Below are 72,089 nucleotides of genomic sequence, written 5' to 3'. Positions count from 1 at the left end.
AGAGAGCAGGTTTTGGCTGCAGAAAAAAAAGCTGCAAAAACACATGTGAACATAGCTTGATTAAAGGGACTTTTTTTAAAATGCATTTTGGGTTTAAAATAGTGTTGGCTGTAAGGATTCATAAAAAACATAAATGCACAATGCCCTTCTATAGCCTCTCTCTGTGTTGCACTGGTCTATAGCTAGCTGCAAAATGAGTTGACTGAGAATCCATCAGTAATCTCATTCAGAGCTTGTAACATTTTTTTTTGTCTTTTTTGAGCTTCTTTTAGCTGATTTATGGTTTTTGATGAATTTGCAGTAAAACTAAAAGCCTGTGCAAGACAAACGGTGCAATATTTATAATGAGACCCAATGTCACATGCTGTTGTGTAAATGGAATAGACATCAGATCAGGGCCGTATTTACCATTAGGCACCCGTGGTCCCGTGCCTAGGGCGGCAGGATGCAGGGGGCGGCACCTTCTAGCAGTAAAAAAAAAAATTTTTATTTTTTTTTACACATTCATTAAATCCGCTGTATTTTCGGAGGGGGGAGGGGGGAGAGGCGCACCTTTATTTATTTGTATCCACGTCAATTAAGACGCAAATGCAGACAAACTGCAGCGGCCGGGCACAGAGAGCTGATTGACCCTGGAACTGCCGGCGCCTGCACTTCCAGGGTCACAGGCGCGCCAATCAGCTCCTTCCTCTGTGCTGCGTCCAATGCTGTATGGATTTCACATGCAGAGCTCACAGCAGGACGCCGCAGTGGACGCCGTGATGGAAGCCGGTGTCAGAAGAGGATACTCACGTGAGCCAGGAAGATGACGGCGGGCCCTGGAGAGGTAAGTGCTCGCAGAGCTGAAGATTCATAAGGAGCGTGGGGGTGTCTCTAATGCAGACTGGAGATCTGCGTATGGGGTGGGAGGAGAGAGGCTGATACTGGGGGAGACTTGGGGGAAGAGAAGCTGATACTGGGGGAGGCTGGGAGGAGAGAGTATGATGCTGGGGGAGGCTGGGAGGGGGGAGGCTGATGTTGCGGAAGGCTGGGATGGGGGGAGGCTGACGCTGGGGGAGGCTGGGAGGAGGGAGGCTGATGCTGAGGGAGGCTGATGGTGGGGGAGGCTGGGAGGAGAGAGGCTGATGCTGGGGGAGGCTGGTGCTAGGGGAGGATGATGCTGGGGGAGGCTGGGAGGAGGGAGGCTGATGCTGGGGGAGGCTGGGAGGAGGGAGGCTGATGCTGAAGGAGGCTGATGCTGGGGGAGGCTGGGAGGAGAGAGGCTGATGCTGAGGGAGGGGGAGGCTGGGAGGAGAGAGGGGGAGGCTGGGAGGAGAGAGGCTGATGCTGATGCTGGGAGAGTTTGGGAGGAGAGAGGCTGATACTGGGGGAGGCTGGGAGGAGAGAGGTTGGTGCTGGGGGAGGCTGATGCTGGGGGAGGCTGGGAGGAGGGAGGCTGATGCTGGGGGAGGCTGGGAGGAGGGAGGCTGATGCTGAGGGAGGCTGGGAGGGGGAAGGCTGGGAGGAGAGAGGCTGATGCTGGGGGAGGCTGGGAGGAGGGAGGCTGATGCTGAGGGAGGCTGATGCTGGGGGAGGCTGGGAGGAAAGAGGCTGATGCTGAGGGAGGCTGATGCTGGGAGAGGCTGATGCTGCGGGAGGCTCGGAGGAGAGAGGCTGATGCTGAGGGAGGCTGATGCTGGGGGAGGCTGGGAGGAGAGAGGCTGATGCTGGGGGAGGCTGGGAGGAGGGAGGCTGATGCTGAGGGAGGCTGATGCTGGGGGAAGCTGGGAGGAGAGAGGCTGATGCTGGGGGAGGCTGGGAGGAAAGAGGCTGATGTTGAGGAAGGCTGATGCTGGGAGAGGCTGATGCTGCGGGAGGCTCGGAGGAGAGAGGCTGATGCTGAGGGAGGCTGATGCTGGGGGAGGCTGGGAGGAGAGAGGCTGATGCTGGGGGAGGCTGGGAGGAGGGAGGCTGATGCTGAGGGAGGCTGATGCTGGGGGAAGCTGGGAGGAGAGAGGCTGATGCTGGGGGAGGCTGGGAGGAAAGAGGCTGATGTTGAGGAAGGCTGATGCTGGGAGAGGCTGATGCTGCGGGAGGCTCGGAGGAGAGAGGCTGATGCTGAGGGAGGCTGATGCTGGGGGAGGCTGGGAGGAGAGAGGCTGATGCTGGGGGAGGCTGGGAGAAGAGAGGCTGATGCTGGGGGCAGAGAGGCTGATGCTGGGGGCAGAGAGGCTGATGCTGGGGGAAGCTGGGGGAGAGAGGCTGATGCTGGGGGAAGCTGGGGGAGAGAGGCTGATGCTGGGGGAAGCTGGGGGAGAGAGGCTGATGCTGGGGGAAGCTGGGGGAGAGAGGCTGATGCTGGGGTAAGCTGGGGGAGAGAGGCTGAAGCTGGGGGACGCTGGGGGGAGAGAGGTTGATGCTGGGTGGGCTGGGGGGAGAGAGGCTGATGCTGGGGGAGGCTGATACTGGGAGAGGCTGTGAGGGGGGAGGCTGGGAGGGGGGAGGCTGATGCTGGGGGAGGCTGGGAGGGTGGAGGCTGATGCTGGGGGGGCTGATGCTGGGGGAGGCTGGGAGGAGTGAGGCTGATGCTGGGGGAGGCTGGGGGCAGAGAGGCTGATGCTGGGGGCAGAGAGCCTGATGCTGGGGGAAGCTGGGGGAGAGAGGCTGATGCTGGGGGAAGCTGGGGGAGAGAGGCTGATGCTGGGGGAAGCTGGGGGAGAGAGGCTGATGCTGGGGGAAGCTGGGGGAGAGAGGCTGAAGCTGGGGGAGGCTGGGGGGAGAGAGGCTGAAGCTGGGGGATGCTGGGGGAGAGAGGTTGATGCTGGGGAGGCTGGGGGGAGAGAGGCTGATGCTGGGGGAGAGGCTGCTGGTGAAGGCGGGGGAGAGCGGCTGCTGCTGGGGGAATGGGAGAGAGGGGCCAATCCTAGAGACAGAGGACAAGGGTTGAGGGATAGTGCAATGACAAAATCGATGGCGGGGGAGTGTAAGGACTCAGAATGAAAGGGGGGCAGCATTGGGAGCTCATTATGGAGAAGGGGCAGCATGTGTGGGCTCAATATGGAGTGGATCAATGTAGGGGAGTCAATATCAAGAGTGGGGTAGTGTGTGTGTGTGTGTGTGTGTGTGTGTGTGTGTGGGAGGGGTGTCTCGGCATAAGCGTTAGTGTGGTGGTCTTAGGATGAGTGGGGCAGCATGGAGGTGTCATTATGAAAAAGAGGAAGGCAGCATTAGGAGCTCATGGAGAGGGGCAGCATGCATGGGACATTGTGAGGAGGGAACAGCATGCATGGGAAACTGTGAGGAGGGAGCAGCATGCATGGGACACTGTGAGGAGGGGGCAGCATGCATGGGACATTGTGAGGAGGGAACAGCATGCATGGGAAACTGTGAGGAGGGAGCAGCATGCATGGGACATTGTGAGGAGGGGGCAGCATGCATGGGACATTGTGAGGATGGGGAAGCATGCATGGGACATTGTGAGGAGGGGGAAGCATGCATGGGACATTGTGAGGAGGGGGAAGCATGCATGGGACATTGTGAGGAGGGGGCAGCATGCATGGGACATTGTGAGGAGGGGGCAGCACGCATGGGACATTGTGAGGAGGGGGCAGCATGCATGGGACATTGTGAGGAGGGGGCAGCATGCATGGGAAACTGTGAGGAGGGAGCAGCATGCATGGGACATTGGGAGGAGGGGCAACATGCATGGGACATTGTGAGGGGGACAGCATGCATGGGACATTGTGAGGAGGGAGCAGCATGCATGGGACACTGTGAGGAGGGGTCAGCATGCATGGGACATTGTGAGGAGGGGGCAGCATGCATGGGACATTGGGAGGAGGGGGCAGCAAGCATGGGACATTGTGAGGAGGGAGCAGCATGCATGGGACACTGTGAGGAGGGGTCAGCATGCATGGGACATTGTGAGGAGGGGGCAGCATGCATGGGACATTGTGAGGAGGGGGCAGCATGCATGGGACATTGTGAGGAGGGGGCAGCATGATGTGAGGTCAATGTGCAGATCATATTTCATAATTGAGGCGGTGTGACAGTCACAGTATATAAGTGGGGACGGTGTGGTAGGTATAATTTATAAGGGAGGGCAGTGTGCAGTATATTAGGGTCAGTGTGACAGTCACAGTATATAAGTGGGGACGGTTTGGTGGGAATATTTTATACTCATGCTATGTTTTGATGTGCCTGTGGTGATCCCCATTGGGGGGGTTAGTGCCCTTCGTTTCTCATTGATACTTTTTCAAGTTTTTACAGAGTAGATCTGCCTTAAACAGATGTCATGTGCGAAAACTCAGTGTTACGTTGTCACTAAGGGGCGCGACCACTTAAAGTGCCTAGGGCAGCACGAAGGCAAAATACAGCCCTGCATCAGATGGAAATGATTGGCAATTAAGGAGTGCTTCTGCAGGTGGGGAGCACAAACCACATCTCAGTACGTTGCTTTCTGGCTGATGTTTTGGCCACTGTTGAATGTTGGTTGTGCTCTCACACTCGTGGTAGCATGAGACGGACTCTACAACCCACACAAGTGACACAGGTAGTGCAGCTCATCCAGGATGGCACATCAATGCGAGCTGTGGCAAGGTTTGCGGTGTCTGTCAGCGTAGTGTCCAGAGGGTGGAGGCGCTAACAGAAGAAGGGCCAATACACCAGGAGACATTGAGGGGGCAGTAGGAGGGCAACAACCCAGCAGAAGGACCGCTACCTCTGCCTTTGTGCAAGGAGGAACAGGAGGAGCCCTGCAAAATGACCTCCAGTAGGACACATGTGTCGCCCTGGGCAAGCCAGGGGACACAGGTCACAACACCACCACACCCCACACCCCAGGTAGGCACATCTGCTAACCTACAAATCCTTGTTGCCTTCCTCCAAGAGTCTGTTGATGCACACCAGGGGGTGGGCCAGGCGGTTGGCTCCGCCCACCAAGGAGCTCACAACTCTGGAGGCAGGAAGGAACCAGGCAGTCTAGTCAGGGAGGAGGAAGTGGAAGGAGTGAGGAGTAGCCCAGGCAGGGGCTAGAGTAACCAACCAAGAAGTGAAAGTAGAGGAAAGAAAAGGAGTAAAGGAGGAAAGCAAGAAGAGGTGACAGCGCAGAGAGAGTGCAAAGCCTGAGAGCCCAGCTGTGTGTAGGGCTAGAACAGCAAGGTCAGCGACGGCGGTGACTGTCCGGAGGGGGATCGTTTGGAAGTTCCTGGAAGGACCCCGTTGGCTGTGTGCCCGGTGGTCTGGAGCAGTGTTCCGAAAGACAGTCAGCACCAGGGCAGGGGCCTCTCGGACCCCGGCAAGGCTAGGAGTCGCCAAATTTGCAGAATCCGTCAGTGAAGGGGACGTAGATTCCCCCAACAACCAAGTCCCGATAGAAGGCAACAGTCCAACCTGTACAACAGAGGCACCGCCACCGCCAGGGCACCAGTCTCTGAGGGCCAGCGCCTGCGGGCAAAGTGTAGTGCTCCTCTGGCCCAGCTTGAAGCCGGGGAGCGGGTTACCGGTGGGGACCCATCGCAACCATCCGTACATACAGGTGCAAGGAAGAGGGACATCACCGTCACCTACCGGGGAAGCAGAGCAGCCGTCTGTGGGACCGTCCTACCAGCCGTTTGGTTTACCGTACAAACTGTGTCCAAGTCTCAGGCTGAGTGAGTACCATAGTGCCGCAAGGCACAGCGCTGCCCCCGCGTCCCTGCGCCCACCAGGCCCTACACTTCACATCTCTTCACCGGGCCCCGGGATCACCAACCCCTACCCACGGAGGGGCAACACAACACCTGGCTGCTCCCATCACCATCCCCGGGATCCCCATCCAAAGCAGCGGTGGTGCAATCACCACAACCGTGGGTGGCGTCACGAACTATAACAATCCCCACACCCAACAACCCCCTTTCACTCACGGGCGAGGAGTGCCGCTCGAGAAACCCCGGGATCCGGCCTACGGCTCGAGCCACCAGGAGCAGCTGCCGGACCCGAGCAGAAGGGGTGAGCGCGGTGTGCTGACACCCTCCTCCCCGCCCGCGACAACTTGGCGTCACGAACAGGATCTTACCGCTCTGCCGTCTGGTAGAGGTGCGCCTTGTTACCGCCGGAGGTATCCGGCAGAAAAATTTCAGAAGCCGCCATCTTTGGCGCGAAAAGTTCCCGCTCGAGCGTCTTCTCGAGCAGTAGAGGCGCGAAGGCCAAAAGCCCGCCCCGAGAGAGGAGGGGCCGGAAAGAGCTAAGGGGGACGCGATGGCGGCTGGACGCATGTAAGTGTGGCGGTGCAAGCCAACACCCTGGGGCCCCCGGTCTGCCGACCCTAACGAACAATGTCCGCCCCACCTAGCTCTGCAGAGACTACCGAGCGGGTGTCGGGAACGGCGGCCTGGCTGAGGGCCCGGGCGGCGGGGATCTGCCGTCATTACCAGAGTCGGATCGACGGGCTGATGGAGCAGTGGGCCGCGGAGGTGGAGGCCCTAGTTGCGGTGGCGCGAGTGTATGGAGTGGAGGCCGTGATGGAGGAGCTGGAAAATGACCCACGCCCCTGTGTCCCCGAGGGACCGGTCGCTGCGACTGAGGGACCCGGTCTACCCCTGGCTCCTGTGTTACCTCCGTCCTGCTCGCTCGCGCGCTGCACCGCACCTGGCCCGTCGGATGTACACCCCTCTGTAACTGCGGCGGGGGCAGAAGATAGCGACTCCGGGCCTGACACCGAGCCTGTGTCGGAGGAGGAAGAGGGGGTCGCTGCCCTGCCTGGCCTGGAGGCCACCTATGTTCCCCGAGCCGGAGGCAACGGGTATCGGGCGATGCTTCCACGCCGTGCGTGCTATGCGCTGGAGGGGCTCGTGCCCATGTCCTTTCACCCCGGGCCGGGTGAGGAGGACGAAGATACCGAGTAGGGCAATGGAGGCCCGCAGCACCGTCCCCGTTGGGACCACCTGTCTGTTGAAAAAGTTTGAAAGTTCTGCAATGATGATGAAAATGTTCCGAAGAAGTAACCTGATTTGTTGTTGATTTGCAACCGGCTGGAGCCGGCACCGTTGTCCCCGTGGGGACCGTTTAAAGTTTAAAATGCATGGGAACTAACCATGGACAAGCCCGTGAACTCTGCAGGGCAACCACAAACGTTAGTGGCTTGTAAATATGTTGGGTACCGTTACCGTTTCCGCAGGCCGCCTCCGGAGAGGCAGGTTGGAGGGAGGGCCCTGAGCAGAGCAGGCCAGGGCCCAGCCACCAAAGGAACCGGTGGCTACCCTCTGGAGGGAAGGACAGATCCCGCTCGGGTACCGTGTGCTGGACTGTGGGTCAAGGGGTGCTGCCTGGGTTTTAGGGGCAGCATCAGGGCCAGGTTACTTGGGTGGGAGAGAGCGGAAACCGTAACCGTATACCGTTGCAACGTTAAAAGTAAATGTGCCTCCCGTCTTGGGAAGAGTTTATTGAAAATGTTATGTTTAACCCTGTTATCCCTTTTTCAGAAAAATAAAACCGGTGTAGGACGGCAGCCCGCGGACGGTCTGCATTTTGCTAAGGGGGAATGTGTCGCCCTGGGCAAGCCAGGGGACACAGGTCACAACACCACCACACCCCACACCCCAGGTAGGCACATCTGCTAACCTACAAATCCTTGTTGCCTTCCTCCAAGAGTCTGTTGATGCACACCAGGGGGTGGGCCAGGCGGTTGGCTCCGCCCACCAAGGAGCTCACAACTCTGGAGGCAGGAAGGAACCAGGCAGTCTAGTCAGGGAGGAGGAAGTTGAAGGAGTGAGGAGTAGCCCAGGCAGGGGCTAGAGTAACCAACCAAGAAGTGAAAGTAGAGGAAAGAAAAGGAGTAAAGGAGGAAAGCAAGAAGAGGTGACAGCGCAGAGAGAGTGCAAAGCCTGAGAGCCCAGCTTGTGTGTAGGGCTAGAACAGCAAGGTCAGCGACGGCGGTGACTGTCCGGAGGGGGATCGTTTGGAAGTTCCTGGAAGGACCCCGTTGGCTGTGTGCCCGGTGGTCTGGAGCAGTGTTCCGAAAGACAGTCAGCACCAGGGCAGGGGCCTCTCGGACCCCGGCAAGGCTAGGAGTCGCCAAATTTGCCGAATCCGTCAGTGAAGGGGACGTAGATTCCCCCAACAACCAAGTCCCGATAGAAGGCAACAGTCCAACCTGTACAACAGAGGCACTGCCACCGCCAGGGCACCAGTCTCTGAGGGCCAGCGCCTGCGGGCAAAGTGTAGTGCTCCTCTGGCCCAGCTTGAAGCCGGGGAGCGGGTTACCGGTGGGGACCCATCGCAACCATCCGTACATACAGGTGCAAGGAAGAGGGACATCACCGTCACCTACCGGGGAAGCAGAGCAGCCGTCTGTGGGACCGTCCTACCAGCCGTTTGGTTTACCGTACAAACTGTGTCCAAGTCTCAGGCTGAGTGAGTACCATAGTGCCGCAAGGCACAGCGCTGCCCCCGTGTCCCTGCGCCCACCAGGCCCTACACTTCACATCTCTTCACCGGGCCCCGGGATCACCAACCCCTACCCACGGAGGGGCAACACAACACCTGGCTGCTCCCATCACCATCCCCGGGATCCCCATCCAAAGCAGCGGTGGTGCAATCACCACAACCGTGGGTGGCGTCACGAACTATAACAATCCCCACACCCAACAACCCCCTTTCACTCACGGGCGAGGAGTGCCGCTCGAGAAACCCCGGGATCCGGCCTACGGCTCGAGCCACCAGGAGCAGCTGCCGGACCCGAGCAGAAGGGGTGAGCGCGGTGTGCTGACACCCTCCTCCCCGCCCGCGACACACAAATGTGCATGTGTCTGCACAAACGGTTAGAAACCGACTCCATGAGGATGGCATAAGGGCCTGACGTCCACAGATGGGCATTGCGCACACTGCCCAACAACGTGCAGGACGCTTGGCATTTGCCACAGAACACCAGGATTGGAAAATTCGCCACTGGTGCAATGTGCTCTTCACAGATGAAAGCAGGTTCACACTGAGCACATGTGACAGACGTGACAGAGTCTGGAGACGCCGTGGAGAGCAATCTGCTGCCTGCAACATCCTTCAGCATGACCGGTTTGGCAGTGGGTCAGTAATGGTGTGGGGTGGCATTTCTTTGGAGGGCCGCACAGCCCTCCATGTGCTCGCCAGAGGTAGCCTGACTGTGATTAGGTAACGAGATGAGATCCTCAGACCCTTTGTGAGACCATATGCTGGTGCGGTTGGCCCTGGGTTCATCCTAATGCAGGACAATGCCAGACCTCATGTGGCTGTAATGTGTCAGCAGTTCCTGCAAGATGAAGGCTTTGAAGCTATGGACTGGCCCGCCCGTTCCCCAGACCTGAATCCGATTGAGCACATCTGGGAGATCATGTCTCGCTCCATCCACCAAAGTCACGTTGCAGCCACAGACTGTCCAGGTGTTGGCGGATGCTTTAGTCCAGGTCTGGGAGGAGATCCCTGAGGAGACCATCCGCAACCTCATCAGGAGCATGCCCAGCAATTGTAGGGAGGTCATACAGGCACGTGGAGGCCACACACAATACTGAGCCTCATTTTGACATGTTTCCACTTTCATTTTGTGTGTGTCTTCAAATCCAGGCCTCCATTGGTTAAAACATTTGATTTCCATTGATGATTTTTGTGTGATTTTGTTGTCAGCACATTCAACTTTGTACAGAACAAAGTATTCAATGATAATATTTCATTCATTCAGATCTAGGATGTGTTATTTGAGTGTTCCCTTTAATTTTTTGAGTAGTGTATATGATTGTCAAAGGTGGACGACGCAATTTAAGATGTGGCTAAGGACAATACAAATCACTCTGATGGATGATGTTACTGAAGAGCAAATGACAGCATTAGGCAGCGCTGCACAGTGACTGCAATTATGATGCACTGGGGGGGGGGGCGTGAGAAGGCCTGTGCACATCCTGTATCATGGACATGACCTAACTATTTAAAGGTAATGGACACCTTTGGCATGGGAAAAATATATTTTTTTTTGTTTATTAAAGCAGCACGCCACAGTTTTATTTTTTATTTTACTTTTGGAGTAGTGCTAACAAACTAAGTCCCCTTTATACTACAGTATATATTATACTCGCCCTCTAGAGTCTTTGTTAACAGCGCCATTACAGTTGGTCTCCTGTGATTTGTGACCTACTGGCATCTCAAATGTTTCGTGGAGGGCGCCGGAGGTCACATCTTAATACAAGTCTATGAGAACCTCATTCTTGCTCTCATAGACTTGTTTTGAGTACTTGTGATGTAACTTCTGACTGTTAGAAGTTGTGATCACAAGATGGCGCAGCGGGACCGGAGCAGCTCCGATAAACGGTGAAGACGGTGGTGGTTGAGTATGAGTAGGGTTGGGGACCTTTGATTAAAAGCACTATTCCAGTGGTGAAAAAACAAACTCTAGAGTGGTGCTTTAAGGTGGTAAATTATATATATAATTGGGATAGAAGACCAGAGTCCTCTCGTGGCACACGTCTGTTGAAAGAAGCTCCAAATTCATTCATGGGCATGCCACTTACCGAATTTGGTGCATATTACTGCAGCGCAGTGTTCATCAAAACTAGGGTGGAATATGAAAGTCTTGATGAATCGGGGCCTGTAGGGTTAGGTTTCTTTAAGACGCTGGTGCAGCCTCCAAGTTTTCCCAGCGAAAGTAGTTTTGATACTGCTGTGCATTATGTTAATTTTATGGGGCGATTTTGCTTTTTCCGGCAGATTCCGCTCGGGAATCATGTCCACATTGCTTAAATCTCAGTTTAGGATTGATATTCAATCAAACGTAACATTTTAATAAATGTGTCGAAATGTTATAAGCCAAAGTGGTGATAGAAATGCAAAATATTAATAAATGACTGGCAACCAAAAAGTGCCAAAAGATGGCGCATCACAAGCTAGAAATCAAGTGCAAAAATAAATCTGCGCCTGACTTGTAAGATCCCAGCTTTCTCATCTGCATGGTGTACTGTGAACCCCTGCAAATTCCACACCCAAAAAATAAAAGAAACCGAAGTAGAAACATGATGTAACACGCGTGAACTCCCAGGAATTATAACCCTTACATAATGCAATAATGTTCCCTGACTACATTAGAGGCTGGCCTTGTGCTGAATTTCTGTTCACTGCCAAGTATGTAGGATGGTATTTGTTTGTTCCCGCTGTTGCTGGGTCGCGCGCAGGATACATGTGGATGCATTTTAGTTTAGTTTTAAAACTTCAAAAATAGAGAACTAGACAGCACAGGCCTCTCTAAGATTATCTACCCAAATACAAAAAGGGGCTTTCCACCTCTTATACCTACCCGATGGGTCTAGTGTGCTGCAAAAAAAAGGACTGACACATACCTCTGGATTCCCCGCTGCTTCTTCCTCCCCACACCTGAGTCTCCCACTGATGTCCTCTCCTTCCCTTCTCTGCAGATCAGTCTCTGACCACTGCAGCCAATCAGTGGCCACTCTGGTGTCCAACACTAGAAGATAGAAGAAAGGAGATCAACAGGGGACCTGGACAGCAGTATAAAGGAGTGATGGATAATCCAGGGGTGGGTACATTCCCTTTTTTTATAGCAGACTCAACCCATATGATAGTTGATAGGGGTGGAAAGACCCTTTAAAGGGGACCTGTCAGGTCCAATATGCACCCAGAACCACAAGCAGTTTTGGGTGCATATTGCTAATCCCTGCCTAACCGTCCCTGTATACACTAGCATAGATAAAGAGATGTTTAGAAAAAGTATTTCTAAAGATTTTTTATCGTATGCTAATGAGCGTTGGGACTAGTCCCCTGGGCATTAGTTCCCCTGGCTAGGTGGTCTCATTAGCATGTTAGCACGCCCACAAGGGCGTACGAACATGCTAATGAATACGCAGCGTCACAGGATGATCTCACTCACCTCTTCGCCGCCTGACACTGGATTTCGGCTCAGTGTGCATGACCCCGGAGTTTGGGTCATGTGCACTATGAAGCTGGATGTACGCGTCCTGGCTTCAAACTGAAGTAGTGCGCATGACCGAACCTGCGGGGTCATGCGCACTAATCCAGCGTCGGCTGGCGATAGCGGCGGGGAGGTGCGTGAGATCATCCTCTGACGCTGCGCATTCATTAGCATGTTAGTACGCCCACAGGGGTGTACTAACATGCTAATGGGGGCGATTAGCCAGGGAACTAACGCCCAGGGGACTAGCCCCTGTGCTCATTAGCATACGTTAAAAGATCTTTAGAAATACCTTTTCTAAAGATCTCTTTATCTATGCTACTAGATACAGGCACGGTTAGGCAGGGATTAGCAATATACATCCAGAACTGCTCATGGTTCTGGGTGCATATTGGACCTGACAGGTTCCCTTTAACCCCATCACCACCAGCCTGTTTTCACCTTCATGACCAGGCCAATTTTTTCAATTCTGACCAGTGTCACTCTCACATACCGTTTAGAATTATCACCAAAAAGTTCTATCTTCGTTCCCATAGTCTGGGAGTCCTTTATGTGTTTTTTTTTCAAACTATCTGGGCTTTCATATGTCTTGCACTGAGGATAGGCTTTCATCGGGCCACTCTGCCATAAAGGCCCGACTGGTGGAGGGCTGCAGTGATAGTTGGCTTTGTAGAACTTTCTCCCATCTCCCTACTGCATCTCTGGAGCTCAGTCACAGTGATCTTGGGGTTCTTTTTTATCTCTCTTACCAAGGCTCTTTTCCCACAATTTGGTCAGTTTGGCTGGACAGCCCGGTCTATGAAGAGTTCTGGTGGTCCCAAACTTCTTTCATTTAAAGATTATGGATGATCTTACGAACCTTGAGTACTGCAGAAACTATTTTGTTACCTTGGCCAGATCTGTGCCTTGTCACAATTATGTCTCTGAGCTCATTGGGCAGTTCCATTGACCTTATGATTCTCATTTGGTCTGACATGCACTGTGAGCTGTGAGGTCTTATATAGACAGGTGCGCCTTTCCAAATCAAGTCCTATCAGTTTAATTAAACACAGCTGGACTCCAATGAAAGATCAGAAGGGAATAGACAGCATGTGACTTAAATTTGAGTGTCTGAGCAAAGGGTCTGAATATTTATGACCATATGATATTTCAGTTTTTCTTGTTTAATAAATTTGCAAAAATGTTTACATTTCTGTTTTATTTCTGTCAAGATGGGGTGCAGATTGTATATTAATGAAAAAAATGAACTTTTTTCAATTTACTAAATAGTTGCAATGAAACAAAGAGTGAAACATTTAAAGGGGTCTGAATACTTCCCATACCTACTGTAAATGTTTGGTGAGCACTTTGATCCCCCAGGTTCTTCACAGAATTTTATAACTTAGAACCATGAAAATGAAAAATTAGATTTTTCCAACAAAATTGTTTTAACCAGAATTTTTTTCATTTTCACAAAGAAAATAAGAGATATTGGACCCCAAAAATTGTGTTATTTCTCTGGAGTACGCGGATACACCATTTGTGGTGGGAAACTACTGTTTGGACACACTGTCGAGCTCTAAAAGGAAGGAGTGACGTTTTGGAGCACAGATTTTGATGGAATGGTCTACAGATGTCATGTCACATTTGGCAAGCTCTTGATGTGCCTAAACAGTAGAAGCCCCTCACAAGTGACCCCATTCTAAAAACTGGACCCCCAAGGGAATTTATCTAGATGTGAGAGTAGCACCATGAACCCACAAGTGCTTCACAGAATTTTACAACATAGAACCATGAAAATGAAAAAAAAATATGATTTTTCCCTCAATCTTGTTTTAGCCCCAATTTTTTCATTTTCCCAAGGATAACAGGAGAAATTGGACCCCAAAATTTGTTGTTCAATTTCTCCTGAGTACATTAATACTATATGTGGTGGAAAACTACTGTTTGGACACACTGTCAAGCTCTGAAAGGAAAGAACGATGTTTTGGAGTGCAGACATTGATGGAATTATTTGCGGGCATCTTGCCATGTTTGGAGAGCCCTTGAGGTGCCAAAATAGCAGAACCCCCCCCCCCCAAGTGTCCTATATTGGAATTGGTCTACGGTTTTCCAGGTATGTTTATTTTATATTGTGGTGGCATATGTGAGTTATGTAGAGTACGTCAAACTAGGTGATTTTCTGGATTTGTTTTCTCATTTTGTCTCTCATAGTTGTGGTCTACCTATGATGTGAATTACAGGCCTCTGTCATCTTTTTAAGTGGGAGAACTTGCACAATTGGTGACTGACTAAATACTTTTTTTCCCCACTGTATATTACCTACTGGAAATAAGAACACAATGAAATAACGCACTCTGTTTTATGCTGTTTTTTTATGTCATTTTCTGTAGTTAAAAAAATAGCCTTCTTTTTGAAGGTCACATTAAATCACGTCTACAAAAATGCAATTGTTTTGTTACTGAGGAGCCACAAACTACAGAATGGAAGATGGATCGACATGTGTAAACCTGTCTGATCCTCCTCAATGCCTTACGTTGTGGACAATCTGGCTGCCCACGTAGCTGTACAAATATTAGTTGTTAACAATGATTGGAACATATATCAAAACACTGCCCCGCACATTTTCCAAGCTCTTCAGGGCCGGATTCCATTACAACGTAGGATCATACTAATAATACAATTATTGATATATTGCACTGTATGATATGATCTTGTATTTTTCAGATATACAGTGCCTTAAAAAAGTATTCATACCCCATGAACTTTCTCCATTTTTTCACGTTACACTCACAAGCCTAAAGAAGCACTCCCATCAAAATTTTTTATCCACTTCATCTATTGCAGTCATCATATAATATATCACTGTGTACTTACAATTATTCATTATTACTTTCTACCCAGTTAATTCTTCTCTTTTCTATGCTCTATGTAGGAACAGGAAGCCACTCTTCCCTGCATGCGTCATCTACACTCTTCAACTCCTGACCCAGCTGCTCCCATCTTCCCCTGCCATTGACGTTTGCAGTGATGATTCAAGCAGGGACAAGAGACTTTCTTTTTATACATAGAAAGATTCAGCTAATCAGTAAGTGCCAAGTTCTATTTAAAATTATTTAGGGGATAAGATCCTATTTGAAGGAGTGACGTGTTCATACTCAGTTTAATCACATAATGTCATAGACTTAGGGGTACTTTGCACGCTGCAACATCGCAAGCCGATGCTGCGATGTCGAGCGCGATAGTCCCCGCCCCCTGTCACATGAGCGATATCTTGTGATTGCTGACGTAGCGAACATTATCGCTACGCCAGCTTGACATGCACTTACCTGCCCTGCGACGTCGCTCAGGCCGGCGATCCGCCTCCTTCCTAAGGGGGCAGGTCGTGCGGCGTCACAGCGACGTCACATGGCAGGCGGCCAATAGCAGCGGAGGGGTGGAGATGAGCAGGATGTAAACATCCCACCCACCTCCTTCCTTCCGCATTGCAGCCGGGATGCAGGTAGGAGATGTTCCTCGCTCCTGCGGCTTGACACACAGCGATGTGTGCTGCCGCAGGAACGAGGAACTACATCATACCTGTCACTGCACCAGCATTATGGAAATGTCGGACCCTACACCGATAATACGATAACGACGCTTTTGCGCTCGTTAATCGTATCAAAAAGGATTTGCACACTACGATATCGGCTGCAACGCCGGATGTGCGTCACTTTCGATTTGACCCCACCGACATTGCACCTGCGATGTCGTAGTGTGCAAAGCCAGCCTTAGTGGAAAAGAGAATAATTAACTAGGTACATGGGAAAAATGAGCAATTGTAAGTACAGAGTGCTATATAATAAGATGATTGCAATATATTTAGAGGATAAAAAATTTGAAGGGAGTACTTTTTTAAATGTATTTTAATTATTTTTTTTTGGAGGTTGAGGGTGGGGGGTGGTTGATTTCTTTTGGGGATGTCTGCTTTCTTTTTAGGTTGTCTGCTTTCTTTGATGAAGAGTCCATCTGTATTCTTTAACTTTTTTAGCTGTCTGGACACTTCCTTATGGAACCGCAACTAGAGCTAATTTTTTAAGTGGGGCAGGGCCGCCACCGGGGGGGGACAAACAGAACTCTAGTCCAGGGCGCCAACAGAAGGGGGGCCCCTTCACGCTTTATTTATTGGCTTGTGTGTGAGGTGTGGAGGCGGAGCAAGGATGGAGGCGGAGATGGGGTGGAGTCTCAAGGGGGCCCCAAAATTATGCAAGTCAGGGTCCCTAAAATTCCTAGTGGCAGTCCTGAGTGGGGCTTATATTATAAGTGTGGCGCCCCTGACCTGGTCAGGCACCACTGAGTACTGCACCCATGCTGGGGGCAGTGCAATACAGGTAATCCAGAAGGCTGACCGAGGTGTGACTACACAGGCGCATAGTGATCAGGTCTCACACATGTACCTTTGGGAGGACTCCTGAGAGATTCCAGGAGGGGGCGTGCCCTCCATGTCCACTCAAGGGGTGTGGTGGAGAGCCTGGTTGCTAGGTGACGTAGGCAGGCACAGTGGGGAAAGAGGAAGAGAAGGAGGAACAAGCAGTCTGAAGCAGAGTGTTGAGGAGAGAGGAGTCTGAAAGTGGAGCTCAGACAGAGCAGACGTGCAGAACCCACGAGTGAGCCGGTTTAGTGTGGAGCTCAGGGAGAGCAGACGGAGGGCCCTGGAGCTTCTGCAATCTAACAGCGTCCGCGCAGTGACTACTGACGGGGGAGATCGGTCACCTAGGAGTGCCACCCGAAATCCACCCAAAGCTAAAGAGAGAGCAAACGGGTGGCAGAGTAAGGGGACTGCTGGGGAGGTACCAGGCCCGCAAAGGGTAACAGGTCCCAGTGCAGAGATAGATTCATCTTTCTTTTGCCAAACCTGCTTGAGGGGGCACTTCAGACCCTCAAGACGACACCACAGAGTCCGCAGCCACGTAGCAAAGAGAGGGCCCATAGTTCACAGGAGGCAAGCAGCCGGAGTGACCTGGTCCAGGCTACAAGCAAACGGGCCAAAACGAGGGGAGAACAAGCAGCAACTTCCCTGGGTGACCCCCGTAGGGACTGCAAGTCGGGGTCATCACAAACAACAGAAGGGCTAGAGAGGGTGAGTCAGTAGCCACCCTCACAAGTCAGCCTGAAGGATGCCTGGTTTCAGCCTGGTTCATCCCAGCTACGCCCGGGTTACTCACCCTGCCACCATCAGTGAGTAAAATCCCTAAAAGACTGTTTGGACTGTGCCTGAGTCATTCTGCGCCTTGTGGTTCCACACACTTACATAGGGCCCTGGGGCTTGCCTCACTCTCGGGAGGCTACTACAACTGACTGCACCCACCATCAGCCCCAGACACCCCTTAATTTGCAGTGGCGGTCCCCACTGACCGCAATACCGAGAGTGGCGTCACAACAATCCTAAGAGAAGATTCCCTACCCGTGACCAGACCGTCCCGCCACGTGGAGTCCCTGAAGGTAATGCACCGACACAACCCCTGTCGGGCTTCACATAAGCATACTCAAAAAAGCCCCAAAATCCTACTAGTTTTTATTTTCGGAGTAGGTCTTATTTTCGGGGAAACTGATCAATTTTTATTCCTGGTTACATGGCTTACAGATGCTGCTTTACCAACTGTGCAGCCTGTTTAGCTGCCCATGCGGTCCAGTTATTACACAGATCTGAATGGTATTTTCTCACACGGTGTGTCTTCTCCGGATCCTGGGTGTCTTTTTCTTTGCAGCTTCTTACTGCTGGATTCAAGTCAAAAGTGTGGAAGGAAGAACTTTCTATGTCTAAAATTTCAATCTCTTCTTTTTTCCAGCAATAGCATACATTATCTCTTTATCCCAGCACTTTATAGATAAAAAAAATCTGATAAGTAAATTGGAAAATTTTTTGGGGGAAAAAAAAATATTGATATAATTTTTACATATGTATGGGATATGTGTAATGTGTAAAGCGTGTGTGTAAGTATTTTCTATATGTGCATGTGTATGCATGGGAGAAAATGTCAGCCCTTGCTGTAGTTTTTTAATTGCAAATTTGATATAGCACCTCTTTTCAGTAAAGTTTACAGATTTTTTTTTTTAGATGTTGTCAAGAGAAATTACATTTTTGCTCAATCCATCATACGTTCACCCTTTTATATTTTTATATTAATTATTTTAAAAATATTTATTCTTCATCCATCAACATAATTTTTCACACATTTTTCATTTATATTCTCACTTTTCTGTATTAATTTCATGTGTTATTGATATATTAATTATTATAAAAATACTTATTTTTCATCCATCTACATATTTTCACAATTTTTTTCCATTTACGGTATATTTTCTCTTCTTTTGTATTTTTTTCATGGAATGAGATATAATACACATATATAGTCATATATAGTCCTAAAACACGATATTAACCAACACAAAAGGTGTATAGTGTTTCTTCAGGAGGAGTCCATCCAATTATACTAAAGAGCCAAAATGCAAAAGAATATGCATAGAATAAGTTAAGATAAGGCATGGCAGCATATACAAGCCTGAAAGATTCTGAAAGGGCCAAATAGAGCTGCAGGGGGCGAACAAGTACCCTGTAGCTCTATTTGGCCCTTTTAGGCTATGTGTCCACGGGAGAATGTAGCTGCGGATTTTTCTGCATCAAAATCCGCAGCTTTCCCGCAAAATCCGCACCTTTTCAAAGGTTTTTTTTTTTTCCCCAATTTTAAAGCCAAAATCCGGATGAAAATCCGCAACAATAATTGACATGTTGCAGATTTTTCCGGATCAAAATCCGCACGAAATCGGCTGCGGAAAAATCCACAGCGTGGGCACAGCATTTCCAAAATGCCATAGAAATGGCTGGGAAGTGCCTGAGCTGCAGATTTTCGGGAAATCCGCGGCTTTTCCGCGAGAAATCCGCGGCAAAATCCGCGCATTTTCCGCAGCGTGGGCACATAGCCTTAAGCTGGTGTCACACACAGTGACAACGACAACGACGTCGCTGCTATGTCACCATTTTCTGTGACGTTGCAGCGACGTCCCGTCGCTGTCGCTGTGTTTGACATCCAGCAACGACCTGGCCCCTGCTGTGAGGTTGCCGGTCATTGCTGAATGTCCAGCTTCATTTTTTGGTCGTCACTCTCCCGCTGTGACACACACATCGCTGTGTGTGACAGCGAGAGAGCGACGAAATGAAGCGAGCAGGGAGCAGGAGCCGGCGTCTGGCAGCTGCGGTAATCTGTAACCAGCGTAAACATCGGGTAACCAAGGGAAGCCCTTTCCCTGGTTACCCGATATTTACCTTCGTTACCAGCCTCCGCCCTTGCTGCCAGTGCCGTCTCCTGCTCTGTGCACATGTGGCTGCAGTACACATCGGGTAATTAACCCGATGTATACTGTAGCAAGGAGAGCAAGGAGCCAGCGCTAAGCAGTGTGCGCGGCTCCCTGCTCTCTGCACTGTGACATGTAGCTGCAGCACACATCGGGTAATTAACCCGATGTGTACTGTACCTAGGAGAGCAAGGAGCCAGCGCTAAGCGCGGCTCCCTGCTCTCTGCACATGTAGCACAGCGACGTTATGATCGCTGCTGCTTCTGCTGTGTTTGACAGCTAAGCAGCGATCATAACAGCGACTTACAAGGTCGCTGTTACGTCACAGAAAATGGTGACGTAACAGCGACGTCGTTGTCGCTGTCGCTTAGTGTGAACCCAGCTTTAGGCTTTTTAAGGCTTGTATACCCTGCCATGCCTTATCTTATCTTATTCTATGCATATACTTTTGCATTTTGGCTCTTTGGCATAATTAGATTGACTTCTCCTGAAAGAACACTACACATCTTTTGTGTTGGTTAATATCGTGTTTTAGGACTATATATGACTATATATGTGTATTATATCTCATTACATATCTATAATAGTCTGCTTTAAGGCTGCTTTACACGCAGCGACATCGCTAGCGATGTCGCTCGTGAAAGCACCCGCCCCCGTCGGTTGTGCGTCACGGGCAAATCGCTGCCCGTGGTGAACAATATCGCTAGGACCCGTCACACTATACTTACCTTCCTAGCTGTGGCTGGCGAACTGCCTCTTTTCTAAGCGATGTCACTAAGCGGCCGCTCAATAGAAGCGGAGGGGCGGAGAGCAGCCGAAGGAAAGACACGCTTACCTCGTTGCCGGAGGACGCAAGTACGGTGTTGTTCGTCGTTCCTGGGGTGTGACACGTAGCGATGTGTGCTACCTCAGGAACGACGAACAACCTGCATCCAGCACCATCAACGATATTTGGGATTTGAACGACGTGTCAACGATCAACGATTAGGTGAGTATTTTTGATCGTTAGCGGTCGCTCATATGTTTCACACGCAACGACGTCGCTAACGAGGCCAGATGTGCGTCACGAATTCCGTGACCCCCAACGACATCTCGTTAGCGATGTTGTTGCGTGTAAAGCCCCCTTTAGTCTCTCCTCTCCTTTTTTACCTGCCTGTACATTGTATTTCTAGCTGCATTATACATTTGCATTGTTTCCATCTACTACATTGCTGTGTGTGGGACTATTATTATTATTCTCATTGTGACTATGGGAGTATATTCATTGAGGGTTTCTGAACTATGGATGTTATCAGCTTTTGTGCTTTTTAATTGTTTTTATTCTGGTTTGATCCATTATGGTGTGTAGATAAATGCCTAATAAAAAATTGTATTTTTATGGTAATCCCCCTTTTGTGGCACATTCTTTCCTCTTTTCTCTAATTCTGGTATTTCACCCCCCCAGCTCTACCAGATTACCCTGGTGTGGTGGCAATTGGGGTAATATTTTGAGGCTGCAGGGGTTAATAATGGAGAGGGGTCTATAAGACACCCACATTTCTATTAATAGTGTGTGGGAGTCTTTCTAAGAATAGTGTTTGCGAGTCTTTATTCGAATAAATTATTTTTTCCTGTATGTGTGTTTTTTTTAAACTTTACACTTACTGGAGTGTAAAGTTAAAAAAAAACACAGGAACAAATAATTAATTCGAATAAAGACTCCCACACACTATTCTTTGTTCAACATTTTATTTAAAACAAAAAAATGAACATGCAACATAATCCATTGTGTATGGAGCCTTGTTCAGGTCGGAGTTCAGTGAATATTCATTTTCTTTAATAGTGGACACACATAAATGCCCCAGTTGCTATAGTATGCCCTGGCTGTGGAGATCAGTGTGTCCGCTATTAAAGATAATGAATAGTGTTAGGGCCAGGTGGACGGGTAGACCCAGGAGGTGGATCCACTGGGCCGAACACCTCACTGAAGGCAAGGGGTCCGGTAGCCGGAGCACTACAGGTAGCAGGACAGTCCGTTCGAAGGAGTGGAGTGAAGAAGTCCCTGGGACCACGGAGTCACCGAAGGTAGTCCGGGTGACGAAGCTCAGGTTCGGAGGCCGAGATGTTGTCAGGCAAAGTCCGGAACCGATGGAGCGAGAAGACGGGTCACCACAGGGATCAGAGATGGTATGGACTGACGGGATGGCGGACAGTCACCGTTCGGGGTTCGGGAATCGTCAGGACCGGATGGCGAGGCAGGAGCGGCTCTAGGAGAGAGATAGGTGAGTATATTGCAAGACACAAGGAGACCTGACTCCTAGCTAGCAAAACACGAAGAACAGGCCCCGCCCACTTGGACATTAAACCCCTTTATACCCTGTACCTGTGTGTTCAATATCCTGTTAGTGGACGCTGGCCCTTTAAGAGAGGGTCAATGACCGCGCGCGCGCCCTAATGCGCATGCGCGAGGCCCGGGTGCCAGAAGCCAGGGCAGGGAGCGGTGAGCAGGAGGCAGAAGAGCCGGGCTGGAGCAGGGATGCCGACGGGCGCCGGGAGCGGGGACCGGGCTGCCTGGGGACCGCAGGTGCTGGAGCATGGAGGCTGTGGAGCGGGGGACGCCTGGCAGGTGAGCCGGGGAGCGAGGCAGGTGAGCCGGGGAGCGTGGCAGGGGAGCCGGGGAGCGTGGCAGGGGAGCCGGGAAGCGTGGCAGGGGACCCGGGGAGCGTGACAAATAGTCACTGCTCCCCATGCCCATAATCCTGCCTACCTCTTGGGACCAGTTTTAGGGCTGAGAGGTAGACGGGATTATGGGTGTGAAAGCAGTGAATATTAATTTTGGTTAATAGTGGGCGCACGTGTTCGCCTCAGCCATCGGCTTCCTGCTTCCTGTGACCCTGCTACTGCCTCCTATGACCCACTTCACCGCCATCGACCCCCAGTGAGCCAGTCACATGCAGACTATAAGACCTACCCTCCACTTTCCTCCCAACCTTTTGGGGGAAGAAGTGCATCTTATAGTCTGGAAAATACAGTAATTCAGCAATGTGGCAATTCACCCTTAATACAATTACAGGTGTGCTGCTTAATAGCCATCAAAAATTGTTACGAATGTAAAGGGGGGCCATTCTTCCTCCAGTCCATTCCACATGTGTTGGTGTTGAAGTTTTTGATATTCATACAGGTGGGCCAGTTCTCGTTGGCTCCATCACCTTCTCTTTTGCCTACCACTTTCTTTCCCAGCCACATCCACTCTTGATGTTATGAGCTGCACCACCAACCAAGGCTCGAAGCACCTTAACATCAGTCATGGTCTAGAGGTTTACTGTAAAGGAAGAAGGAGATGATTAAAACATAGTAAAAAAAATGAACTCTCGCCAATCTGACTTTTATTTATTTTTTTCAACACAATTTATCCCAAAAAAATCACAGACACCCTGCATTTTTTCAACTGACACATTGGAAAAAAACTAATAAATCAATAAGATTTTATGGTATAAGTCTACAGCCTAGAATACTGAACTAACGACAAAAGCAGCGTTCACTGTGACCTTTAAAAGAATGGTAATTACAGTCGTAATATTCTCTACATGCTCATCCAGTTTAAAAATAATTACGATCCATCAGATTTTTTTTAACAGACGGAAAAATACTGTCTTACCGATTGCCCAGGAATTTCTGGATGATTGCCAACTCTGATTTCTATCTACTCTAACCCTGTGGCTCAATCATGGGTCATTGGTCTTCGTCAGAACAGGAAGTGATGACAACCAGCATCCTGAGTTCTGAGAACAGTGATTGACTGCAGCGGTCAGATGACCGGAAGGTGACTTCATGGGAGGCAAATCCAATGAATTTTCTTCTATGGCCAGAAAGTTGGAGTTTGTTTGAAGCCATAATCCGCCCATATGTTTGAGGCCTCACCTTTAGAGCCTACAATATGTTTTCGTATGTATGAAGCTCATAGTTGTGTTTTGCTCTGTGACTTGAAAGATGAAATGTGAGTTAGTGGTGTCCCATATGAAACTGAGCTCTAAAGAACAGAATGAGTCATTACACAAGCTGGAGCCTGTACACGAGGCCAATCCCTTTTTCCGTGAGCATGATTGCGACATAGACAACAACTAGCCTTATTTTAAGCTGTGCCATCTGTAATGTAAAGCTTTAACCATGTACCTTTATTTCATTAACTTTCCCTCTTCTTACTATGAGGGTTCACTCAAATCTGCGTATAAATCCAGTGAGAGCAATGCAAGTTTTTCCTTAGCTAGAATCGGGGTGTGGAAAAAAAATCGCAGCATGCTGTGTATAGCCGCGTATATCGGCTGAGACTCACCAATGCAAGTCAATGGATGTGAGAAAACATCGGACGGCAATTTTTTGCCGTCCAATTTTTACGCACAAATCTCAAAGGAAAAAAAGAAAACAGAAAGATATATTGAATAGATAGAATAGAGTCGGGGAACGTTGTTGGAGCGCTGGACTATATCCGCCCCGTGTGGGAACTTTGCTTTCTAATAAATTTGGTGTATGCGGGACAATCTGTTGTTTTTATTTCTCTTTATGTTTTTCAGGTTTCCATTTGTGGACTATGTCGGATTTTTTTGAACTACTATGGATTCCCTGGTCTACATTGGTTTCTTGGATTATGCCGGGTTCCCTGGACTACATTGGATTGCCTGGACAACATCGGATTCCTTGGGCTACGTCAGATTTCTTGGATTATGCTGGGTTCCCTGTACTACATTGGATTGCTTGGGCTACGTTGGATTGCTTGGGCTACGTCGGATTTCCTGTATTATGTCAGATCCCCTGGACTACATTGGATTGCCTGGACTACATCGGATTCCTTGGGCTACGTCGGATTTCCTGGATTACATTGGATTACCTGGTCTATGTCAGATTCCCTAGACTACGATGGACCTGCATGTTTTGTTCTTTTTAAATAAATTGTGAACCAGGAAAAGGTTGTCAAGTGTTTTTTCAAATAAATTATTTTTGTGTGTATTTTTTATTTTTACTTCCTGGGTTAGTAATGGAGATATCTGATAGACACCTCTTCATTATTAACACCAGGGCTTGATGCAGCTAACACTACCCCAACTACAATTCTCTCAATTGCCACCGCACCAAAGTAATCGAGAAGAGCAGAGGTGAAGTGCTACAAGTGGCTCATCTAATGTTATGCGCCACTTCTGTGGCAGCTGTGGGTTGCTATTTTTAGGCTGGGAAGGGCCCTATCACCATGGACCTTCCCAGTCTGATAATATCAGCCCCCAGCTGTCTGCTTTATCTTTGCTGGTTATCAAAAATAAAGGGAACACCATGTTGTTTTTTTTAAATTATTTATTTCTTAGGTTAAACAAACCCAAACATCCCTCAGTGCTGCATGATAGGCACAAAGGGTGCAAGTGTATAATATGTAGGGGGGTTATGAAATTATATTTCTTCAGGATATCCATCTATTCTATCTATATATCCATCTATCTATCTATCTATCTATTTATGTATCTATCTATCTATATTTCTACATTCCTCACAAAAAGTTAGGGATATTTGACTTTCGGGTGAAATTTCTGAATGATACTAAAATGCTCTCTGACCTTTTCAGGCGAACTTAATGTGACCTTTTGGATGCTCAAGTCCAACTGTTCACTGTTACAGTACTTTTTGCACAACTTGCTGTTCTCTAACAAGGAGCTTAAAGGCAAAATTCACAAGAGGTGTTTGGTCCATGAATCACCCAATACATTTCGGGGTTCAATTAGAATTGGTATGTATAAAGTCCTCATCATGCTGTCCACATTTTGACATCATGAGACTAAGGCGGGCTTTGCACACTACGACATCGCAGGTGCGATGTCGGTGGGGTCAAATTGAAAGTGACGCACATCCAGTGTCGCTCTCGATATCGTAGTGTGTAAATCCTTTTTGATACAATTAACGAGCGCAAAAGCGTCGAAATCGTATCATTGGTGTAGCGTCGGTCATTTCCATAATTTCGGAAGGACCAATGTTACGATGTTGTTCCTCGTTCCTGCGGCAGCACACATCGCTGTGTGTGAAGCCGCAGGAGCGAGGAACATCTCCTACCTGCGGCTCACGCCGGCTATGCGGAAGGACAGAGGTGGGTGGGATGTTTACGTCCCGCTCATCTCCGCCCCTCCGCTTCTATTGGCCGCCTGCCTGCTTCAATCAAGATGTTCTCAGACAGAAGTGGCCACTGAGCTTAGACTGTCACAGAGTGTCATCAGCAGGTTATACAAAGATGCAGAGAGAATGGAAAAGTCACAGAAAAGCATAGAAGTGGACGTCATTTGGCCACGTCCCACACTGATGACTACTTTATTGTGAACTATGCCCTTCAGAATCGGATGACGAATGCCACACACCTCCAGGCACAGTTAAAGCTGTTGAGTGGCACCCAAGTGTCACGTTTAACTATTACAAACCGTTTACATCAGCATGGTTTGCATGCTAGAGGACCTTTAATGGTATTTGACCACACCATTAGGCACATCAGAGCATAAGAAAGCTCTTTTTACTGCAGTTGATGCACCTTCGATGTCCCCAAAATTTTATTTGGCCAGATTTAAGTTTCCCGACCGGTTCAAGCGAATCTGCTCAAAATGAATTTCAGGAGATTTGCTCATTTCTAGTTGTATGTAACGACAACCCATTTAGGAAGAGATAAAGAATGGTGTGGCTCTTTAAAAGGGTTGTCCACTACTTGGATAACCCCTTCTCAATCACCATAGCTCTCACATGTAAAATAATAGCACCTATATTCGCCACCGGTGCAGGCACAGGCGATGTTGGCGCTTGCTCTCCTGACATTAGTATTTTCATGTGTCGCGGGCGGGGAGGTCGCCGCTGCGCTGCGCTCGCTAACCCTCGGGTCCGGCACTGCTGTGATGGCTGCTCAGTGGCTCGAGCGGTGGGCTGGATCCGAGGACTCGAGCGGCGTTCCTCGCCCGTGAGTGAAAGGGGTGGTTGGTTTGGGGGATTTAGTCCGTGACGCCACCCACGGGTCGTGGTGAAGATAGGCACCACCGCTGCTGGTGACGGGGATCCCGGGAGCGATGGTAGGGAGCAGCTGGGATGTTGTTTTCCCCCTCCGTGGGAAGGGGTCGGTGGTCCCGGGGCCCGGTGATGTTGTGACGGGGAGGCAGGGTTGGTGAGGTGCAGGAACAGCGCGGCGCGGTGCCGGATGGCACGGGTGTACTCACTCAGCAAGAAAGGTACAAAGTCCTCGGTAAACCAAACGGCTGGATGGACGGGTCCCGCAGCCGGCTGCAGTGTCTCTCCCCGGACAGGTGATGGCGGCTGTCTTTCCCTGCACCTTGATGTTCTTCTGCTGACTACTATGGATTCCCAACGGTAGTCCACTCCCCGGTGTATTGGTACCGGAGGAGCCCGTTTGCCCGCAGACGCTGGCCCTTGGGTCTCTAGCCTTAGGCGGTAGCTGTATACCCTCACGGTGTGGGCGGTTGCCTTCAATCGGGACTTTTGCTGTTGTGAAACCCCTGGGGTTCCAGTCACATTTGGATCTGACTATTGACGGCGGCTCCAAGCTTGGTCGGGGTCCGATGGCCCTGGCTGTGTGTGCTGGCTTCACTTTGCTCCCCGGTCGGTACCGGCGAGCCGTCACCCGTCCCCGGTCCTACGGTTCCGCGTTGCTCCACCACTCCTGCAGACGGCCACCACCATCTGCCAACCTTGCTGTTAGTGCCTGGGCCACAAACCCAGACACCCAAGTGTTTACTCCTCACTCCTCACTGCTCAACAATGAACTGTCACTTTTCCCGCCTCCAGGCCTGTGAACTCCTCGGTGAGTGGAGCCAACCGCTTAGCCCCGCCCCACTTGGTGTGGACATCAGACCCTGGAGGGAGGCAACAAGGGTTTTTGTTTGGCTGGTGTCCCTCTCTAGTGGGGGTGTTTGTGTGTTATTTGTGACGACCTGGCTAGGCCAGGGCGCCACATTCCCCCTTGGTGAAATGCAGACCGTCCGCGGGCTGCCCGTCCATCACCGGTTTTATTTTTCAAAACTGTAAAAATATAAATAACAGGTAAACATTTCAAACATAAGCATTTCTTGTAAGGACACTTAAACGTTGCACATATATAACATTTTTAATAATAACTGACGGACGGATGTCTTCCGCTCTCCCACCCAAGCAACCTAGCCCTGATGCTGCCCCTAAGAAGTGGGCAGCACCCCTTGACCCCAGTCCAGGTTCAGGCTGCCCGAGCGGGAACGGGTACGGTTACTCGCACCCGGCTGTCACTTCAGGGGACCCCACATCCTTGGGGGACCCCTGACCCCCGGAGGATGCCCACCTGTCCTGGTGGTGGCCGGGCCCCAGCCTGCTCTGCTGTGGGCCCTTCCTCCAATCTGCCTCTCCGGAGGCGGCTCCGACGGAATATCACCCCTCAACTTATTTACATGCCCACTAGTTCGTGGGTGGCCTGCCAGTTCTCGGCCTTGTCCATGAGTAGTCTCTCATGCAGGTTGTAAAACACACAGGGTCCCTCCGGGGACAACTTGCCGTCAACGGCCGGAATAATCAGGTAGATAATCAGGTGAAGGTCACGGTTCATTAAAGTCATTCAATCAAACTGCTGAGGGTCCCAACGGGGGACAACTGCTTGCAACGGAGGACCGCTGCCACTACTTAAGGTCATACTCCTCCAGGACCTCTTCCCGCTCCACATTCGGACGGCTTGGTGGAGGAGGGGGCTGGGGCCGCGTCTGCTCACTGCGGCTCTTCCTCTGTTTTACATCCAGGGTGAACCAGCCCCTCTCTCCGCAGTGGCGGGTGTAAGTCACTAGGTCGCCCGGCAGTAGATCACGACCTGGGTGGCCCATGGGGAGGTGTGAATTGACATCACGGCGGGCCACGAATACTTCCGCCTCCAGGCCCGGCTCATAGATGAAGCCAAACCCCCTTCGTTGGTCGAACTGCTGGACTTGACCCTCGCAACCGGGCCCCGCACCCGAAAGGTGGCATGACGGAGTGCATCTTTCTCTCGGATCACCCTCGCCAGCGCTTCGGCCCTCTGCTGCTCTCTAGCTGCGATCTCCTGGCCCAACGGGCTTGGTTCCCTTTCCCAGTATGGGGCATTGGCCGACCCCTGCGCCCGGATTGGGCCCCGCTGGACCGCACCCACACCGGCCACTACCGGTTCTCTCTTCTGGGGGTCCTGCGGTGACATGGCCTGGACTGCGGCTTTGCAGTTGCGGCCCGGCACAGCCTCAGCTGAGGCGGGGGATTCAGGGCTTGTGGACCTCACCCGTTGAGCCTTCGGGCCAGCAGCGGCCGGTTCTTCCACGGCCGGGCAGACTGCCGGAGCTGGGACGGCTTCAGGTGCGGCCACTTCCGGGGCCGATGGCTCCTTGTCGCGGATGGCTACTTCCCGCAGGGCCTTCCATGGTAGCGAAAGGGACATGGGCCGTTCCCGATCAACGCCCCCAGGCCAGTCCTCTAGGGCGGCCGGTTTGGCTTCCGCTACCGGTGTTGGGGGTAGCGGACCGAGCGGAGGGGCAACAGCAGCTGGTACGGATGGCGGGGGAAGCAGGAGGGTGAGCGGGCGCAGACCGGGCTCCTCAGCCACAGCGGCCGGTCCTTCTCGGACATAGGGGCGTGGGTCGCTTACCCACTCCTCCAACTCTGTCTCCACCTCGCGTCTCCGCATGGCCGCCGCCACTTCCTCCATCTCAGCCACCAAGCGCTCCATCAGGAACCGGACTTGGGCTTGAAGGCGGCAGCACATCTGTGCGGTCCAGGCTTCCACCCACGCCGCTTTTCCTGGCGTGGGCTCGGAGATTTCCGCGGTGCCGGAAGGACGGGACATCATACGTGGCCGTGTTCCAGGAACCAAATGCTGGCAAGAGTCCTGGCGTCCCTGCTTTTATAGCCTCGGCTACATCAGGCAGACTCACTCTCGCACCCCCTTGGTACTCTTCAGCACTTCCATTTGTTGGGGGCGGGGCTTCGCTTTCGCGCCTTCCCTGCTCGGAGAAGATGCTCGAGCGGGAGATTTTCGCGCCAAGATGGCGGCGCTTCAAAATTTTCGGTCAGACACCGCCGGTGGAGATCACAAGGCGCACTTCTACTGGTAAGTAGATGGGTTCATTCCTGTTCGTGACGCCAAGTTGTCGCGGGCGGGGAGGTCGCCGCTGCACTCGCTAACGCTCGGGTCCGGCGCTGCTGCGATGGCTACTCGGTGGCTCGAGCGGTGGGCTGGATCCGGGGACTCGAGCGGCGTTCCTCGCCCGTGAGTGAAAGGGGTGGTTGGTTTGGGGGATTTAGTCCGTGACGCCACCCACGGGTTGTGGTGAAGATAGGCACCACCGCTGCTGGTGACGGGGATCCCGGGAGCGATGGTAGAGAGCAGCTGGGATGTTGTTTTCCCCCTCTGTGGTAGGGGTCGGTGGTCCCGGGGCCCGGTGATGTTGTGACGGGGAGGCAGGGTTGGTGAGGTGCAGGAACAGCGCGGCGCGGTGCCGGATGGCACGGGTGTACTCACTCAGCAAGTAAGGTACAAAGTCCTCGGTAAACCAAACGGCTGGATGGACGGGTCCCGCAGCCGGCTGCAGTGTCTCTCCCCGGACAGGTGATGGTGGCTGTCTTTCCCTGCACTTTGATGTTCTTCTGCTGACTACTATGGATTCCCAACGGTAGTCCGCTCCCCGGTGTATGGGTACCGGAGGAGCCCGTTTGCCCGCAGACACTGGCCCTTCGGTCTCTAGCCTTAGGCGGTAGCTGTATACCCTCACGGTGTGGGTGGTTGCCTTCAATCGGGACTTTTGCTGTTGTGAAACCCCTGGGGTTCCAGTCACATTCGGATCTGACTATTGACGGCGGCTCCAAGCCTGGTCGGGGTCCGATGGCCCTGGCTGTGTGTGCTGGCTTCACTTCGCTCCCTGGTCGGTACCGGCGAGCCGTCGCCCGTCCCCGGTCCTACGGTTCCGCGTTGCTCCACCACTCCTGCAGACGCCCACCACCGTCTGCCACCCTTGCTGTTAGTGCCTGGGCCACAAACCCAGACACCCAAGTGTTTACTCCTCACTCCTCACTGCTCAACACTGAACTTTCACTTTTCCCGCCTCCAGGCCTGTGAACTCCTCGGTGGGTGGAGCCAACCGCTTAGCCCCGCCCCACCTGGTGTGGACATCAGACCCTGGAGGGAGGCAACAAGGGTTTTTGTTTGGCTGGTGTCCCTGTCTAGTGGGGGTGGGGGTGTTTGTGTGTTATTTGTGACGACCTGGCTAGGCCAGGGCGCCACACATGCAACACCCCAAGCCAATTAGCAGCCGATTTTCTCACTTCCTGGCACCCGGAAAAACTGAGAGATGTTCCTGCTCTCTGACTTCCTTCTGGTCTCAGTTTTTTCCAAAGAAAGTGAGAGGGAAGCGGCTGCTTATTATTAGCCCAGGAAGACCAGACACCAATATCACTGGAATGGCACCTGCGGTGGAGGTGAGTACAGCTGCTATTATTTTATATTAGAACTATGTTAATTGAGAAGGGGTTGTCCAAGTAGTGAATATTATAAGATGCTGTCACCCTTGGTGAAAGAGTGTTTCCCCACTCCCAGTTGTAGGATGCAGGAGTATACAGGATACAGATGTCAAGAGTGTTACAAGGAGGAAACAAGCTGGATGTTGTAACTAATTATTATTATTTATTATTATAGCGCCATTTACTTCATTTCGCTTTACAAGTGAAATGGTTATGCATAAAATCAAGTACAATAATCATGAACAGTACAAGACACAGACTGGTATGGGAGGAGAGAGGACCCTGCCTGCAAAGGCTCACAGTCTACAGGGGATGGGTGATGGAACAGTAGGTCAGGACAGAGCTGGTTGCGGAGTGGTGTACTGGTCTGAGGGTTATTGTAGGTTATTGTAGGTTGTAGGCTTGTCGGAAGAGGTGGGTCTTCAGGTTCCTTATGGTTTCAGCCCTCTTACATGAGACAACAGGATGGCTTAAACAATGGTAGATAGCATTTGTGACAATTGGTTTTCTGTTGGTGACCCTTTTTCCCAATTTGCTGACTGTTATGGTGTTCTGCTGGCAGTTGCCTTCAGCAGCACCTCCTTCCTCTGTCAATGCTGATAATAACCCCTCTCTTCAGCAGTAATCTCCTGCAGTAGCTTGCTTGCCCACAGACTTGCTGTCTATACATTATAGTTACCACAGCACATTACTACACTTACTTATACCCATCGATCTCCGTTGTGGCACTCTATGTGACATCAGCTTCCAGGCTCCTTGGATTTTGCATATACTTCTGGTTTTGCAACTCCTTACACCTCATAGTTGCTATCTTTTAGCCCTGTACAGGTTGGATGGACTTGTTACTGTCAGGAATAAGCCTCTATGCTCCCCGAAATCCTTACCCTCTACTAATGGTGGCTCCCTTGAGCACATAGTCTGGTTTCCACCTAGGACAGATCTCACCCGCTTTAGGTTGCAGTTTTTCATAAGCTCCTTTATTGCTTATCTAAGCAAATAAAAGCAGGAATATTGCACAAATCACACATAAACATTATGGTAAATGATCAGCTCCCCACAGCACTCAGCTGTTATGAAGATCTGCCAATATCGGATTATGCAGGGAGAAGTGGTTAAAGATAATTTTAGACTGGTCACACCGGTGTGCCTACTTGGAAATTGTAATTGGAGCTTTAATTTTACCAAACAAGATCGTTACAATACGTGGCACATACAGATTTTCCTCAAGATGTGGCTTTCTTGAAGTATTTGCTAAATGTTCAGCCACTTTGGAAGTTACAGTGGTCTGTTTTTTGGCCTCGGTATTACCCAAATATATGTGGAATTTTATCTATCTCGTCAGTCTATGTCTCTCTTGCTTGTGCAGTTTACTTCCACGCCCTTGTTCCACCCCTTGTATTTTTTGAGTATACTAGAATTACACATTGGATTGTAACCTCTAATGCGGAGATGACATCTCATATACAGTAATGGGATGAGATGGCTATAACAACATAGTAGAAGAATATGATAGTAGCACAAAACAATGCACAATAAAACAAAGCAAAAATAATAGCCTTGGATGAAATGTAGGAGACAAAGTGTAGGGATGTTATACTTGTGGTGAGAGAGTGATGTACACAGGGTCACAAAGAGTAAATGACGAGCAGGTATAAAAAGGATAGCAACAAGGTATGGGGTATAATCTTTATAACTGACAACATTGAAGCCTCAGGCAATAAATATAATACCATGTGTAATAATTGCGGATGTGAGCTAAAGTGGCCCATTGGGCCACAGCATACGGTACACCTGAGGGGCGTGACTTAGGTGCACACCGGGTATTGATCAGAGCCACTGATGGTGAGGATGGACTAGGCTGCTGGTAGCCACCAGGCGGCACTCAGGGAGGCTCGGTGATGCGACACCTGTCCCCAGGGGTATAGACAATGACAGCCTCAGATAAGGCAGATGCAGCCAAGATGGCGGATATGGCAGGCACGGCCGGTATGGAAAGATGCAGTAGCAGGTATGGCAGGTACAGCTGGCGTAGAAAGGTGCCGATCAGTGGTTACAGTACAACTGGTACAGATAGGTGCAGGTTCAGGTATGGCAGATACAGCTGGTATAGATATGTGCAGCAGCAGGTATGGCAAATACAACTGGCACGGATAGGTGCAGTAGTGGGTATGGCAGGTACTGGAATGCAAACTGGTGTAAGCGATACAGCCACACAGCAATACAGCAGCAGTGTTACAAGGGACCTGGCAACTGACAACGCATCTCTAAAGGATAGAGCACGTTGTCCAGGCACCTCCCATAGAGGGAGGATGCCTTAAATACCTAGTGCCTCTCAGCCACAGGAAGTTCAGGGTTAGGTTGCGCTGGCTTTTTGAGAGAAGGTGTGCGTGCATGCCCTAAGCATGCTCCCAGGAGACCAGTGTTGCGTGCACAGGTCCTGGGAGCCGGCAGCAGGGACAGGGGATAGAGCAGACACCACTCAGCGGCCGGCAGGATGAGTGTGCTGGCATCCCTGCCGGGGGTGGAGGGCAGGACAATGCGGAAATGCTGGTAATGGCGTTACACACTCCCTAATGAACAGGTGTCCATGTCTACAGCATATCTGCTAACTGGCATTCTAACCAGCCCATATATAATGATGTGATCAGTATATTATGCAGAGCTGCTAGTTTAGGATTCAGTGAGCGTTCCCTGTGAAGCTGGTATTGGTATATATGCTGCCCCCGTGCCAGCAGCCGTGCTGCTCGGATCCGGATCTGCGATATGGCTCGAGGGATTCTACTGGACCCGGGGGTCACACGGACACTCCGAATAAAAGGAGAACGTATTTATACGGGAGTTGTTGAAAACTGTTTGTGACGCCACCCATGGTGTGTGGTGAGATGTAGAACCACCGCTGCTGTTGTGGGGCTCCCAGGGGCGATGGCCTGGCAGCTGGATGTTAATCCCTCCGTGGGCAGGGATTGATGCCCTGAGGCCCAATGTCTCTGTGCAGGGGATGATAACAGCAGGGGCCGGCGCACCCGGTCAGGCCGGGGAAGTTACTCACTGTTGAATCAATCACACAAGTCTTTTGGTAAACCAAGGTGATGGTGGCCGGCTGCTGCAGACGGGTGTATCTGGCCCCACACCCGGATTGATGGTCACTGCCCCTTTCCTCTGCACTTTGTGTTTGGTTGTGTAGACTTCCCGGTGTGTAATGCAGGAGTCCGCTCCCGGTCCTCTGGTTGGGAGCCGTGCCCGTCAGACGCTGACCCATGGGATCTACTGGGCCCTGGCGGATGCCCTATCCCTCTTTGTGGGTGGTTGTCTACTTTTCGGGACTTAGGTTGGGACAGGACCTGGAATCCTGCCCTCAATCAGTTAATTAGCTAGGCTGTTGGTGCCGGTCCTGGCTTCAGGGTCCGAGTACCCCCTGGTGTGCACGGGTTCCGGGTCGGTTCTCCGGTGTCGGTACCAGCGGGCTACAACGCTGCCCCGGTCCACCTCAGATCTGCCGAGCCATCTTCCCGTCTCCTGCTGGCGGTGACCACCGTCTGCCACCTAGCCAATGTGTCAGGGCTCCGACCCTGACACCTGTCAGCTTCTCCTCCTCACTCCAAACTCAAAATGTATCTGCTATTTTTCCCGCCCCGGGCTCTCCAGACCCATAGGTGGGTGGGCATTTCCCTTCCGCCTGGTCCCGCCCACTGGTGTGCCTGTCATTCCCTGGGGGGGTGACTAGGGTTTTGTCAGCTGCTTTAACCCTGTGTGGGAGCGGTGTCATGCGGGGGCCTGAACTGCGTGACTACCTGGTTTTGCCAGGGCGTCACATATAATTTCCCTCCCGAGCTCACTCATGCTGACATGACTGCTCTAGTAGTGATCTATGTGAGAAAATGAAGCTTAGGTATCTCATATTTTTCTTGTGAGCATGTGTCTGTGTGCCGCCCGCGTGGAAGCAGCCGAGCTGCTCGAATCCGGGTTCGCTGTGGCTCGAGGGTCTCTGGACCGGGGAGTCATGCGGCCACTCAAATGAAAAGGGGTATTTACAGGGGAGTTGATATGTAGTTCGTGACGCCACCCATGGTGTACGGTAATTTGGGGAGTACCGCCGCTGCCGCTGGGAGTACCCAGGGTGATGAAGTGGGGCAGCAAGGTGTCGTAGCTCTCCACGGGTAGGGTGGTGGACCTCGGACTTGGGAAGTGGCATTACTCACCTGGTCCTTCTCTTGGTGAGTATGGGTGGCAATTTCCCGTCGTCGCCAGTCTCGTGTTGTCATCTCTTGGTAAATTTATCGCTGGTGTCGTTCCCAGTAAGGGGCGTCAGCGTCTGGCCTCGCCTCTCTTGCTGGCATGGGTTGTAGCTCTACTCCCGCGGCTGCAACAGCAACTGGGATGCCGTGCGGTGGCGGAACTGGTAGCTCCTCAGGTTCCGCCTTTCCTGAAGAAGAACCAACTGCTCCGCTGCCGAGGATGCAGAGTCCGGGTGCTCCGTCTCTAGGTACGAGCCCGGTGATGCGGCCGGGTCTGGTCGGGCTGGTGTCTGGATGACTGCTGTCGTGACCTGATCGGGTGATGGGGCCGGGAGCTCTGCAGCTGGTTTCTCATAAATTGGGGCTGAAGGTTCCGCTGCCGGGGTTGGAATGGGCAGCTCGGCATTCGCAGAGGTTGGGGTTGGCGGTGGTAAGGTGTTTGCCGTGAGCGGGGGCGGACCGGATCCCACAGCCGCATCGGCCGGATTAGTGGAATCAACTGGGACTGGGTATCAGCTTAGCCGCTCCACACGTGGGATTTCGATTTCACGGGCTCGCGCCGCCACTGCCAGGCTCCTCATCTCTTCCCTCCAGTGGTCCAGTATGAAGAGGAACTGCGTCTGCATCCTCCTGCAGAGCTGCTCCGTTTCTTGTTCAATCCAGGTCGCGGTCCCGGGAGCAGCACTCTCCGATGACCAGTCTCGCGCAGCCACCATCTTTCCTCTGCGGGATCCAGGAACGTTATCGCAGAGTCCTGGTGTCCCTGCTTCTCTTCCGCCGCTACATGCTGTCATGCCCCCTCAGTTTTCGACCACCACTCACTGCTGTGCTGTGGCCCTCTTCAAACTTCTGGTTCCGGGTTGACTCTCAGGACGAAGGGCTGGGCTTCGGCTTTGCGCGCTTTTGGTCGAGAAGACGGCGTTTCAGCGCCAAAAGATGGCGGAAAATAGCAGAAATGGCAGGAAACGGGATTCTTGACTCGCGGTTTGGTTTTCCAAGGCGCACGTCACCCAGGAAAGTGGGTCCTACTCGTATTCTGTTCGTGACGCCAGGAATTTGAGGTGTGCCATCCCTGTGGAAGCAGCCGAGCTGCTTGGATCCGGGTTCACTGTGGCTCGAGGATCTCCAGACACGGGGGACGTGCGGCCACGCAAATGAAAGGGGGTATTTACAGGGAAGTTGATATGTAGTTTGTGACGCCACCCGTGGTGTACGGTAATTTGTGGAGTACCGCCGCTGCTGCTGGGAGTACCTGGGGTGATGAAGTCGGGCAACAAGGTGTCGTAGCCCTCCACGGGTAGGAGGAATGCCGGGGGACTCGGTGAGGGTTGCCGTGCCGTGAGGTGCAGGGGTCACTCTCGTACTCTCTCAGTTCATAAGCAGACACTGACAACCGGGTAAACCAAGTCTCTGGGTACCGCTGCCGCTGAGGGGGGCTCGTCCAGGTCCTGTCCCCAATAGTGTTGCCTGGCGATCCATGACCTGCCTCAACTTAGTTTGACTTCAACTTGGTGGCCCGGTAGTATGGAACTAGCCGGGCCCCGCTCCCTACTATGGCTAAGTATGGGAGCTTGCTCTTAGGGCTCACGCTTGGGTTTTTCTGGACTGTTTTGGATTGGAAAGTCCTACCCCCCTCGTTGCGCTAATGCCCCGATTCTGGAGCGGGTGGGAACAGATCATAAAGGCTCCGTTCTCCTCAGTTGAATTGTCGGGTTGCCTGAAGCTACTCCCCGACCTAGGGTCTGTATACCTTATCGTGCCTTCGGTCCCAGACCAGTGATAGTGCTAGGTTGCCAACTGTCCATCTCGACAGGTCCAGGCACCTCGCCACAATCCCCCGCGACCGAGGTCCAACTCCTCTAGGCCCAGACCACTGTCTACAACCTAGATAGTTCCTTCAGGAGTCACCACTCCCGACTTCCTCTGAGCTCCCCACAGCTCGACGGCCACTTCCCAACCACTCTCCTTCAACTCTCTACACTCCTCAGTTCCCCTCCCTGACCCCCCAGGTGGGCGACTCTATGCCACTCAAGCCGTCCACTGGTGTGTCTGGTGGGTGTGGTGCAGGGTGTATCTAGGATTTGATTTGCCGTTGGAGGCAACACCATTTAGTTAGGGACCCAGAACCAAGGAGGAGGAAGGGCAGCTTCTGCAGTACCCTGTAATGACCTAATAGTCCAGGGGCGTCACATCTGTATGAAAATATGTAACATATATATATATATATATATATATATATATATATATACATACACACACACACACAGTACGGACCAAAAGTTTGGACACACCTTCTCATTCAAAGAGTTTTCTTTATTTTCAAGACTCTAAAAATTGTAGATTCACATTGAAGAAATCAAAACTGTGAATGAAAACATGTGGAATGAAATGCTTAAAAAAGTATGAAACAACTGAAAATATGTCTTATATTCTAGGTTCTTCAAAGTTACCACCTTTTGCTTTGATTACTGCTTTGCACACTCTTGGCATTCTCTTGATGACCTTCAAGAGATAGGGGTACTTTGCACGCTGCGACATCGCAAGCCGATGCTGTGATGTCGAGCGCGATAGTCCCCGCCCCCGTCGCAGCAGCGATATCTTATGATTGCTGGTGTAGCGAACATTATCGCTACGCCGGCTTCACATGCACTCCTCTGCCGTGCGACGTCGCTCTGGCCGGCAACCCGCTTCCTTCCTAAGGGGGCGGGTCGTGCGGCGTCACAGCGACAGGCAGGCGGCCAATAGCAGCGGAGGGGCGGAGATGAGCAGGATGTAAACATCCCGCCCACCTCCTTCCTTCCGCATTGCACCCGGGACGCAGGTAGGAGATGTTCCTCGCTCCTGCGGCTTCATACACAGCGATGTGTGCTGCTGCAGGAACGAGGAACTACTGTACATCGTACCTGTCGCTGCACCGTCATTATGGAAATGTTGGACACAACACTGATGATACGATAACGACGCTTTTGCGCTCGTTAATGTATCAAAAAAGATTTGCACACTACGATATCGACTGCGACGCCGGATGTTCGTCACTTTCGATTTGACCCCACCGACATCGCACCTGCGGTGTCGTAATGTGCAAAGCCCGCCTTAGTCACCGGAAATGGTTTTCCAACAGTCTTGAAGGAGTTCCCAGAGATGCTTAGCACTTGTTGGCCCTTGTGCCTTCACTCTGCGGTCCAGCTCACCCCAAACCATCTCGATTGGGTTCAGGTCTGGTGACTGTGGAGGCCAGATCATCTGGCGTAGCACCCCATCACTCTCCTTCTTAGTCAAATAGCCCTTACATAGCCTGGAGGTGTGTTTGGGGGTCATTGTCCTATTGAAGAATAAATAATGGTCCAGCTAAACGCAAACCGGATGGAATAGCATGCCACTGCAAGATGCTGTGGTAGCCATGCTGGTTTAGTATGCCTTTAATTTTGAATAAATCCCCAACAGTGTCACCAGCAAAGCACCCCCACACCATCACACCTCCTCCTCCATGCTTCACGGTGGGAACCAGGCATGTAGAGTCCATCCGTTCACCTTTTCTACAAACACACGGTGGTTGGATCCAAAGATCTCAAATTTGGACTCATCAGACCAAAGCACAGATTTCCACTGGTCTAATGTCCATTCCTTGTGTTCTTTAGCCCAAACAAGTCTCTTCTGCTTGTTGCCTGTCCTTAGCAGTGGATTCCTAGCAGTTATTTTACCATGAAGGCCTGCTGCACAAAGTCTCCTCTTAACAGTTGTTCTAGAGGAGGATGAAGCGGTATATAATCCTTTTGTGCTCTGTGATGAAGAGATATATTTCTTCATGTATGAGAGCCATTCTTCCGGCAGCCAACTGAGGTTTTTGTGATACAGCTCTTGTCAGTGGAGAGGCAGATCCCAGGAGTTGTATGTCTTCAGTCTGCAGCCCATACTGGCATGTGACTAGGACAGTCTGCAGTTTGCATTATATCAGGGATGCCATTTTACTTCATTCACGGAGAACTTTAAAGTATGTTTTTCTCTAAACCGCAGCATGCATTTCAGAGTGAAACCACTCATCCAGTGTCTGATACATGCTGCCTATGGATGGGGCAGCATGTATCACCTGTCATTTACTCTTCAATCCTCAGATTCCACAAAGTTAACCCTATTTTACTCTGATGATAGCTTTAGATCCCCTCAGCATTCTCTCAAGCATCTTCATCATGCCTGCAAGAGTTAATTTGTGGAATCACTGGCATTCAGAAAGTGTTTGCAACCATCAGGTGTGTTTTGCAAAGGCGTGTTTTTTTACACAGTGTCATACACTGCTGAGCAATATTCCACAACTAAACTATGGCAAGAATTAGTAAAGAGAAGCGACAGTCCATTATTGCTTTAAGCCCTTACTGTCATTCGACGTACATGCACAGCCCAAGCTGAGAGCAGGTGTATGAAAAGGACTAAAGGGTGCTTTACACGCTGCGACATCGCTAGCAATCTCGTTAGCGATGTGACACGCCAGATCGCAGATAAAATTTGCCGATATTGCGCATAGGTCATTTTTTGTAGCGCCGGTCACATGTGCGATCTCAGCAAATCGTATGTGTGATCTGGCGTTTAACATCGCTAACGAGATTGCTAGCGATGTCGTGTACCGCCCTGAGAGGGGTTCGGCCGCTCCGCTGCTCGGGCCGAGCCGCTCGATGTCCGGGCTCGGGTGGTCGGTGGCACGAGCGCCTCCGGTCCGGGGGGCCACGTCGCTCTGTTAAGGAGAGGCAGTGGGGTGGTGGTATGGGACGAGGTGCGCAGCCGGGGGCCGCGTTGTCCTTGTACGGGTCGTGACGCTACCCACGGGTCGTGGTGACGGGATGCAAGCGGTGTCGCAGCGTGTAAAGCCCGCTTAATATAATGGCTGTGACACGCAGCCAGGAACTACCTACAACATCTGCAGGTGGAGCTGAGTTATGCCCGTGGCTGTTAACTTATTAAATGCCACTGTCATTCGGTGACAGCAGCACTTGTAGTATGAAGGCACAACCTTCCACATGCCCATCGTCCCCCCGCTTCGGACCCATAACAAGATCTGAGGCCTAATAGATTACTATGGCAGTTGAGGGTCAGCTGAAGACCCCCGTCCCCTCGTGTCTGTCATCACGACGGATGATTATGCCATAGACAACTGATGTTTGTAACTAAGCCCATAATCATGAGCCAGCCCGGTAAGGTTTTGGTCACATGGTGGTTCAGGCATTCTGTTTAGATTCTGGGATTCTTTCCATCAGTTACACAAATGGAAGCATAGGGGTTTCCCATTATTTATTATGGGGTCCATTTGGTATCTGTTTTTTTTATACAAAAGAAAAAAAAAGTCTTCCATGCAGAACGTTTTCTTCCATTCTAACCCCCCCCCAGAACCCATTTAGACCCCAATATAATCAGTAGAACCCCTCTGCTTCTGTTTGCATAACTGACGCAATGGATTTCTTTTTCTGTTTGTTGCTTCCTATACAGAATAAACTGATGTCTGAACAGACTTATGAACAGAACCTTACATGTATGTGTATATAAGCTACATAGGGAGAGTGCCTGAAGAGAACATATCTACTGGGAGATACCTCTCTGATATTACGTCATGTAGAAATGACTGCAGCCGTGATATCCCTTAGGACTGTGGAAACAGCTTTTAATGGAAGCTTTTCTGTCGGTGCAGCACCAGCACCCCCTATGGCCAAAATCAATGAATTGCTGAAGCGAAAACATTTTTACATTCTTTGTATGGTACATCTGAGGAGGAACTGTTATTTGTCATGAATATTAGTTTTGTTGTGTGAGGTAAATCCACTGTTTTAGTTAATCTGTTTTGTTTGTTTTTTTTGCTCATTTGACTCTCTCTTGCTTAAATATGTTCCTCTCTTACGGTTATGTCAATCTATTTTGTTAAGCTAGCTTTTTATACTATTTGGAGGGCTATGTGGGGGGCTATTATACTATTTGGAGGGCTATGTGGGGGCCATTATACTATCTGAAAGGCTATGTGGGGGCTATTATACTATTTGGAGAGCTATGTGGGGGCTATTATATTATTTTACTATTTGGAGGGCTATGCGGGAGCTATTATACTATTTGGAGGGCTATGTGGGGGCTATTATACTTTTTGGAGGGCTATGTGGGGGCTATTATACTATTTGGAGAGCTATGTGGGGGCTATTATATTATTTTACTATTTGGAGGGCTATGCAGGAGCTATTATACTATTTGGAGGGCTATGTGGGGGCTATTATACTTTTTGGAGGGCTATGTGGGGGCTATTATACTATTTGCAAGGCTATGTGGGGGCTATTATACTATTTGGAGGGCTATGTGGAGGCTATTATACTATTTGGAGGGCTATGAGGGGGCTATTATACTATTTGGAGAGCTATGTGGGGGCTATTATACTATGTTACTATTTGAAGGGCTATGCGGGAGCTATTATACTATTTGGAGGGCTATGTGGGGGCTATTATACTATTTGGAGGGCTATGCCCACATAGCCCTCCAAATAGTAGGGGGGGTACTATACTATTTGGAGGGGCTATGAGGGAGCTATTATACTATTTGAAAGGCTATGTGGGGGGCTATTATACTATTTGGAGAGCTATGTGGGACCTATTATATTATTTTACTATTTGGAGGGCTATGCGGGAGCTATTATACTATTTGGAGGGCTATGTGGAGGCCATTATACTATTTGGAGGACTATGTAGGGGGTGATTATACTGTTTGCAATATTATGTGAAAGGCCAATATACTGTTTGTGGGACTATGGGTTGGCCACTATACTATTTTCAGGGTTATGTGTGGTGGGGCCATTATACTATTTGATGAGCTATGTGGGGGCCATTATACTGTTTGCAAAGTTATATGATAAGCCATTATACTGTTTGTGGGGCCATGGGTTGGCGATTATACTGTTTACAGGGCTATGGGGATACTATTATACTGTTTGGATGGCAAGTGGGGGCCCTTAAACTGTATGCGGGCAATTATACACTTCAAAATTTGTATGCGGTCCATCATGCTGTATGGGGGTCATTATGCTGTTTGAGTTTGAAGGGCTATGTGGTGGCCATTATACTGTGTGGAGGGCTAAAGGGGGCCATTGTACTGTGTTGGCAATTATACTGTGAGGATGATCATACTTATGGAAGGTTTTGTTGGGGCTATCATACTGTGTATAGGGTTGTGTAGGGGCCATTATACTGCATGAAGAGCCAATATACTGTATAGAGAGTTGTGTAGGGGCCATCATAGCGTGTGGAGGTGTGTGGGGTCCATTATACTGTATGGGAGGATGTGTGGGGACCTTCTTATTGTGTGGAGGGACGTATTGTGTTCACTGTGGCAGCATCACACTATCTTGGGATCACTGTGGAGACATAATACTTTGTGGGAGGAGGGGGATTGTAGGATCACTGTACTGTGAGGGAATTCACTGTGGTTATATCATGCTGTGTTTGAGGGGCACTTTTGTTGCCACCATACTTTCTGGAGGACATGACAGAGGTATCTTAATGCGTGGGAACACTACAGGACTTTAATTGGGGGAAAGTTGCTTTGTAAGGGCTGCAAGTTGCTGAAATATGCTTGTGACCCCAACAAATATTATTTTTTTGGTGGAGGTCGGCAATTAGAGTCATCAGCTGACCCCCAGCTGTCAAGACAACTCATCGGAATCCCGTGATCACATCATGGGGTTGCTGATGGGGGCGCACTGTCAGAGATTGAAAGTGGGATTTAACTGGTTAACTGGCATATGTCGGCTGATCAGATCTGCTGATGTGACGCCCTGGGCAACCCAGGGGTCACAGGTCACAACATCACATGCACCCCACATTCCCTGCAGGTACATCAAGCTAACCCAAAATCCTTGTTGCCTTCCTCCAGGGGCTGATGTCCACACCAGGGGGTGGGCCAGGCGGTTGGCTCCGCCCACCGAGGAGTTCACAGCCCTGGAGGCGGGAGAACCAGGCAGTGAAGTTAGGGAAGTGAAAGAAGAAGGAGGTGAAGTGGTAGAGGAGCTAAGGAGAGAAGCTGAAGTAAAGGGAAAGTGACAGTTAAGAAAGCCTGAAGTTGGTCCGGGTGTGTGCCCCGGACTGAGACAGCAAGGTCAGCAGACGGCGGTGATAGTCTGCAGGGGGACTGCTTGGAGGTTGCTGGAAGGACCGCGGACGGGTGGTGACCCGGCGGTACCGGAGCAGTATACGAAGAACAGTCAGCACCAGGGCAGGGGCCTTTCGGATCCCGGCAAGGCTAGGAGTCGCCATAATTTGCCAAATCCGTCAGTGAAGGGGACCTCTGTCTCCTAACAACCAAGTCCCGATTGAAGGCAACAGTTCGACCGTTAAGGGGAGACACCGCCACCGCCAAGGCACCAGGTTCCCAGGGCCAGCGCCTGCGGGCAAGAGAGGGGCTCCTCCGGCTCATGTCCAGGTCGAGGAGCGGGTAACCGGTGGGAACCCATCGCTACCAAAAAGACTTTACATAGGTGCAGGGAAGAGACCGTCACTGCTAACTGCAGGGAACATCAGCACCGTAACCGTCCGAGGGACCCGTCCAACCAGCCGTTTGTTTACCGAGAACTGTGTTGTGTTTACTGGCTGAGTGAGTACCTCCGTGCCGTGCGGCACAGCGCTGCCCCTGCACCCCCACAGGCCCCATACCCGCCTGTCCACCATACCAACCCCATCACTGGGCCCCGGGACCACCAAACCCCCTACCCACGGAGGGGCAAATCAACAACTGGCTGCTCCATACCATCACTCCCGGGCTCCCCAGACAGAGCAGCGGTGGTGTCCACTTAATCACCACAACCGTGGGTGGCGTCACGGACAATAAACTATCCCAAATCCCAATCCCCTTTCACTCACGGGCGAGGAGCGCCGCTCGAGTCCCCGGGATCCGGCCCATCGCTCGAGCCACCGAGCAGCAGCAGCAGGCCGCAGCAGCCGCAGCAGCAGCCGGACCCGAGCAGTGGGAGAGCGCGGCGTCCCCTCCTCCGCCCGCGACAACTTGGCGTCACGAACAGGATCTTACCGCTCTGCCGTTGGGTAGAGGTGCGCCTTGTGACCGCCGGAGGTATCCAATAACGCTGAGTGAAAGTCCGGCTCACTGATTAAGGTGCTCAGGGGAAACAACACGTATAAAAATATATAGAAAACCCCGGCACACAAAATGAAACTTGGAATAAACTTTTATTCAGTTTTTATTCAGTTTTTTTGTTGACGTTTCGGCAAAAGTTGCCTTTTTCAAAACTAAAGAAATAAACATATATACATATATATTAGTACCATAAATACATAGAATATTATTAATCATATCCATATAAATCATGATAACATCATATATACCTAATGAAATCCTGGAAACATGTATATCTTGTGAAGAATATCATTAGACTTGATAGGAATATTGATCTAAAATAAAGGCCCATATATTAGAAACAACAAAAAAATTTTTTCATATATATATATATACATATCAATATCATATACATATCAAGATCTCCCCATTATGGGACAACAGTAAGACAAGAAACATCAGAAAAACAGATCCATATATAGCAATAAACCATTTAGATTACCTTAATTGGCATAAATGAGAAATCCTAGTGAGGATATAGGAAGCGAATGCCACAATAAAGGTAAACTGAAAAGTAGAGGCATAGTGGTCAGACAAGTAAAACAGAAAGCAATTCCCATAGAGAGACAATTCCCATAGAAAGACCAAGCGCCAAACCATTACCTGTACCCTGGGAGATCAGTGGTGGAGTGGAAAGAAACAGAGCCGCAGTGAGGTTTAAATACCTAGTGAGGGCGGGCCTACCTAATTGATTGATCCAAGGAGGAACGCATGATGACACGCAAGCCAGCGCATGCGCGGTAAATGCGGAAGTACGCGCATGCGCAGTAGCTAAAGAACCAGTGAAATGAAGCGCACAATGAGACGCAAGCAACACGGAAGTGCGCGCATGCGTGAAACAGAAAAAGGAGCGGTGAAACGGGGTGACCCGGATAGAAGCTCCATGTTAACTGAAGAAACCTCATCGTGTCTAAAAAGAAACAAAGAAAAGGAATATGAATAACAGTAACGATATAATTACTAGTTGGAAGACTTCTAATAACATTGGCAAGATTACACCAAACATTAGAGCGAACATAGGTTATGAATAATTAATATCTAAACAATTTAATTTAAATAAACCAAAAAATAGGACGGACCCCATATCTCCTGCTCAATAATCATACTCCCTATTCAAACCATTAGGGGAAAGAGTATTAAGCATATGAATCCAATAGGATTCTCTGTTCTTCAATTTACGGACCCTGTCACCTCCTCGTCTCAATGGAGAAACATGCTCCAATACTTGAAAACGAAGTTGGGACACTGTGTGTCCACATTGTTGAAAATGATGAGGGATTGGTAACATAGTCATTCCACATCGAATGGTGGATTTATGTTTCCCTATGCGGTCTCGGACATGCTGGGTGGTCTCCCCAACATATCCGAGACCGCACGGACACTTTATTAAATAAATAACAAATGATGTGTCACAAGTAAAAAAATCTTTTATGTGAAAAACCTTCCCAGTTCGGGGATGTGTAAATTGACTACCCTTAGTCATATTTGAGCAATGGGGACAATGAAGACACGGATAATTACCCTTCTTGGGTGTCGAAAGAAAGGTCTGTCGAGACCGAAGAATCGAAGATCCGATGTCCGCTTTGACCAAAAGGTCACGGAGATTAGGGGAACGTTTATAACTGAATAATGGGGGAGTTGAAAACTCAGTGATTTTCGGATAAGATCTCTGCAATACTTGCCAATGTCTAAGTATAATATTCTTAATAAGAGGATGGTATGGGTGGAATGTATTAACAAAGGAAATTAGAGGACCCAATCTCCTAGGTTTACGAGTAGAATGTAAACTCTCCTGAAATGCGGACTCAACTATTGACGCGGGATAACCGCGGGATACAATAACTCAGCGTTATTGTATATTTTTTAGCCTGAGCTCCTGACGTACCATATCTACTATGGCTTCAAATATTTTTTCTTATAATGAAGAAGAACTATCTGCTATTCATTCAAGAGTTACTACTTCTGGTCAATTTTTGTCTATTCCAAGTGAAGAATCCAGGACTAAAGAATATGAGCGTGAGTTGAGACGCCAGGTAGCCCTGGAGCTCCATCTTGTCACATTAGCTGAATATTATAAGGTTAGAAGGATACCACGTGGTTTGCGTGTATCATTGCGACCCACATTGTTTTCTGACAACCAGGATTTCTGTACAACATTTGAGCATATTTTGAACAAATGTTCATATGATTTAATGACTCTTACGATTGATTATTTGCATAAAGAATTGGCCACAATTTCAAATCAAATATCATCTATTGAAGGACAGTTATCAAATACATTTTCTCCTACCGATCTATCAAGTATGAAGTCCAAAATGGACTCAACCATTTCGGATTACAAGAAAATTCTTCAAGAACGTAAGCGGAATAAGTTTATACGTGATGAGGAGGATTATAAACGTGGTCAAGTATACAGGTGGCGGTGCGGTGAGCCTCCTCTGCGCAGACGTTTCCAGCCCAGGACTGGTTTCTCTTCCTCTGCAAGTTCTGGTAGTGATATGGAATCACATCAGGTACCTTTTTTAGGACCACGTCGCGCCATTCCACAAAGAAGACGAGGAGGGGGCAGAGGAGATCCACTGTTGGGGGATCGTATGACAACGAGATCACAGGTAGGACGGACCTCATTTTTAATATCTCCTCCTATACCCTGTCCCCCCTAGAGTCCCAGGTTTTACAAAAAGGTTTATCCTTTTGTCCAACTCCTCATTTTGATTCTTTTCTACTTGAACAGGAATTAAATAAATTTTATAGATCGGTAAGACTTAAGGTTCATTTCAATCAAGGACCCTTAGATCAGAATCCTGTAGTGCCAGATACTCAGCTTGATACTCAATTCTCCTTTAGCAAACTTAACTTAACAATGCCCAGTAGCTTCATGCCTCCGAGAACCTACCATCCCGCTGAGACCTTTATTTCTCTTGTTAAATCGGATGTGGATCAACTTGTGAATACTGTAAAAAATGGGGAGTTGCGGATTAAGAAAAATCTTACTCCTGGGGAAACCCAAGCATTACGGTCTCTTCAGAATAACTCCACAATCATAATAAAACCAGCGGATAAGGGTGGATCCTTGGTGGTGATGGACAAGAGCTATTATGTATCTGAGATTAAAACTCAATTAGCTGATGAATCCACATATTTACCATTATCACATGATCCATCTGGAAACATTAAGAAAGATATTTCAGATATGATCCAACGTTATTCTAATCTAGGAATTATTGATTCTAAATTGGCAACTTATTTGAACAAAGTCAATCCTGTCACTCCAGTCTTGTATACTTTGCCAAAAATACACAAAGATTTGTGGCATCCCCCTGGACGACCTATAGTGGCTGCTGTTGACTCTTTGCTATCACCTTTAGCAATAACGTTGGATCGTATCTTATCACCTTTAGTTTCCAAAACTCCTTCGTATTTACGTGATACGGGGGATTTTTTACATCAGCTACAGACTCTTAGTCCATTCCCACCTGGCTCACTCCTTATCACTTTGGATGTCAATTCCCTGTATACAAGTATTGATCACTCCTTAGGTATCTCAGCGGTTTCTTGGTTTTTGAATCAATATAGTGATTTTTCCTCAGTTCAGAAAGATTTTTGCCTTGATCTTTTGTCCATCGTTCTTCATAAAAATTATTTTCTTTTTCAGGATCAATTTTATTTTCAGATTAAAGGCACAGCGATGGGCTCGAATGTCGCCCCACCGTACGCAAACATATATATGACTCATTTTGAGTCTTTGTTTGTGTATACCCATCAGTTGTTTCGCAATCATGTAGCGTTTTATAAACGATACATAGATGACATTTTCATTGTCTTTACTGGATCTCAGTTGCTTTTTGATGAATTCTTTCAGTACTTAAATACCAGGGTAACTGGTCTTTCTTTTACTCAACATGTGAATGCATCTTGTATCAATTTTCTTGATACATTGATTCATTTGGACCAAGGAGGCAGAATTCTTTCTGACATGTATGTGAAACCCACAGATCGTAATAGTTTGTTACATTACACGAGTAATCATCCACGGCATTTGAAAAATTCCCTGCCAATTTCACAGCATAAAAGGGTATCACGTAATGTTACTATGGCGAATCAGCGTTCACGGAGGCATGAAGAGATGTCATTAAAATTTCTTCAGCGCGGTTATCCCGCGTCAATAGTTGAGTCCGCATTTCAGGAGAGTTTACATTCTACTCGTAAACCTAGGAGATTGGGTCCTCTAATTTCCTTTGTTAATACATTCCACCCATACCATCCTCTTATTAAGAATATTATACTTAGACATTGGCAAGTATTGCAGAGATCTTATCCGAAAATCACTGAGTTTTCAACTCCCCCATTATTCAGTTATAAACGTTCCCCTAATCTCCGTGACCTTTTGGTCAAAGCGGACATCGGATCTTCGATTCTTCGGTCTCGACAGACCTTTCTTTCGACACCCAAGAAGGGTAATTATCCGTGTCTTCATTGTCCCCATTGCTCAAATATGACTAAGGGTAGTCAATTTACACATCCCCGAACTGGGAAGGTTTTTCACATAAAAGATTTTTTTACTTGTGACACATCATTTGTTATTTATTTAATAAAGTGTCCGTGCGGTCTCGGATATGTTGGGGAGACCACCCAGCATGTCCGAGACCGCATAGGGAAACATAAATCCACCATTCGATGTGGAATGACTATGTTACCAATCCCTCATCATTTTCAACAATGTGGACACACAGTGTCCCAACTTCGTTTTCAAGTATTGGAGCATGTTTCTCCATTGAGACGAGGAGGTGACAGGGTCCGTAAATTGAAGAACAGAGAATCCTATTGGATTCATATGCTTAATACTCTTTCCCCTAATGGTTTGAATAGGGAGTATGATTATTGAGCAGGAGATATGGGGTCCGTCCTATTTTTTGGTTTATTTAAATTAAATTGTTTAGATATTAATTATTCATAACCTATGTTCGCTCTAATGTTTGGTGTAATCTTGCCAATGTTATTAGAAGTCTTCCAACTAGTAATTATATCGTTACTGTTATTCATATTCCTTTTCTTTGTTTCTTTTTAGACACGATGAGGTTTCTTCAGTTAACATGGAGCTTCTATCCGGGTCACCCCGTTTCACCGCTCCTTTTTCTGTTTCACGCATGCGCGCACTTCCGTGTTGCTTGCGTCTCATTGTGCGCTTCATTTCACTGGTTCTTTAGCTACTGCGCATGCGCGTACTTCCGCATTTACCGCGCATGCGCTGGCTTGCGTGTCATCATGCGTTCCTCCTTGGATCAATCAATTAGGTAGGCCCGCCCTCACTAGGTATTTAAACCTCACTGCGGCTCTGTTTCTTTCCACTCCACCACTGATCTCCCAGGGTACAGGTAATGGTTTGGCGCTTGGTCTTTCTATGGGAATTGTCTCTCTATGGGAATTGCTTTCTGTTTTACTTGTCTGACCACTATGCCTCTACTTTTCAGTTTACCTTTATTGTGGCATTCGCTTCCTATATCCTCACTAGGATTTCTCATTTATGCCAATTAAGGTAATCTAAATGGTTTATTGCTATATATGGATCTGTTTTTCTGATGTTTCTTGTCTTACTGTTGTCCCATAATGGGGAGATCTTGATATGTATATGATATTGATATGTATATATATATATATGAAAAAATTTTTTTGTTGTTTCTAATATATGGGCCTTTATTTTAGATCAATATTCCTATCAAGTCTAATGATATTCTTCACAAGATATACATGTTTCCAGGATTTCATTAGGTATATATGATGTTATCATGATTTATATGGATATGATTAATAATATTCTATGTATTTATGGTACTAATATATATGTATATATGTTTATTTCTTTAGTTTTGAAAAAGGCAACTTTTGCCGAAACGTCAACAAAAAAACTGAATAAAAACTGAATAAAAGTTTATTCCAAGTTTCATTTTGTGTGCCGGGGTTTTCTATATATTTTTATTTCGCCGGAGGTATCCGGCCGAAAAATTTCAGAAGTCGCCATCTTTGGCGCGAAAAGTTCCCGCTCGAGCGTCTTCTCGAGTAGCAGAGGCGCGAAGGCCAAAACCCCGCCCCGATAGAGGAGGGGCCGGAAAGAGGCTAAGGGGGACGGAAACAAGATGTCTGCGCCCGACGGAGCCGCTGGAGGAGCGGTGGTCGCAGCCGCAGTGGCACCCGCAGATGGGAATGGGCCTGCCCAGGTCCCGGCCGCGCTGGCGGGAGGTGCCGCGGCCCCCGCACTCGCTCAGATGATGCCGTTCTCCTTGCCCTATGCGCCCGGAGCTACCTGGCTACCGCAGTATGACGGGAAACCTGATGCTTTACAGGTCTTCCGGAAAAAGCTTAACCCGTTGCTAGAACTGTACCCCCTGACCGATAAGCAACGTGCGGCGTTAGTGCTGGGCCAGTTAACCGGTGCGGCTGAGCAGGAGGCGGAGACCTGGGCCGAGGGGGACCGGCTTTCTGTAGCCACCATCTTTGAGAAGCTACAGACTGCCTTTGAGACCCGGACTGAAGCTGAGCTGAGGATGCAGTTTTACCAGTGCCGGCAACGGGCTGTGGATAGCATTCGGGACTATGCTTTACGTCTGCAAACCGCCCTTCGCACACTAAAGCGGGTGAATCCTATCAATGAGGCGGACAGCAACAAGATGTTAGTAGAGCAATTTGTGCAGGGGATGAGATCCCCTGAGGATCGCAAACAGCTCCGGCTGTGGGCCCTAGAACACCCTGATGTGGACTTTGCTGTGTTAAAGGAACGGGCCATTAAAGCACTACAGCCCCCAGCTTCAGAAGTCTTGGAGCCAGCCCCGTGGCCCATTGAGACAGCCCCCGTTGTGGTGGCCCCTGCCCTACCAACCTCTCCAACACCTACAGCCCCAAGCAGCACGATGAAGGAACTGGCAGCCCAGGTCCGTCGCATGGACGGAGACCTCGCCAAGATTCTTGCTGCACTTCAACCTTTGACCAGATCTCAGCCTTCAGCACAGATACAGCTTGCCGACAGCCCTGAGAATGTCCCCTGGATGCAGCGGAGAAGTGCTAACAACCCGCAGAGCAGACCTCCAACCTGCTACAAGTGCCGTAAGCCTGGGCATTACTTCCGACAGTGCCCGTTAAACGAGCAACCCCTGGGGCCCCGGGCCAATCCTCAGGAGTAGAACCCCGTGGCCCCCCAGACTGGCGGGACCGGTATATCGGGGCCCGGCCCATCATCCCCGTGGCTGTGGACGGCATACCGGTGATGGTTCTCTTGGACACTGGATCGCAGGTAACCACCATACCATACACATTGTACCAGCGGTATTGGGGGATAGACGAGCTGGCACCCCCAGATACCAGCACAACGCTAATTGCTGCTAATGGACTCCCATTGACCCAAGTGGGGTATAAACAGGTGGCTATGACAGTGGGGCAAGCTGAACTGCAACACCAGGGTATGATTGTGATCATGAATGAACCCAGTGATCATAACCCGAAGATAGTGCTAGGAACCAATGTGATGGAGCACTGTATGGGTGATGTGTTGGCCCTACTGCAACAGCTGGCCGCCACGGCGGCGGGGAGCCGACAGAGAGCTGTGCAGCGTGAGATCCGAGCCTTGATGTACCGCCAGCATGTAAACTCAACAGGAGGAGAGATTGGTGGAGTGAGAGTGATGGATGTTGCTCCGTTGATTGTGCCCCCTAGGAGTGAGATGATGATTTGGTGTAGGGCAGCAGTAGGGCCTCAGGGGCGTGACTACCCTGCCATGATGGAGCCCATACCCTCCGAGCACTGGCCCACTGAAATGGCCGCCCGAGGGGGGGTAGACGTGAAGAAGGGGAGAGCGCCCGCGAGGGTGCTGAATTGCGGGGAGGAAGAAGTCAGGCTTCCCCGGTATGCCACCATTGCCAAGCTGCTCACCCTGGATCCCCACACCATCCACGAAGCCAGTCCCTCAGTCTCCCCACCTACTAACAGCACTTCCCCGCCTCAAGGGGAGGTAAATGAGGTGCACCAACAGCTACATGTGGGCACTGATGATACCCCTACACATCACAAAGCAGGGGTATACAGGGTGGTGCGGGAGTATGAACAGGTTTTCAGCAAACATCCACTAGACTTTGGGCAGATCAAAGGGGTCCAACACCACATCCCACCGGTGAACACCCCCCTATCAAAGAGAGGTACAGGCCTATTCCTCCTGCACATTACCAGTGTGCCAAAGATATGTTGAGGAACATGAAGGAGGCAGGGGTTATTCGGGACAGCTGTAGTCCCTGGGCCGCTCCGTTGGTACTGGTCAAGAAGAAGGATGGTACCATGCGGATGTGTGTGGACTACCGGAAGATTAATCAGATAACACATAAAGATGCCTACCCGCTGCCCCGTATTGAAGAGTCTTTGGCCGCACTGAGAACCGCAAATTACTTCTCTACCCTTGACCTCACCAGTGGGTACTGGCAAGTGGCAGTGGCCCCGGAAGACCGGGAGAAAACCGCCTTCACCACCCCAATGGGGCTCTGTGAATTCAATAGTATGCCGTTTGGGCTGTGCAATGCCCCTGGAACCTTCCAACGGCTGATGGAGTGCTGTCTGGGACATCTGAACTTCGAGACCGTCCTGTTATACCTGGATGATGTGATTGTGTACTCTCAGACGTATGAAGCCCATCTGGAGCACCTAGCCGAGGTGTTCGCGTCCCTTGCCAAATACGGGATGAAGTTGAAGCCCTCCAAGTGCCACCTGCTGAAACCCAGAGTGCAGTACCTGGGGCATGTGGTGAGTGCGGAAGGTGTTGCCCCCGACCCTGAGAAGATCACTGCCATCCGGGACTGGCCAAGACCAACCACCGTGAGGGAAGTAAGGCAGTTTCTGGGTCTGGTGGGATACTACCGGCGCTTCATCAAGGGGTACACGAAGATGGCTGCTCCCATGCAAGACCTCCTCGTGGGACAGACCAAAGGTGGTAGACCCATTGGAGCCCTACTGGTGTGGGAGGACAGGCATGAGGATTCCTTCCGTCAGCTGAAAGCGGTCTTGACGGGAGAAGAGGTCCTAGCGTACCCTGACTACGGCTGCCCATTCATCCTCTACACAGACGCCAGCAATGTGGGTTTGGGGGCAGTCCTGTCCCAGGTCCAGGAAGGAAAGGAGAAGGTGATTGCCTATGCTAGTCGAAAGCTCCGGCCGACTGAAAGGAACCCTGAGAACTACAGCTCCTTCAAGCTCGAGCTCCTGGCACTGGTGTGGGCTATCACCGAGCGGTTCCGCCACTACTTGGCCGCGGCAAAGTTCACCGCTTTCACGGATAACAATCCGTTGACTCACCTGGACACGGCCAAGCTGGGCGCGTTGGAGCAGCGGTGGGTGGCCAGACTAGCCAACTATGACTTCACCATCAAATACAGAGCCGGTCGTGTCAACATTAATGCTGATGCCCTCTCTCGGATGCCCCACTTGTCAGAAGGTGGGTGCGAGGATGATGACCTCGAGGAGATCGAGTTGCCTGCCTTCCACCGGCCACCAACTGAGAAGGTACATGTCCACCAACAACGGGTGAACCTGGATCTGCTGCCCAGTCAGGAGTGGCAGGAAGCTCAAGATCAGGCGCCCGCTGTCCGCCTAGTCAAGACCCTGGTGGAGCAAGGCGCTGCTGGGATGGATCCTGCCACCCCAGCTGAAGCCCAACGCTTGTGGAAGGAACGGACCCGGCTGTGTCTACATCAGGGGAGGTTGTACCGTGAGCTGATCAACCCGAAGACCCATGAGAAAATCCGCCAGTTGGTTATTCCCCAAGCTGATGTACCCACTGTTCTGCAGGCGTACCATGATGGTGCCGGCCACTTCGGGTGGAAGAAGCTGGAGATGCTGTTGAGGGAGCGGTTCTATTGGAGTGGGATGCGGGAGTCTGTGGAGGCCTGGTGTCGAGAGTGCGGTCCTTGTACGTTTAGGAGGAAGGATGAAGCCAGCCAGAAGGCTCCCCTACGCCCGATCGTTACACACCAACCGCTGGAGCTGGTCGCCTTGGACCATGTGAAGCTCACCCCCAGCCGAAGTGGGTACACTTACGCTCTGACCATAGTAGATCATTACTCCCGGTTCATGGTGGTTGTCCCGGTCAAGGACTTAACCGGCCGTACCGCCGCTAGAGCGTTCCAAGCTTACTTCTGTCGACCCCATGGATACTCTGAGAAGGTGCTTACCGACCAAGGTCCAGCCTTTGAGGCGGAGGTGTTCCATGAGTTCTGTCAGCTGTACGGCTGCAAGAAGATCCGGACCACACCTTACCATGCCCAGACCAACGGTATGTGTGAGAAGATGAACCATCTGGTCCTTGGCCTCCTCAAAACGTTGCCGTTGGAGGAGCGGAACCTGTGGCCGGAGAAGCTGCCTGACTTGGTCGATATGTACAACAATATCCCGTCTAGCTCAACGAAGTGCACCCCAGCGTATCTGATGAGGGCTCGGCCTGGCCGACTGCCGGTGGACCTGGAAATGGGACTGGAAGCCCCAGAGACACTCCCCTCAACGGCTGAATGGGACACCTGGCGGAGTCGAGAACAACAGGAGCAGCGCTTCAATCAGAAAGCGTCTGCGGGCCCTTTCCAGCCTGGAGATGTGGTGTTAAAGCGGAAGAGGAAAACCCACAAGCTGGATGATCAATGGGAACAAACCCCATACGTCATCCAACACACAGGATGGGAAGATGGAAAGGCCTACCAGATCAGTCGTGACCAAGGGGGCACCTGGGCCACGGTTTCCCGGGACCATCTGAAAAGGTGCCCACCAGCATTGAGGGTGATGGCTGAAGTACCAGCTCCTCCACCAGCAGAGAAGGCAAAAGAGGTGATCCACACTGTGATGGGTGACTTCCCAGCAGACTGGCCTACACAGAATGGCGCGGTGATTCTTCCAGTGATACTGTTCCCACAACCTGTGGATGAAGAAGTGGTGGAAGCGGTCAACCGTGAGCCAGAACCAGTGCCAGTGCCCAGGGATGAACCTGTGCCCAGCTCCCCTATGCCTCCGCCTGCCCCACACGATAGCCGGGAGGAGGAACCGATTGTTCCCTCTGCCCCACTGCCTAGCCCCACTGATACCGGACCCCGGAGGTCCACCCGTCCCAACCTAGGTAGGCCCCCACTTAGGTACAGGGAAACCGTTCTTTAAAAGGGGGAGGGGAAAGAAAACAGGTGTGTTTAAGTGTGTTTGTTTAAAAGTTGGAAATGATGATAAGTGAAATGATTACCGAAGCTTCACCTGATTAGCATGTGATTTGAAAACCGGCCGTTGCCGGCACCGTTGTCCCCGCGGGGACCGTTTGAAAAGTTTGCATGAGGAACTGCTCATGGACAAGCCCGTGAACTTGCAGGGCAACCACAAACGTTAGGTGGCTTGTGAATAAAAATGATATGTTGTGCAGCTACCGTAACCGCCTCCGGAGAGGCAGGTTGGAGGGAGGGCCCGCAGTGGAGCAGGCTGGGGCCTAGCCACCACAGGGACCGGTGGCTACCCTCTGGAGGGGAAGGACAGATCCCGCTCGGGTAACTTGTGCTGGACTGGGGTCAAGGGGTGCTGCCTGGGTTTTAGGGGCAGCATCAGGGCCAGGTTACTTGGGTGGGAGAGAGCGGCAGCCGCAACCGTTTAATGTTACCGTTTGCAACGTTTAAGAACTGAACCTCCCGATGTGGGATGATGCCATAAATTGTAAATATGTTACCGTTTTTCTATTTTCACAGAAAACAAAAAGGAAAATAAAACCGGTGTTGGACGGGCAGCCCGAGGACGTTCTGCGTTTTGCTAAGGGGGAATGTGACGCCCTGGGCAAGCCAGGGGTCACAGGTCACAACATCACATTCACCCCACATTCCCTGCAGGTACATCAAGCTAACCCAAAATCCTTGTTGCCTTCCTCCAGGGGCTGATGTCCACACCAGGAGGTGGGCCAGGCGGTTGGCTCCGCCCACCGAGGAGTTCACAGCCCTGGAGGCGGGAAAACCAGGCAGAACAGAGATGAGTGAGGGGAGTGAAGTAGAAGGAAGTGGTAGAGGAGCTTAGGAGAGAAGCTGAAGTAAAGTGAAAAGAAACAGTTTTGTAAAGCCTGAAGTTGGTCCGGGTGTGTGCCCCGGACAGTGACAGCAAGGTCAGCAGACGGCGGTGATAGTCTGCAGGGGGACTGCTCGGAGGTTGCTGGAAGGACCGCGGACGGGTGGTGACCCGGCGGTACCGGAGCAGTATACGAAGAACAACCAGGGCAGGGGCCTTTCGGATCCCGGCAAGGCTAGGAGTCGCCATAATTTGCCAAATCCGTCAGTGAAGGGGACCTCTGTCTCCTAACAACCAAGTCCCGATTGAAGGCAACAGTTCGACCGTTAAGGGGAGACACCGCCACCGCCAAGGCACCAGGTTCCCAGGGCCAGCGCCTGCGGGCAAGAGAGGGGCTCCTCCGGCTCATGTCCAGGTCGGGGAGCGGGTAACCAGTGGGAACCCATCGCTACCAAAAGGACTTTACATAGGTGCAGGGAAGAGACCGTCACCGCTAACTGCAGGGAACATCAGCACCGTGAACCGTCCGAGGGACCCGTCCAACCAGCCGTTTGTTTACCGAGAACTGTGTCGTGTTTACTGGCTGAGTGAGTACCTCCATGCCATGCGGCACAGCGCTGTCCCTGCGCCCCTGCACCTCCACAGGCCCCATCCCCGCCTGTCCGCCATCCCAATCCCATCACCGGGCCCCGGGAGCACCACAACCCCTACCCACGGAGGGCACATCAACAACTGGCTGCTCCATACCATCACTCCCGGGCTCTCCAGACAGAGCAGCGGTGGTGTCCACTTAATCACCACAACCGTGGGTGGCGTCACGGACAATAAACTATCCCAAATCCCAATCCCCTTTCACTCACGGGCGAGGAGCGCCGCTCGAGTCCCCGGGATCCGGCCCATCGCTCGAGCCACCGAGCAGCGGCAGGCCGCAGCAGCCGCGGCAGCCGGACCCGAGCAGTGTGAGAGCGCGGCGTCCCCTCCTCCGCCCGCGACACCGACGTGTGGAGAAACTTGCGGGCTCACTGCATTAAAGGGATAGACACGACCTTGGATGTACCGCTACGACCCAAGGTCGTTGTTATGTCACCGCCGGAGTCTGCTCCAGCGACTTCTGCTCCGATTGCCAGGTGACGCCGTGTTCCTGCCGTGGATGGTGCTGGAGATGGGAGAGAAGTCGATGCCAGCGGCACCAGTGGGCGCAGGCTCCGATCATCCACTGGGCTGGGTTAGCTTGGGATATGCAGTACCGCTGGCTGACTGTGGGTGGCATGTGTCTTCCAGCTGAAGTTGCCAGCATTCAGCTACAGCCAATGGGAAGACACCACACCCTTCTTATTTCCCCTCCTGTCACATGATCACTGCCAGATATAGTTCTGATTTTCCTGGCTCCTGTTACGTCCTATTCTGTTGGTGATTCCTGTGTTGACTTATGCGTGTTTTCTGACTACCCTTCTGCCTACTGTTTTTGTACCTTGCTGCCCGACCCGAATCTGACCTCTGCTACGTTTGCTGACTACGTCACTGCCTGCCGATTCTGTCCCTGTTCCGCAATTCCTGGTTTGACCCTGCCTGACTACTACTGTTATCGGACTGCAGCCTTCCACATGTAGTGATCTCCAGGGTCCTGTGTAATTCCAAATCCCTGTATAGGGGTTAAAGGGTTTCAGGGTTCTGGGGGTCCTACTTGGTGAGTGGCTTCCCTCTAGCCTCCCCTTTACAGCCCATCTGAGTCTGTGGATCCAGGCAGGCGTTACAGTCGTGAAGGGGCAAATTTGAAGGGAAAAGGAACAAAAATGCGACCTTTTTTTTAATGCATATTCCATAATTCCTCTTGCTTCTATGGTTCTACCCTTTCTATCACATGACTTAGAGAGCTGCATGCCGTTTTGGGTCCTAAGGTTCCTACCACAGATGTCTCCCAGAGCACCTATCAAGGAAACCCCCAGAAACAGATGGAGGATGTTAAACTCCTAACCCTCTAGATGGGTAAGGCTAAGTTCACACTTCAGTTGTTTTGTATCAGTCACATGCGTCGCTTGACGCATGTGACTGATGCGCTGTTCAACGGATGACAAAGAACAGAATTCTTTGTCGGATTCCGTTGTGTGCGGGGGGCGGAGTTCGGGGGGGAGGGGAGCCGAGCGGGGCCGTGGCACTGAGGACGTCAGTGCCGCAGGGACTGCAGGACAGGTGAGTGAGTGAGTGAGTGTGAGAGAGTGTGTGTGTGTGTGTGTGTGTGTGTGTGTGTGTGTGTGTGAGTGTGAGTGTGTGTGTGTGTATACACACATGCTGAATGCGGGAAGGGGCGGAGCCGAGCGGGGGGCGGGGCCAGGCGCTGAGGATGTCAGTGGAAGTGCTGCGGTCTGCATGGCTGGGGACAGGTGAGTGTATGTGTGAGTGAGTGTGTGTATGTGCATGTATGTATGTGTGTGTGTGCACATGCAAAGTGTGGGAGGGGGCGGAGCCGAGCGGGGGGCGGGGCCAGACGAGGGTGTCAGTGGCAGTGCTTGTCTGCATGGCTGGGGACAGGTGTGTGTGTGTGTGTGTGTGTGTGTACATACATGTGCGGAGTGCGGGAGGGGGCGGGGCCAAGCGGGGAAGTGTCGGCCTCCCTGCACACGTAACCAGCCTAAATATCGGGTAACAGCAAAGCACCTGATGTTTACCTTGGTTACCCGATATTTACCTTGGTTACGGGCCTACACCGCTTAGCGCTGGCTCCTTGCACCGTAACCAGGGTAAATATCGGGTAACCAACCAAAGCTGGTGACGTGTGCAGGGAGCCAGAGAGCATGCGCAGCGAAATCCGACGGATCTCGCTGCTCAAAAAACGTTACATGCTGCGTTCCCCCCGCCCGGCGGTCAGTCGTTCCACGACTGATCAGTCGGGCGGAGGGTGCAACGCAGCATCATCAGTCACAATCCGCTGCTCATACAAGTCTATGGGAGCAGCGGAATCCGCTAAACGGATTCCGTTGTTTACAAGAGCAGCGGATTGTGACTGATAGATTTTAGCGGAAATGTGAACTTAGCCTAAAAGGTCTGGATAAGATGGAAATCTCGGAAGCATCTGAACTAACGAAATACTTCACTCTGTTTAGATTGTAAGCTCTTGGTTAGAGTTCTTTCCTTTACAAGTTCACCAATGCGCTGAATTATAACTCGCTGGGGAATATGTTGGCGCTATATTAATAAACTAGATGAAGAATGACTTCCAGGTACCTGTTATTTCTAGACTTGGGCTCAGGCCTCATATCTGGGGCTTGTTATTGTTACCATCATCCATCTGATGGTTTAGAGAAATGCTTATAGCCGACTCCTGGGTTGTATCACCAGAGGCTGTAGTTACAGGCCGCCTGTCAGCAGAGCGTCTCCGTGTTGGACAAGTCACAGCACTTCCTTCCTCCATCATAATATTATCATAGGAAGGAAGCCTGGCCTCAAAGCAAACAATCCAAGGTAGATTAGTGTCTGTGAGGCTGGAGGCAAACCAAGGTTATCCTGCACCCATGGCACATATCCAGATCGGCTCCCCCTCCTGCACTCAGCCTCAAGGGTTATTCTCATCTTCATTAATGGGGATTGTATAGTGCTGGTAAAACAAGCAATTTTGCAGTTTACAGCTTATTAAAAGTTTGAGCCATTCTTGAGATATTAACACTTTTGTTAACATCTCGTCTCCAAGGAGACCGCAGTACAGGCGCAGTGCTTACTAGCTGTTTACCAATTAGCTTGTAAGCACTGTTTTGAGGCTTGCAGGAACACTGGAGTGCACAGTTATGTCCTAATCCCAGCCAGCTTCAGCGCAGTGCTTATGAGCTACACAGCAGCAGTGGACGGTGTCTAAGGCATAAACAAATGTTTTTTTTTAATATCTCAAGAACGGTTGCAAATTTAATAAGCGGTAAACTAGAAAAGTACTTGTATTTACAGGCACTATCCAACAGTATCCATCTAAAAAGGCGGGACTAACCCTTTAAGGATAAGGCCAGTTGGAGCGGTCACGGTGCATCCGCAACATGCTTTTTCACTGTTTGGCAATGTTTACACACTGCGGTTGTGTTTGCAATTTTTTGCTGCATTACAACTGCAATATTTTTGTAGTGATTTTGAATGAAAATGGCAAAACAATGCACTTTTGTTGCAGTTGTAGCAAAAAAACGCAACATGGCACATATGTGAGCATAGACTTAAAGGGATTCAGTCAGCACAGAATGACTGTTCAAAACAAGTACAGTACAGGGGCTCCACCAAAAAATTGCCTCAAAACTGCATGTGTTACGATGCAGGATGCCAGGGGATGCAGATTGGGTGCAGGAATGTGGTGTATTAATTTCAGCACCAAATCTGCATCTCTTGGCAAAAAACACAGTTTTCTACCAGGAGATACAGGTCAGTAAATTGAGTGATCTCCCCTGAGGTGACGTCACTGAGTTTAATGAGGTCACCTGAGGTCAGTTTACCTGCGGTCAAAGCTGGGGGTACCATGGGAAGATCCAGCTGTGACCGCAAATAAACTGAGTGATGTCACTGCTCATCGCTACAGCTCAGTCTCTGCCTGAAGCCCACAGCTTGTGGACATGTTCTGTGCCCATGCACTGTGCCTTCAGGTTGTATGTAGAAGTGCCAGAATCGTTGTGTGACCTCTTGTGGATTATGTCGGAACTGGATTGGGTTAATAAAGGAGTAAAAGTGGGTGTTTTTTTGTATTTTAGTTTTTTAAATAAAGGATTTTTTCAGTGTTTGTGTTTATTTCTTTTCACTTACAGTGCCTTGCGAAAGTATTGGGCCCCCTTGAATTTTTCAACCTTTTCCCACATTTCAGGCTTCAAACATAAAGATAAAAAATTTAAATTTTATGGTGAAGAATCAACAACAAGTGGGACAATTGTGAAGGTGAACGATATTTATTGCTTATTTTAAATTTTTGTAAAAAAATAAAAAACTGAAAATTTGGGCGTGCAATATTATTCGGCCCCTTTAAGTTAATACTTTGTATCGCCACCTTTTGCTGTGATTACAGCTGCAAGTCGCTTGGGGTATGTGTCTATCAGTTTTGCACATCGAGCGACTGAAATTCTTGCCCATTCTTCCTTTGCAACCAGCTGGACCTGAGTGAGGTTGGATGGAGAGCTTTTGTGAACAGCAGTTTTCAGCTCTTTCCACAGATTCTCGATTGGATTCAGGTCTGGACTTTGACTTGGCCATTCTAACACCTGGATACGTTTATTTGTGAACCATTCCATTGTAGATTTTGCTTTATGTTTTGAATAATTGTCTTGTTGAAAGACAAATCCCCTACCCAGTCTCAGGTCTTCTGCAGACTCCAACAGGTTTTCTTCAAGAACGGTCCTGTATTTGGCTCCATCCATCTTGCCATCAAATTTAACCATCTTCCCTGTCCCTGCTGAAGCAAAGCAGGCCCAAGCCATGATGCTGCCACCATGTTTGACAGTGGGGATGGTGTGTCCAGGGTGATGAGCTGTGTTTCTTTTACGCCAAACATATCATTTGGCATTGTGCACAAAAAGTTCAATTTTGGTTTCATCTGACCAGAGCACCTTCTTCCACATGTTTGGTGTTTCTCCCAGGTGGCTTTTGGCAAAGTTTAAATGACACGTTTTATGGATATCTTTGAGAAATGTCTTTCTTCTAGCCAGATTTGTGCAGTGTGTTTAAAGTTTCGGAAATCTTTTTGCAACCAAATCCGGCTTTAAACTTTTCCACAACAGTATCACGGACCTGCCTGTTGTGTTCCTTGGCCTTCATGACGCTCTATGTGCTTTAAACAGAACACTGAGACTATCACAGAGCAAGTGCATTTATGCAGAGAGTTGATTACACACAGTTGGCTTATATTTATCATCATCAGTCATTTAGGACAACATTGGATCATTCAGAGATTTTCAATGAACTTCTGGAGTGAACTTGCTGCACTGAAAGTAAAGGGGCCGAATAATATTGCACTCCCCAATTTTCAGTTTTTTATAAAAATTTTGAAAAAGCAATACATTTCGTTCACCTTCACAATTGTGTCCCACTTGTTGATTCTTCACCATAAAATTGAATTTTTTTATCTTTATGTTTGAAGCCTGAAATGTGGGAAAAGGTTGAAAAATTCAAGGGGGCCGAATACTTTCGCAAGGCACTGTAGATTAGTAATAGGAGGGGGTCTCACAGACACCTCCTATTACTTACCTAAGGCTTAGTGGCAGCTGTGAGCTTTCAATAACCCCTTATTACCCCAATTGTCACTGCACCAGGGCAATTGGGATGAGCAGGGTAAAGTGCCAGGATTGTCGCATCTAATTGATGCGACAAATCTGGGTGGCTGCAGGCTGCTATTTTTAGGCTGGGGGGTGGCAAATAACCTTATTTTGATACACAACCAAGATAAGCACACAGCTGAGAACTGCAGCCTGTAGCCATATGCTTTATTTGTGCTGCTTTAATATGGGGGGACCCTACACCAATTTTTAAATTTATTTTTACACCATGATAGGGACACACACAGCATGTGCGATTGCAAACAGTCAGGCACGTCACACAGGGTGGGGGTGCAGTCTGACTGCAGCCAATTACACATGCTGGAAATTGCTGGTGGGCGGAGGAAGCAGTGCATATGCATGATTTTAATTAGAGGCTCTGGACGTAGTTTTACCTCCGCATAGAGACTTATAGCTATAATGCGCCTGCTTGATTCGGGTCCCCATAGACTTATGATGAATCGTTTTTTTATTGAAGTTTCAGCATAATAACCAACAAGTTACAGAAAGGAAAAATATTAGAAATTAACTTAAGGCAATAACGACCACCCTTTTTTATCAGACACCCCAGTGCTATGAAAATAAACAAACATGTCAATTTACCATGTTATGCTGGTATTAGTCTACTATGCGACTGTATTCAAAAAAAGTAATGCTGCATGTTTCTGTGGCACCCTGGACAAGCCAGGGGCCACAGAGAACAACACCCACACACCCCACACTCCCAGCAGGCACACTGAAGTCAAACACAAAAACCTTGTTGCCTTCCTCCAGAGACTGATGTCCACACCAGGGAGTGGGCCAGGCGGTTGGTCCCGCCCACCGAGGAGTTCACAGTCCTGGAGGCGGGAAAAGTAAACAGTTTTGTTTTGGAGAGAAGTGAGGGCAGTTGGAGAAGTGAAAGTGGAAGGAGGAAAGTAGTAAAAGAGCAGCCTGAAGTTGGTCCGGGTGTGTGGCCCGAACAGATCAGCAAGGTTGGCAGACGGTGGTGACAGACTGCAGAAGTGGCCGATTGGAGTCTACCGTAAGGACCGTGGACGGGCGGTAGCCCAGCGGTACCGGACCGGTACGCGAAGAGAAGCCAGCACCATCTGGCAGGGGCTTACGGACCCCGGCAAGGCTAGGAGTCGCCGTGAATTTGCCAAATTCGTTAGTGAAGGGAACCTCCTGGGTTTCCCAACAGCCAAGTCCCGACAGAAGGCAACAGTCCAACCAAGTGAGGGAGACACCGCCACCGCCAAGGCAACCATTTCTCAGGGCCAGCACCTGCGGGCAAAAGGGGCTCCTCCGGCCTATATCCAAGCCGGGGAGCGGGTTACCGGTGGGAACCCATTGGAACCATCTACCGTATCTAGGTGCAAGGAAAGGCAGTCACCATCAACCTGCCGGGAGAAAACAACACCGCAGCCGTCTGTGGGACCCGTCCATCCAGCCGTGTGTTTTACCGAGAACTGTGTCCTCATCATTGGCTGAGTGAGTACCACCGTGCCGTGCGGCACAGCGCTGCCCCCGCGACACTGCACCTCACCAGGCCCCGTAACCCGGCTGCCATTCATCCCTACCCCATCACTGGGCCCCGGGACAACCAACCCCCTACCCACGGAGGGGAGAACTAACAACAAAGCTGCTCCCTGTCACCGCTCCCGGGATCCCCGTCCAGAGCAGCGGTGGTGTCACCAATATCACCACAACCGTGGATGGCGTCACGGACAATAATCAAAACCCCCACAATCAAAATCCCCTTTTCACTCACAGGCGAGGAACGCCGCTCGAGTCCCCGGGATCCGGTCCACCGCTCGAGCCACCACCGAGCAGCAGCAGCCGCTGCAGCAGCGGCAGCCGGACCCGAGCAGTGGGAGAGCGCAGCGTCCCCTCCTCCGCCCGTGACAACTTGGCGTCACGAACAGGATCCTACCGATCTACCGACTGGTGGAAGTGCGCCTTGTGTGACCACCGGAGGTGTCCGGCCGGAAAATTTGAAAAGCCGCCATCTTGGGCGCGAAGAGTTCCCGCTCGAGCGTCTCCTCGAGTAGTGAAGGCGCGAAGGCCTAAACCCCGCCCCGATAGAGGATGAGCCGGAAAGAGGCTAAGGGGGACGAAATGGCGGCTGGTCGCTGTGAGTGCGGCTGTAAAAGCAGAGACGCCAGGACTCTGCAGTGATACCGGGTTCCTGGAGGACTTCATTGCAAAGATGCACAGTCCGACTACCAACGAGGATGCTCCCGCACCTGGAACGGCGAGGTGGCTGAGAGACCGGACTGCCCCGCTGAATAACCGTCTGCAAGCCCACATGCAGCTCCTCCTGGAGGAGTGGGAGACCGACATGGCGGACGTGGTGGCTGCTATGCGGAGACGTGAGGTGGAAGAGGATTTGGAGGAGCGGGTAAGAGACCCACGCCCCTGTATTCCCGAGGGATCGGCCACTGCGGCTGAGGAGCCCGGCCTGCACCCTCTCACCCTGCCCCCCTCCCCGCTACTCGTGTTAGCTGCTGCCGCCCCACCACTAGGCCCGCTACCAATCCAACCGGTAGCGATACCCTGCCAACTCACCCCGGCGGACCAACCGGCTGCAGACGCTCAGGACTCCCCTGAATCGCTCCCGTGGGAACCGCTGGGACCGCGGCCCCTTAACGAAAATGTGCCAGAAGCCCCGGCAGTGATTGTGCCAGACCCCGAGTCCGGGACCGTGGCATGGATGAAGGCCCGAGTGGTTGAGTTCCACCAACGTCAGCAAAGTCAGATATACCTCATGGTGGAGCAGTGGACCAATGAGGTGGAGATGCTGATTGCAACTACCCCGATGTACGGGATGGGAACAGATGTGACGGAGCCGACTGGTGATCCACGTCCCTATGTCCTACCAGGACCGGCCACTGCGGCTGAGGGGCCCGGTCTAGTCTCGACCCACGCATCGCCCTTACCGTTACTTATGGGGCGCCTCAGCGTGAACCCGCCTGGCCTGCTGCCCCGTGCTACTGCTGAGGGGTCTGATGTGCTGGATACTGGGAGCCAGGAGGCTGCGGCAGCTGGCAGCAACCCGCCTGACGCAGAGACAAGTGATAGTGACTCCAGTGACTCCTGCTCCGGTGCTGAGCCCACCCTTGAAAGTGAGGAGGCAAGTGAGCGTCTCCGCTACGTGGGAGAACCGGTAGTTTATTACACCACGCGCAATGGTGGGAACGGATACCGGGCTCCCCTGTCACAGCAGGCATGTCACTGCATGTTTGATATGCTGGTGGCGGAAGATGGGGCCGCCTCATCGGAAGAATCAGAGTGATGGCAGCGGAGTACCGTTGTCCTCGTTCCCGTTGGGACCACCAGCTGTGTGTGTTAAAAGTACCATTTGAAAGTTAGATGAATGATAAGTAAATAATCTACCGATAGTCATCTGATTTGCTACCTGATTGTCAGCCTGCTTGAAACCGGTCGTTGCCGGCAACTGGTCCCCGTTGGGACCCCCTTCACCATTTTACATAAGGAACTCCTTATGAACAGGCGCGAGAACTAGCAGGGCAACCACAAACTAGTGGCATGTAAATAATGTTTGTTGTGGCTTCTACCGTTACCGCCTCCGGAGAGGAGCTCACCAGTGAGGAGTTGGCTCCAGGGTAGTGAAGTGAGAGGAAGCTGGGAGTTGGAGCTCCCAGAGGAGGAGGATCCTAGGTCGCAGGCAGTGGTTTGGACCTAAAGGAGTCAGACCCCCGGTTTCAGGGGATTGAGGGTAGGTGCCAGGACCGGTCTAGTGGATGGTCAGCAGCCTGGCCCTAATCGCTGGTCTGGGGCCGAAGACACGGCGGGGTGCATGGACCCTAGGTCGGGGAGAAGCTGTATGCAACCCGGCAATTAACCTAAGGAGAGCGGAGCCTTTGTGGACTGTTCCCACCAGCTCCAGAATCGGGGCACTAGCGCAACGAGCGGGATAGGGCTTTCCAAACAAACGGACCACTGAAATCTCAAGCGTGCACCCTGAGAGCAGGCTCCTCCACTTAGCCACAGTGGGGAGAGGGGCCTGGATAGCTCCAATCTACCGGACCACAACGGACACTTTAGAAGTTAGTGCCAGGAGGCAGGTTACAGACCATCAGCAACACTGCAGGGGACGGCTCCCCTTTGAGCGGCAGTGGCACCCAGAGACTTGGTTTACCCGGTTGTCAGCGTCTGCTTATTGGCTGAGTGAGTACCTGAGTGACTTTCCCCCTTCACGGCACCGATTATCACCATCCAGAGTCATGGGGCCTATCCCTACCTGTGGAGGGCAACGACACCTTGCTGCCCCACTCCATCACCCCGGGTACTCCCAACGGCAGCGGCGGTACTCCCAGTTACCGCACACCACGGTGGCGTCACGAACTATAACTCCCCTGTAAATATCCCCCCTTTTAATTTAGAGTGTGGCCCCTGTTAAAAAATATACTCTTAAATATATTTTTCTTCAAATACGTAAAGGCGCATGAATGAAAAGACCTCAAAAATGTAAAAAATAAATGTATTTTATCTATTTAAAAATGGTTGCCAGGGTTCAGTTACAGAAAGGAAAAAAATAATATACTTTGATAGCTTATGTAAAAAGAGTTCATTTAGTCCATACTGAACAATGGGAAGTCTTTACCCATCTCTCTTTGGCTCCTGAACAGCAATGCAGGAGATGTCATCTCTTAGGCTGGACAATGTGTCATATCTTGCAGCACTGGAGTCTTCTCACAGCAGGCAGTGTGGAGAGCGCCCCGTAGCCCCCTCCATCGTGTATTATATACCAGCTGCTCAGTCCATATAGGGTGTTTAGTTGAATATAGCTCCATATGACATAAGCTTCTAGAAGCTTCGAGAAGCTTCGGGAAGGATTTAAATATATCCCTCCATGCACAGCACTCAAGTATATTCAATATGGGCATATTTACCCTTATAAACTTTATTAATAACCTATGCCCTCCAACATAAACAGAACTATGAACGTATATGTCTTACTATGAAATATTTGATAACTAGATGTATTAATTTTAATCATTTTACAATTCCCCCTTGAAGTGGGTGGAGCAACCCCGAAAATTAATTAATACATCATTAAAATAACAAATCTTCTTTCCTTATTTGTCAATAGCGGATTAATATCAATAATAATGATGAAGAATAATTAATTTGCATTATTCATGTAAATTCAATAATATAATAATGTGGATTCATGTTATGACAGGCTGTGACTGATCAATCATATAAAAATGTATATAACTATACTTCGCTAGACCTAAAAAGAAATGCAAAAACCAAATCCGGTCACCATATGATGTCCTCTGAGTTGATGTCTTCTTATCTCCGATGTAATCCGGCATAAACACAGTCTCTTAGAAATAAATCCTTTGATAAAAATGGATGGTTACCAATTTATACAGTCCCATATTGCGTTTATCATTGTTAGATCAAAGTCCATAAACTTTATTTTTTATTGCAAAGTCCATAGCCAATGTTGATAAACCACAGTTCATGAGTGTAGATGAATAGCAGAAGTCTTTGATGTCTGTGCAGTGTGATTTACACTAGTCACCTTTCATGCTGCCTGTTGTCAAATAACCCAGGAACAGATGTTAAGACGTTCTTGGTCAGCACGACAGGGGTTAACTTTAACACGTCATTGCTCTTCTTAGTAACTTTAGGGAGGTCTTAATGCACAGACCATGTGTCATTGTCCATCCTTGGACCAAAAGATATTACGTTTCTGAGATGCAAGCACGATAAGTGTATTTTGTATGTTACACAGTCTTATTTGAGACGTTACCTTTTGGACCTTTTTGCAGAATCCCTTTTAACTTTAGGAAAAATATAAAGTCTTTTTATCTTCTGTAATCTTGATTGAAGACTTCATTCCCTACCTAAATACCAAATATGGCAATAACTATCACTAATAAATGTCACAGCGTATCATAACTCTAATACTATAATACCATGTCATTATTATTATCGTAAAAGTATTAATATAATTGATACTCAGAATGATAAAATACTGCATAATGGTATAGACAATAGTATTTCCTTGTAATGACCTTTTTTGTCATTGGTGTATTACCCTTACAAACCCATAGGTGGCAATGTGTTGAATGTAACCAAAATATAATATAAAGTATGAAATAATATAATGTGTACCTATAACATGTATCATATTATAAATATAAAAGGCAACAATGTGGCTTTTAGTTAGATCATTTGTAAATTATAAACCAAAGCAAATAACCTTTTAGAAAAGACTGGATGATACCATCAAAACACAATAATACCCATTATAAATTATTATTGATTAAAAATATAATATATATTATTTGTAAATATAGGTAGGTAAACCTAGATGTACCTCGATCTTCCATCTTTATTACTCTAATTTAATTTATTTGATTTGTCTATTATTTATAAAATAACCTACTATAAGAAAATGTGTAACTATAAGTAATATTTCACCCATATTAATATAAAAATAATGTATTACTAGGAAATAAACAATTGTATATATTGATGAAAAAAGTATCTTTTCTTCCAAAAAATGGAACTTTTCCCTTTTAATATGATTCATATTTAATAAAGTAATATTCTTATATTAGATATTACTGAACTAAATATTGAAGTGTTTTCTCAATTGAGATATTTAAAAGCTGAAGAAAAAAATAAAATTGTAGAATTAAGATTTTAATTAAAAATGTGAATATTAAAATAATTAATATAAAAAATAGGAATAAAAAGAAAAATGAAAATCGGAATAAAAATAAAACTTGAAATAAAAATAAGGCCTTCTATATATATAACACCTATGTCTTTAATAATACATAACCTTAATGTTACCAGATAACCTTAATATTACCAGTATCTTATAAAATTACCAAGCCTATCAATAACCAATAAAAATAATTAAGTCATGTAACCTTGCAAATAATACACTTCTCTTAGTATATAAATGCATTATGATATACTTCAAATATATTTTTTTATTCCCAATTCTTCCTTTGTACTTGAAATATTAATTATTAAAGTATCCTGTAAACACATATATTTATCAAATATAAATGTGTGTGATTGAGACCAAACCTCCCCCTTTCAATATCATGAAATATGATATTATAAAAATTAATATGTTTAGATTAAATTAAATTAAAATTTGTGTGGTGTATCTTCAAGACCATATTATAAATATCACTTCCATATTTGAAAAGAAAAAATGATTACCAATCTGTGTATCAGTAAAAGAAGTGACTAACACAAAAAGATATAAGAAAATCAAAACGTTATAACCTTATTCTAGAATGTAACTCTTCAGAATAAACCCTTAATAATAAAAAAAAATCCTAATATCTCTATACTAAAGACATATGTCTAAGAATTTAGAATATATATCTTGTATAACTTCCTTCATTATTAATACTTATGTACTATAACTTATTTATTCTAGATAATATACATATATATCTTATAACTTCTAAGTTAAAACAAAAAATTCTCTTTTTTTTTTCCTCTCCCTCTCTGGATCCAAATACTTTGACTTTAGCAGCTGCTCAAACAATCAATCATTCAAAGACACATCTGTGCACACAAGACTGTCATGTTTTTTCCAACATACACTTCTACATAGAAACTGACAAACACATATCCTTTTTTTTCAATATTCTATGCGCATTTCAAAAATTATGTTACTAATTTGAAGTACTTCTCGAAAAAACAAATTCCAATGTATTACACACTGTACATATGACCATGGAACAAACATTTATTTTTAGCTTTAGTACCAAGTCATGCTCTGGTTACGTGCAAGGAACACCATTCCAAAACAGCAAGCAGTTTTACTACACTTCCAAAGCTCAGATTACATTTCTAATAACTCTAAAGGAGATATATATATTCATAAAAAAAAACGTTCAAGTATACTTCTCTGACCATTGGTACCTGAGAAAATAATAATTATTATCCAATCATGCTTTCGCGAATTAACCTTACACAAGAAAATATATGTTACCTGATTGAGGACAAGAACATATGTAAAAATAAAAAGTTAATACTTCATCAATCTGTTTTACTGATAAATTCTGAGGGAAATAAAAGAATAAAATTATTATCATATTTATGATAAAAATGAAACACTTAAAATCCGTTACTTCCTCTTATTATTTTATTTTAAATATTATTATTCATATACAGAGATCAAATTATTAATTTATAACATTAAACTATCATTTGACTAAATAAAAATATGACCTTGGTTTACTATCACTACCTTTAATATATATATATATATATATATATATATATATGTGCATAGATTCACTGTATATGAATAAACATATTTATCAAACAATAAAATTAATTTACCCAGAAATCCACTTTATTTAACTGAAGACCATACCTAATTTTTTCTTCAAAGATTCGATTTATTAGATTCCCTTTGAACTTATAGGAATCTCGGAACTTATGTAATTCAAGGTTTTCTCTTATTTGAGAGAAAATGTCTCTCTCTGAAAAACCACCCAGCTGTTGCTGACTATCAAACCCTAATCCAGGGAAAGAGTCTGCACAAGACACCTGTTTCTGTCTTTCAAAGCTTTTACTCATCATTTGTCTGGGATCCTCAATCCCAGTGATCGATCCCGTCACTGGTGACAGGGGTTTTTCCTGTGAAAAAAGACTTTTAGATGATAAAAATTGGGGTGGATTGTATGGTTTGTAACACGTATGCATCTTCCTCCGAATTGCATATACCCTGTCACAGAAATATCTGGATCTGGGAGACACTGTTGGTTTTTCACGGAAACTCTCCCTTTTCCGTGTTGGTTTTTCAGAATTAATTAATTTCTGTCTTGATTGACTTTGGCGACTTCTAACAAAATTGATAAATGTCGTACATTCGAATAGGGACTTTTTATTTAATGCCACCGCACAGGCGGCATTATCAAGGAAATTAAATTTCTTGATGAATAAACGTATCATTCCATCCAATCTGACATTTGGAATGACCGCCCTATACAAACGTTCAAAAACGGACATAAATGAGAACGTACTCTCATTCTGTTCAATTTGTAATTCCTTCAACATCTCGTAGTTTGGATCAGATTCATTCCTTGCACAGAAGATGAGATATTTCAGCCTTATGAGATCGTTATCATTTGAACAATCAAATGTCTCATTGTCAGAAGACTTTTTTAATGCCAATTGTCTAAAGAAATGCTGAGGTAACCACATACGGAATAACTGATTCGTCTCACTATTGGTTAAATTTAACCTCTCGATGGAACTTTCAAATATCTCTGAATTTCTGCAAACATGTATTTTAGGATTATATGCGGGAATTAATTTGCATATGTCCAATAAATTTTTTCTAAGTGTAATCCCTAACTTAGCCTGTTCTATTTTTAGAAACTGATCGTCGCCATTTTCTCTCTCCACTTGTCCTTCTCTGACAGCTTTCTGCCTGTGTCCCATTCTGGCTCCTCCCCCTTCTGGCTTCTCTACGTCATTTCCTGCTTCTTTCTCAGTATCTTGAAAGGCACCTTGATTAAGTAACACGTGTCTGTCGCCATTATCAAAATTCTGATTTACAAAATTACAGTCTAAATCATCTGACTGATCATTTACAACATTACAGTCAGAATTCACAATATTACTGACTGACATTCCAAGTTCTAAGCAGTCTTTGGATTTCTCTGTCACTGACTCTCC

General features: G+C 49.1%; 2 long non-coding RNA genes across 2 annotated transcripts; one reads left to right on the top strand and one right to left on the bottom strand.

Annotated features, from left to right (window-relative positions):
• Positions 1 to 44,098: 44,098 nt before the first annotated feature.
• On the bottom strand, positions 44,099 to 45,077 carry LOC142244042 (uncharacterized). The gene is made up of 3 exons (XR_012724431.1): positions 44,537 to 45,077; positions 44,304 to 44,369; positions 44,099 to 44,207 (listed from the first exon to the last, which is right to left on the bottom strand). It is a non-coding gene; the product is annotated as an uncharacterized LOC142244042 (long non-coding RNA).
• An 898-nt stretch (positions 45,078 to 45,975) lies between these two features.
• LOC142244041 (uncharacterized) lies at positions 45,976 to 50,041 on the top strand. The gene is made up of 4 exons (XR_012724430.1): positions 45,976 to 46,706; positions 49,163 to 49,630; positions 49,798 to 49,863; positions 49,960 to 50,041. It is a non-coding gene; the product is annotated as an uncharacterized LOC142244041 (long non-coding RNA).
• Positions 50,042 to 72,089: the final 22,048 nt, after the last annotated feature.

Source organism: Anomaloglossus baeobatrachus, chromosome 6, assembly GCF_048569485.1.
Source record: "Anomaloglossus baeobatrachus isolate aAnoBae1 chromosome 6, aAnoBae1.hap1, whole genome shotgun sequence".
Lineage (NCBI taxonomy): Eukaryota > Metazoa > Chordata > Amphibia > Anura > Aromobatidae > Anomaloglossus > Anomaloglossus baeobatrachus.
The sequence above is the reverse complement of the archived record's forward strand: the minus strand, read 5'-3'. Positions and strand labels throughout refer to the sequence as shown.